The 72089-nt window shown below is 40.9% G+C and overlaps 1 protein-coding gene and 1 long non-coding RNA gene across 3 annotated transcripts; one reads left to right on the top strand and one right to left on the bottom strand.

Annotated features, from left to right (window-relative positions):
* Positions 1 to 42237: 42237 nt before the first annotated feature.
* On the bottom strand, positions 42238 to 45130 carry LOC142071188 (uncharacterized). The gene is made up of 2 exons (XR_012667229.1): positions 43596 to 45130; positions 42238 to 42781 (listed from the first exon to the last, which is right to left on the bottom strand). It is a non-coding gene; the product is annotated as an uncharacterized LOC142071188 (long non-coding RNA).
* Positions 45131 to 45144: 14 nt separating this feature from the next.
* On the top strand, positions 45145 to 71845 carry TMEM106B (transmembrane protein 106B). 2 transcript variants are annotated; one of them, XM_048838253.2, is made up of 8 exons: positions 45145 to 45370; positions 51971 to 52192; positions 57137 to 57200; positions 59558 to 59717; positions 61575 to 61715; positions 61805 to 61854; positions 64586 to 64639; positions 65887 to 71845. In XM_048838253.2, exons 2-8 carry the CDS (start codon positions 51973 to 51975, stop codon positions 66023 to 66025), a joined length of 828 nt encoding a protein of 275 aa, XP_048694210.1. In that variant the 5' UTR covers positions 45145 to 45370; positions 51971 to 51972; the 3' UTR covers positions 66026 to 71845. The 2 variants fall into 2 exon arrangements, with proteins under 2 accessions (XP_048694210.1, XP_048694211.1); XM_048838254.2 differs by lacking the exon at positions 64586 to 64639.
* The last annotated feature ends 244 nt before the right edge of the window (positions 71846 to 72089 follow it).

The raw sequence follows: 72089 nt of genomic DNA, 5'->3' as shown, positions 1-72089 counted from the left end.
TTTACCTTTATTTCTGTCTTTCCTAAACAGCACATACCCTTCAATAGCTGTGGTCCACCATGACCATGGTGTACAGCTCTATTTGTAGGCTGTTGTAATTCATGAATCATGAACTCCTTGCCTGATTCACTTCAAGTTTGATAGAAAATTTCTACCTTAATCACAGATCTAGCCTGCCAATTTTGAGGCTTATATGGCTTTTTTGTTGTTGGATTTTAGTGGGGTGTTATGAAGGAATTTAAATTTGGCTTATTATGGAAACTCAGTTGCAATCTTGAGTATGGAGCAGCTACCACTGTTTCATTATGCTGAGGAAAGTCATCAGGAGAGAAAACACATTTAAACCTTTTGGAGCAGCGTTTCTCAAACGGGGGTCTGTGGACCCCAGGGGGTCCACCAGGGTACTCCAGGCGGTCTGCAGGCCCTGCTGATCAACTCCTCCCCCTCCCTCCCAGTGCCTCCTGCACACCGCAGAACAGCTGTTCTCTGGTGTGCAGGAGTGCCAGGAAGGAGGGAGAGGTGTGGGCATGGGGGACGCTTCGGGGAGGGGGCAGAAAAAGGCAGGGAAGAGGAGGGGTAGGGGTGGAGGTGGGGCAGGGGTGGGGCTTTGGGGGAAGGGGTGGAGTGGGGGCAGGGCCTGGGGCTGAGTCAGGTGCTTGGGGGTCTGCAAAATTTTTTTAAAATGCAGGTCCTTGGGTTGCTAAAGTTTGAGAACTGCTGTTTTAGAGGAAAGCTTTACAAAATTGCTCAACAGGACTCAGTAATTAATGACATTATTAATTGGATGGATGTACTAAAAATGGTCATTCTCCCTTAATATAATTCTCTCTTACACAATATACCTCTTTACCAGAGTTGTATTCTGCATGCATAAGCCAAGGGCATACATGTAACACGTGGGCTGCTATTAGTACCGCAGGAAGTCTAGTAGAGTTAGTCCATCCTCATTCATGGGCAATGTTACTTTACATTCTGGGTGGCCTTTTTTACCAGAGGAAGGAACTGATGGCTGGATCCTGCTGTTTGAATAAGGATCTGGGGATCCCCAAGGGGGACTTTTGTATGTCCATGGGAAAGGGCACATCATAGTGCAGTTGAAGCATATCTAGGGATTACAGACCCCACACTAAGGTACAAAGAGTGGTAGAACAGTATTGGGCCAAGAGGGCCCTGCCCCTCAGCAGCTGCCAGGGATGTTCCCTGTGGAGGGTCTGCTTATAAGGGAGTTCCAGCAGTCCAGCAAGGGGGAGTGTGGAGGAGAGAGACTGGCTGCAGCTGCTGAGGCAGAGCAATGAAAAGGGGAAGGACCAGGACTGTGAGCAAGACTCTGACAGGATCCTGCTTTCCCCTGGACAAGGGATGCGGGGGACAAACTGGACTCTGAGGGTGAAATGGGAAGCATTGCTCCCGCCCCCAATACACACACCTTTGCAGCTGAAGCGCTAAACTGTGTAAGCAGAAGGCTGGGGCCATGGGCCAAACTGCCGGGAAAACAGGGAAAGTAGGAAGCAGCTCAGGGGAGGCTGATCTGGAGTAGCAGTCAGAAGGGACTTAGCCACCCCTTGCCTCTCTGTCCTTAGGACCTGGGATGGGAACGGGATAAGGTGGAGAAGGAAGGCCTGGGTCCCACCATCCTTCCCATCCACTCCTGAGATCCCATTGGCATCACTAATAGCACTCAGCAACAGCGTTCTGGCAGCTTTGCTCCAGTACCTTTCAGCTGCTGCTACTGTTCTACTTGATGAGGAGCTGTAATTAATACTCCAACCCTGGGACAGGACATCTTCCCCCCCTGCATTCTCAGCTGGTGGCTTCTTAACTCCTCTGAGATTGAAGAACAGAGAGCTGGGAGCTAAGAGAAGGTACTGAAGGGCATTGCCTCACATTTCAACAAAGACCTTCTCTAGACAACGGGAGAGTGCAGTCATTACCATTGGAGCACCCTTGACTGTGTGACCATGTCTTCAGGAGGACTCTGAAGGACTCCTTGAAGGCCCCGGTCTGTTACATCTCTGAAGGCTGGGATCACAGACCCTTGCAAGCTATTTCTGAGAGTCAGGCATTGCTGCATTAGTGGATTCCACCTGCTCAAAGTGTTTACAAAAGTGTAATGAAATGTAAAGTGAAACTGACCACATTGCCTTTGTCCAAGCCAAACAAAAGGCAGAAAGATAGAAACAGCATAAATAATGACAAGTAAATTAAAATTGTAAAGTTATTTCATCTGTAATAATCTAAACAGATGACAGTATCTGATGAATACTTTTAAAGAGGTAAATTAATTCACATTGCCATCCTGCTGCAGATTCACTTAACAGATCTTGTGCTGGGAAGAAGGATAATAGGAAGCATAGCCATAAGTGGGTAGTTGGTTTATAGATTTAGGTCAGATAATCCTACTACAGAAAGTGTGGGATAGATTCATGATTTTATTTTGGATCTGGTCATTTCATATCCACATTTACAAAGCAAGAAATCAAAATACTTTGTTTTTAAAATAGCCAAATGTTAATTTTCAAGTGGCACTTCTGCTGTATCATTCTTTCCTCATTGTTCTTTTTCCCCATTCAAATTCATCCCATTGAAGATGAAAGTGTACGCCTGTCTTCTGCAGTTTAAATCTTTGCTTATGTACTAATGAATCTGACTAGGTGTCATAGCAGACACTAATGAGCATCACCAGCTTTCATTTAACTCTACTGCTTGCTGTTATACACCCTGGAAAATCTGTTGGTTTATTCATAACTACCACTAGATATTCTTTTTCATTAGTTAGATACTAGTTTTCCCTGTTGTGCATTTTGTTTTTATGGAGAAGTATGAAATGTTAATTCTTCCCTCAAAACCCAGGGCAAAATGCTCCCCACCCCAATCCTCTTTAAAATGCAATCACTTGCACAGCAAATGATTTCAAACATCTGAGCACCAGGAGCTAGAGGCTTTTAAGAAAAAAAATGAAGAGAAAGCTCAGTGTAACTTGGGTGTCCAATTTACCGTGTTCTCTGCATTTCTTCTGGTTAAATCAAGCAGCAGGGTGCAATTATAAAATATACAATAAACAACTATTAAGAACTACCTTGTTCCCAGCAGGGCTCTTAAATTGGATTTTGGAACAAGGCATTTCTACATCTTTCAAGACTGTGGCCTAAATCTATCATTTTTACTTTCATTGCTTCCTAATCAATGTAAACAACCTCCTGTCTCAACTTCCTGCTGTTCTAGTGGAACAGTTGTATTGCAAAGTTTGACACACATCAAATATACGTTGGAGAGATTTATAGATATCACATGTAATCAGGCCCGATACAGTGAGATCTGAAACACATGCCCGAGCGGGTACTAATAGAGCAAGGAGACTAGGACTGGGAATATGGGGGTGAGGAGGAAGGAGTGAGTCTTGAATAAGGAGCTCAGAGGAGAAGACTTGGCCTGGCTGAACAAGGAGACTGAGACTGGAATGAGAAGCCTGAAGAGTGGGGTAGGAATAGGTAAGCAAGAGGAATGGGACTGGGACAAGGAGATAGGGGTAGGGAAGAGACAGGACTGGGACAAGTATGGATTAGAGAGAATGGGGAAAGAAGGATCCAACTACAGGGGCTGATAGAGAAAAAAGTGTTCCATCAGAAAATTCACTCAGTGTCATTCCATCAAAACTGAAACTTTGTGGGAACATACTGATTGATGAATTTCATTTGGAAAAAAATTGAAAAATCAGTTTGATAAGATCAAAACAGAATTTTTCAACCTCGGAACATTCATTCACTTTGAAAAATGACTTTGAAGTTTACTTTATATAACATTATGGATAATATAAGTGTCAAAATCAGAACAGTTTTGATTTCATAAAAAAAATTGATTGGCCTGCAACTAACTGTTATTTTTTTGTGGGAAATTAAATTGTTTTGTTCTGAAGCCAAACAAAAATAATTTTCAAAATGTCAGAATTTCCTGTGAAATGGAAATTGAGTTTCAAGGTGCTCTAGTTCCAACTATGCTGATGACCCATGTGGGTGACAATATGACATCAAAGATGGAACTTCTGGAAATTCCAAAATATGGACTTTTAGATTCGTGTATATGGCTAAGTGTTCTTATTCTTCCCAATTTAGTTCTCTTATGGATTTTTTTACCATTTGATGCACTGGTATTCCTTCAGAACTTATTTCATTGCTTTCACCTTTTCATAGTTCCATTTTTAACCAGTTCAGTGCTTTGAATGATTGGCATCATACTTTGCTAGATCAGATTTCTGCCCCCCTCCACCTGTCTTGTTGCATTGTTTTCCATAGAAGGACTCATCCTGTGCAGTTTTATTTTCTGCCAAGCCATCTCTAGGGAATTTACCTTAGCTAGGTCATAGTACTTGCCAGACTCCCAAACAAACGTTTGTCTGAATATTTGTTGGAGTTTTATTTTTGTAGTTTAGTTCCGTTGTGTTGCCGTGCTGTATGCCAGGAGCCAATAGAAAAAGTACCTGCTTCCCAAAGGCACTGACATTTTCATTAGGTCACAGCTCTATAAAAATAGAGAGTCTAAAGGGTAATGAGCCAGGTTATCTTCATTCATGTTTTAATGAATCTAATCATTCTTATAGCAGTCAGTCATTCTTCTTGTTTTATATAATCCCACAGGTTATGATGTGTCCTCAGATCGTTATCTTTGAACTTTTAGTCAAATACTTGAACAAGCAATCGGCCTGTTTCTCTCCTAGCTTATGTTAGGTTAATCCTGGCATTACTTCTTATTTATGGTGGTATTACTGAAAAAAGAACAAGACAATACATCTTTTCTTCTGAAGAACTTCAAATCCATTTCTGTGCATAGACTTAATGAGGTTATTTTGCCAACAAAAATGATTGCATTATATATATTTAATATGTGTATGCAAGCATGTAATGAGAACCCTAATAGAAATTAAATGTTGCATCTTCTGATGTTACCTTGGTGTGCAAATGTTTTATATCAATCAAAGTGAGAGCTGCTCATTAAATGTCGATACATCTTGTAACATGAGTTATTGCTAGCAAACAAAAATACCAAGATTTCTAAATGTAAAAACTAGATTTCTAAATCATGCATTAACTTTGCATGTCATTACCCTACAATTTTCTTTCTTACTATATCGTAAGCTCTTCAGGACAGGGACCTTGTCTACAGTATCTGTACAGCCCCTAGTACTATGGAGATCTGATCCTGATTAGAGCTTTTTGATACATTTAATTAAAAACACTTTCCCCATATCAAGCTTTATATTTTTTGTCTGTTTAACTAAATACTTTAAATATGCTGTATGTCTACAAATGTACTTTGAAATATATTTACCATATTACACTGGATCAAACAAATGTGTACTGAAGACTAATGCAAGACAGCATCAAAACATCTTCAGTAACCTACCATAAAATTGCTTGTTAAGTCTCAGTGAGGTACAGTAACACTTGCCTCTTTTATCCTCCTTTGTTCCTAGTATGCTCCCACATGCAAACAGCAACGAGAATGAGAGAGAGATTTTTGAACTTAAGAAAATGTCATTAAAAAGAAGAGAAACACGGGAAACATCTCTCTAGCTTGAATTACATAGAAGTTACCTTTTGCTGTTCAACATATATGGTACTATACAGCCTTTAGGAATGTTTTGTTTCTTGTAATTAGAAATTGTTACATTACACAGCCTTAAATAGTAAATAATATAGGTCTTACAAGGAAGTTGAAGAAATTATTTCTGAATAGATCACTTTTGCTACAAATAAAAAATGGCAAAGTACAGAAGAAGGCTGCAGGTACATAAGTCTTAGCATAATTTTTATTATATGCTACTGTTTTAAATAAATTTAAAGCTTTCCACAAGAAAAAAAGATTATAGCCCTTTCTTGGCAGATACAGACTTTGCAATGCAAATTTGAAGAGCTCCGTGTAAGCTTAAAAGTGAGTCTCTCTCACTGCAATGCAAACCAATGGCCGATTGCCATCTTAACTCATCTTAGCTTAAACAGTGCATAACTAAAAACAAAATATCACTTCACTAGGGCTGGCCAGAAAACAAGATTTTCATTTAATGAAAAATGTTGATGTTTCAGAAACTGTTTTCTTTCTTTCAACATTCTTTGTGAAAAGCCAGGAAGAGAGACCTACCCCAGAATCTTCAATAGCGTGGTGCTTAGGATGCGGACTTGAATGTGGGTCTCCCATGCCTCATCTCTGTGTTCTAAATCAGACAGCACAGGGACTTAAACTTAAGTCTCCTACATCCTACATGAGTGCCCTGAGCACTGGTCTACAGGCTTGTCTAGGGTGAGTGGGTCTGTCTGTCAATTCCAGCCTGGGTCTCAGACACCTTTTATCGAAAGGTATACTTTCTTGTCAAAAGAGTTGTTTTGACAAATCAGCATTTTCTGAAGGAAAAACCTTTAGTTGAAATATTCACAACCAGCTCTATAATTCTTCTCTCCCCCAAACCATTCACTTCAATGAGGCATAAACTCTATTTCATACAATACAATAAAGTATTTAAATACCATGTTTAGCTCATTGCCATTTAAGAGCCTGTCTACAATACAGATACAAGCTTATCAGAGAACCTGGTTACAATAGTTATCCCCTAACTTGGTAAGGGGATAACTTAACAAGTAAGGCTCCAATTTGTAGTATAAATTGGACCTCGTTTACAAAATAATGGCTACCTTATCTGCTCCTCCAATGTTTATAACTAATTTGGGAGACAATTATGTTGTAATCAGGTTCCCTGACAAGGTTAAATTTATGATATAGACAGGCCCTTAAATACAACCATTTAGGAACCTAGTTACAACACAATTCCATTCTGGCCAAAACTTAAAGCCATGTTTAAGCCATGGAACATGTTTAATGGCTGATGGAGGGACAATTTCTGTTTCCATTTACACCTGCATAAACTCATTGGCTTTGATTCTCTTTTCTTTCCTAGGTTTCTCTGGGTGAATATGAAAATAAAAATTTTTGATCAGTCTGCTGGAGATAATGATTTTGAGTAACTTGGACATAGACCAGATGCCAGCTTATGCCAAGGCCCCAGGCCTCACTGAACACTGACAAATGCATAGCTGGAAGCCAGTCGGGCTTTCCTGTGGGTTAGCCTAGTTAAAATAAACAATGTTATAGGAATGTTTAGTGTTTACACTTTATGGAATGCTTGTAGTACACTGCATGTATTAATCCTACTTATAATACCTGTATCCTATGTTATAAGGTAATGTTTAAATGTTTGCTAAGACTGCAAATCCCCCAGTCAGGGGAGAAGCATTACCTAGTGTGAAATAGTCATTCACCACAAGAGATGTAATCACTTGCCTCTTAGGAAGGACTATTGAATGCAAATGGCTGATTGTGGAACAGAAACTTTGTTGATTACTTCCCCTATAGCCCTGAAGAGTTCCCAAGCACTCATGCCATCACACCTTGAACACTGGGGGAAGGAAGTTAAGGAGAACTCCAGTTTCCTATGCTATTGGGACTTTAAGAAACAACGATTCCTAAACATAACCAAGAGTTCCCCAGAATTAATCTGGGTTAGCCCTAAAGGATTTATAGAACTGGCAAATTTCAGAAGACTAGAACTCATTTGTGTGTTTACCTGTTTTAACCTTGTAAATAAGAAAGAGTTAATAAATTCTTAATTTGTTTACTATAGGGTTGGCTACAAGCATTGTCTTCAATGTGAGATCTAAATGCATATTGACCTGGGGTAAATCACTAGTCTTTTGGCACTGGGAGTAACCTGAATATTTTGTGATCTATGGTGTAAAGTGACCATCTATCACAGAGTCAAGGTTCCCTGGATGGCAGCAAGATAAACTGGAATTCCCAAGGTGACTGTCTGGGACTCCATGTTAAAACTATATAGTGCCTGAAGAGTTTACACTTGTTACTTGGTTGGTGAAATCCAAGTTGTCAAGGTTCCCTCCCCACTCTGAGCTCTAGGGTACAGATGTGGGGACCCCAAGGAAAGACCTCCTAAGCTTATTTTTATGAGCTTAGGTTAAAAACTTCCCCAAGTTACAAATTCTTCCTTGTCCTTGGATGGGTACTGCCGCCACCACAAAGTGAGTTAGACAAAGATTTAGGGAAAGGACCACTTGGAGTTGCTGTTTCCCTAAAATATCCCCCCAAGCCTCTTCACCCACTTTCCTGGGGAGGCTTGAAAATAATCTACCAACCAAATAGGTAAACTCAGTGAGCACAGACCAGACCCTTGGGTTTCTAGGACACTAAAAACCAATTAGATTCTTAAAAAACAGAACTTTATTATAAAGCGGGAAAAAAGTAGAAGAAACACCTCTGTAAAATCAGGATGGGAGGTTAATTTTACAGGGTAATAAGATTTACAACACAGAGGATTCCCCTCTAGGCAAAACTTTAAAGTTACAAAAAACAGGGATAAACCTTCCTCTTAGCACAAGGAAAATTCACAACCTAAAACAAAAGATACTCTAATGCATTTTCTTGCTATTACTTACTATTTTTGTAAGCTAGATGTATTATTCAGTAGGAGCTAGATTACTTGCTTGGTCTTTCTCTTTGTCTTAGAGAGAACACACACAAAGAGACAAAGCAAAAACCTCCCGCCCCCCCATAGATTTGAAAGTATCTTCTCCCCTCATTGGTCCTTTTGGTTAGGTGCCAACCAGGTTATCTGAGCTTCTTAACCCTTTACAGATAAAGGAGGGATTTTATGCTTTCCTTAGCTGTATGTTTATGACAAGTATTGGACTCACAACCAGGTGAGGGGTTTGTGCCCTGCTTCTTAAATGTCTGCTCTGAGGTTGGTATTCTCAACCAAGAGCTACTCCAGACACCATGACAATAAATCAATTAATTCTTCTATGTTGATTAGTAAACCAGATAGGGATTCTGCTACATTAAGATTAATGGCTCAAGCAGCAGGGATGGCTCCTGGATGATTTAGTTAATTGATAACCAATTGTTGACATTCTGGATGTCATCAGCTGTGCAATATGTTACAAATTTCTGGGGCTGATAAGGAGGGTCATACTTTTGGAGAATGTCAACAGGTGACCTGTATGGCTTAAGGAAATGGAATGACTCTGGTTGCATCCCTTCTATTTACAAGGCAACACGCAGAAAAGCAACCTTTTGTATTTGCTTAGATTTCAATCCATTCCCACCCACCCCAGTATTTAGGGGGCATAACAATGAAACTTTGCCAATTTCCATCAGCTGAGGACATGGGTCACAATATTTTCTGCAAGCCTTATTTAAACAAGAGAAAGAAAAATAACCTCACCCAATCAGACTTTCCTGGTAATTTGAACTGCATGAGACTATTCTATGAGCAAAATAAGAGACCCCCTGTTTAGAAATCAGAGAGGTGACTAGCTAATCAGTGGAGTTAAGAAGTTATGGTAGTGTATATAAAAGCCCTTCATTTTCAGTTTTTACTGAAATATTTCTGGGTTTTACACAAGCTATTATTCAGTTTTTAGTGATTTCTCTCAATTTTGGACCACTCATATGCAAGAAAATACTGATTGTGTGAAGAGAAATCCACTACATTGCATTAGGTAGATGTGTCTGTTAAGAATAAGTTAGTCCAAGTGTAAATGCTAGAAGTCTATTCAAGTAAGACAGTGTAGTGGAAGATACTCACATATGCATGCACGTATATGCATACATTCTGTTAATGTACACCTCATTAAATAAAGCACAGCATTAAACTGCTTTTACTTTCAATATCTTTCCTTTTCTCTTTGTTGCTTTTTTTGTCCTCCTTTCCCCTAGTATTAACCCTGATATTTACCCAGAAAACTGTGAAGTTAATTTTTGTATTGATTTTTACCCGTTTAATTTTTCTAATAAGTATTGATCAATTCCCAGGCAATTTTAAACAAAAAAACTGAAATTTAAGGGCTTTGTGTGTATATCTAATTCAAAGTTACTTGTTACCAGTTAGGCCATTTCCTAATTCTTATAATTCAATTGTCAATCTCAGATTTATATGAAAAAAAAATATATTGTAAAAGTGTCTGCTACCAACAGGTTGACTAGCCTGCCTTTTGCCCACAATGACATCCAATGACTCAGTCCTGTTGGATTTCTGCAGCAGGCATCAGGTTTTCAGCCCTTTACACAGTCACCTTCAGCTTTCTTTATCTCCCTTTAGGCCACAATTCTGTTCCCTCCAAGAGTATCAGCTAATAATTGCTCCAATTGCAGTCAAATAACCTAGTTCAACTTAGACTAAATAAGGGGAAATATTTATCAGTGCATTATAACTTAAAGAGAAAACAGAAGACAACAAGGGCAGCTCCTCAGCAGGTGTAAAGTATCATAGGTCCATTGACTTCAGTGGAGCACTGACAATTTACACCCAGAAATCTATGGGAAGCTCCTGAAACTAGGCTCTAAGAAGGAAGTAGCTAAATAGAGCCAAAAAGTTTGCTCTTCCTTTCCACAGAAGAGCGGTCTACAAATTGTCATCTCTGCTTGTTTGATATCTCTTTAGAGTGTGTGTATTTTGTAGTAATAATAGGGGTTTATTTCAGGGCCTAGGCCAAATGGCTTATTATATTATAATGCAAAGTCCATTCACTCTAAGGTTGTTTGAAACTCATCACCATTCCATGAGAGAACCAGTTCAAGGTACTTAATGTATTTTAGTGAGGAAGTAAAGAAATAAATATGGATTTACTATGCTTCCCTTTAGCACAAAAAATTCAATAATCAAGCTGAGGTCACAATCAGTCAAAACACTGACAACAATGCAAGCTGAACATCAAATAATTGGCAAAAGATTGAGACCAACAATTGATCAAACAAAAAAATCAAACAGTACAACCAATTGAATGGCTTACTAGTATTTCCCAGCTAATCTATTGCTAATGTAATGTGCCCAGAGAAGTTTATAAATCCCCTAATGAACAGAATGGGTTAATATTAGAATCTTTACATAGCTTGTGATTTGTGGCAGGATTTGCTTGGAACCTAGGTTAGTTTATGCCAATTGTAACTGTCCAAGATCAGGACATGGGCAGTCATTCCTTGTGGTTTGAGCAGGAGCCAGGAATAGGAGCTCAGGGTCAGAACCACATGCCAGAGTCAGAAGTCAGGAATCAGAGCCAAAGGCCAGATGCCAGAGCTAAAGGTCAGAGTTGTGTACCTGGGGTGAGGAGAGGCAGGCACAGGTGCTATCAGAGCTGTAGGCAGCCTAATACAGGCCAGCTGCATTTGTTAGGTTCTCCATAGACTGGCTCTACTGTAGGCCCTGACTCAGGCCAAGCTCTCTCTTATTGGCTTACATGCACATCCTATTGTTTAACCTACCTCCCTGACCGTCCCCCCTCACTGCCACACCCCCAGTAAAAGATTAGGAGAAATTAACTAATTTGTCAGGTATCCCTGTATCAATGGTCTATTCAAATTAAAGAAAGTTAAAAGAAATTTCACTTAGAAAAAGGAAACAAGGATGTGTTCTTTGGCTTGCTTGGTCTATCGCACTTCAGAGTCAGTCAGGAACTGCATGTAAGGGAACCAGGATGTTGTCTGGCTCAGGTATTACCATGCTAGTAGGTGCTGTCCTCTGGTCAACTGGCTGGTCTGCAGTGCCCTTGTCTCCACTTTCCTTAGGACCAGCCCAGGGAAACAGGAGTATAAATCAACTAGTTGCTGTGTTGACCCAAGAAGGGCTCACTCCTCATTTACCTCGTCGTTTAAGGCAGCAGAGTTGTTAACACCCCCACAAAACCTCCCTGGAGATTTTCTGAGCAAACTGGTAGACCACAGGTTCACACCCCAATTGCATTGGCAAATCCTGGTTGAGTGTGGTCAGTCTCAGTCAACCCACTTTTGGCTCCTCCATCCAATGGAACATTTTCCCACCAAATTAGTTTTTAACCACAAGTCCATTTGTTTCTGTCAAAGAGCGGAATAACAGGAGATGACTGCAAAACTCTTTCAGCCACCTCATGTAGGTTCATGGTCAGGGCTTACAGATGACTTCTCAGGATCCATTGATTTGTACAGAATAATCACTGTCCCTTACTAATTCACATGTCTCAGGCTCACACATGCCCAAGGTCTCTTAAGGCTCCTTGACCAAGTCAGAAATTGCAGAGCTGTCACGTTGTGTCTTGCTCAGACACTGTGTAAGAGACCATTTTGCTGCAACAAAGACCAAAGACAAAGCTTTTAAGCTCCCATTAATATAAATGTATTGAAAATATTAAACTGGGCAGATTAAATTTTACACTTAACATCTACATTACTATAGGCCTAAATGCCTGACAGTTAGAATCTAGCCCACCATCATAATAATGGGCTCCTGGTTCTTTGGTATGGAGATGTTGAATTTGCAAGAGGATGTCAATTTAGCTTGTGGGGTTTTTTATCCCTATTATAATACTTAGCCTAGTGACTTTTTTCCCCCCTCACTTTTTTCAGCATCCTGGTTAGAGCTTGGCAAATATTCACCATAATCATAAGAAATCCCAAAAAGGAGGTGACCTCCTTGCAAATCAAGCACCACCCAGATTGATCTCTTGAAGTTGTCTGATTTGTCAGTGATGGACATAAGCTGAATATACAATCTTATATCCCCAAAACTTTAGATGACTAGAGTAAAAAATGTCAATCCAGTGTTCTTCCAGCTTCTTCAGAACCCCCATATCATTTCCATATCATAGAACTGGTAAAACAGCAGTTCAGATCTTCAGCTTCATAGCAAGCTGGATGTTGTGACATCACCACAGAGGCCACTGAAGGGCTCAGATCATGGAAGAAGCTGCTGCTATATGATCATCCACCTCTTTCAAGCATCCTCCAGCACGGTCTGTGACACGACCCAAATATTGGACAGCTGCCATCTGCTCAATATCCTGTCCAGACAGGTTAATACTGAACTGGTTGTAATCTGGAGCTGGAGGCTGTTTGATGGTAATGTCCAGGGACTTAGTTTTATCCAGATTATAACCAGGACAATGCCCCTTGCGTCTTTCCCGACAGATTGGCCATCAGCCGCAGTGATCCACCAAACAGAGCCAACAAGACAACGTTATTAGTGTATTTGAGCTCTCAAAGCAGAATGGTGTTTAGTTCAATGCCACTGGCAGCTGCCTCCAACATTATCCAACAACCAATTAATACTGATCTTGAACAACAATGAGCAGTTACTGCAACTAAACAAAAACGTTAACAAAAAGTCATAAATTCACTTGATGGTCCAAACCCCTTTCCATGTCTAGAGAACATTTGTTGGCAAAAAAAGTTGTTTGAAAGAGAGTGTCCTGAATAGTCATGAAAATATATTTAAACCTGAATTTTGTGTGACCATCTAGCACTGATGAATTTCTAACTCATCCAATCAGAAAGCAGAAGCAGAAACAGTAGCATCTCCCTCAGGTGACCAGTCACACAACACAAATGAATTGCAAATAGCCTGTACATAAAACAATTGCTATGGTGATCAGTTTTCCAACAATCCATGTACTGAAACAGATTTGCTAAAACTATGGATAATAGCTTTGTTCAACTATTTTCAATTCATAGATACTAAGGTCAGAAGGGACCATTATGATCATCTAGTCGGACCTCCTGCACAACGCAGGCCACAGAATCTCACCCACCCACTCCTGCGAAAAACCTCTCACCTATGTCTGAGCTATTGAAGTCCTCAAATCATGGTTTAAAGACTTCAAGGAGCAGAGAATCCTCCAGCAAGTGACCCGTGACCCATGCTACAGAGGAAGGCGAAAAAACTCCAGGGCCTCTTCCAATCTGCCCTGGAGGAAAATTCCTTCCTGACCCCAAATATGGTGATCAGCTAAACCCTGAGCATATGGGCAAGATTCACCAGCCAGATATGACAGAAAATTCTTTCCTGGGTAACTCAGATCCCATCCCATCTAATAACCCATCAAAGGCCATTGGGCCTATTTACCATGAATATTTAATTACCAAAACCATGTTATCCCATCATACCATCTCCTCCATAAACTTATCAAGTTTAATCTTAAAGCCAAATAGATCTTTTGCCCCCACTGCTTCCCTTGGAAGGCTATTCCAGAACTTCACTCCTCTGATGGTTAGAAACCTTCGTCTAATTTCAAGTCTAAACTTCCCGATGGCCAGTTTATATCCATTTGTCCTTGTGTCCACATTAGTACTGAGCTTAAATAATTCCTCTCCCTCTCCGGTATTTATCCCTCTGATATATTTATAGAGAGCAATCATATCTCCCCTCAACCTCCTTTTAGTTAGGCTGAACAAGCCAAGCTCCTTGAGTCTCCTTTCATAAGACAAGTTTTCTATTCCTCGGATCATCCTAGTAGCCCTTCTCTGTACCTGTTCCAGTTTGAATTCATCCTTCTGAAACATGGGAGACCAGAACTGCACACAGTATTCCAGGTGAGGTCTCACCAGTGCCTTGTATAATGGTACTAAAACCTCCTTATCCCTACTGGAGATACCTCTCCTGATGCATCCCAAGACCGCATTAGCTTTTTTTACAGCCATATCACATTGGCAGCTCATCATCCGATAATCAACCAATATTCCAAGGTCCTTCCCCTCCTCCGTTACTTCTAATTGATGCGTCCCCAGCTTATAACTAAAATTCTTGTTATTAATCTCTAAATGCATGACCTTACACTTCTCACTATTAAATTTCATCCTATTATTATTACTCCAGTTTACAAGGTCATCCAGATCCTCCTGTAGGATATCCCTGTCCTTCTCTAAATTGGCAATATCTCCCAGCTTTGTATCATCCGCAAACTTTATTAGCACACTCCCACTTTTTGTGCAGAGGTCAGTAATAAAAAGATTAAATAAGATTGGTCCCAAAACTGATCCCTGAGGAACTCTACTGGTAACCTCCCTCCAGCCTGACAGTTCACCTTTCAGTAGGACCCGTTGTAGTCTCCCCTTTAACCAGTTCCTTATCCACCTTTCAATTTTCCTATTGATCCCCATCTTATCCAATTTAACTAATACTTCCCCATGTGGCACGGTATCAAACGCCTTACTGAAATCGAGGCAAATTAGATCCACTGTGTTTCCTTTGTCTAAAAAATCTGTTACTTTCTCAAAGAAGGAGATCAGGTTGGTTTGGCACGATCTACCTTTTGTAAAACAATGTTGTATTTTGTCCCATTTACCATTGACCTCAATGTCCTTAACTACCTTCTCCTTCAAAACTTTTTCCAATACCTTGCATACTACAGATGTCAAACTAACAGGCCTGTAGTTACCCGGAATCACTTTTTTTTCCTTTCTTAAAAACAGAAACTATGTTAGCAATTCTCCAGTCATACAGTACAACCCCTGAGTTTACAGATTCATTAAAAATTCTTGCTAATGGGCTTGTAATTTCGTGTGCCAATTCCTTTAATATTCTTGGATGAAGATTATCTGGGCCCCCCGATTTAGTCCCATTAAGCTGTTCGAGTTTCGCTTCTACCTCAGATATGGTAATATCTACCTCCATATCCTCATTCCCATTTGTCACACTACCATTATCCCTAAGATCCTCTTTAGTCTTATTAAAGACTGAGGCAAAGTATTTGTTTAGATATTGGACCATGCCTAGATTATCCTTGACCTACACTCCATTCTCAGTGTTTAGCGGTCCCACTTCTTCTTTCTTTGTTTTCTTCTTATTTACATGGCTATAGAACCTTTTACTATTGGTTTTAATTCCCTTTGCAAGGTCCAGCTGGACTTGACTTTTAGCCTGTCTCACTTTATCCCTACATGTTCTGACCTCAGTAAGGTAGCCTTCCTTGCTGATCCCTTCCATCTTCCACTCCCTGTATGCTTTCTGCTTTTTCTTAATCACCTCTCTGAGATGCTTGCTCATCCAGCTTGGTCTACAACTCCTGCCTATGAATTTTTTCCCTTTTCTTGGGATGCAAGCTTCCAATAGCTTCTGCAGCTTTGACTTGAGGTAATCCCAGGCCTCCTCTGCCTTTAGATCCATAAATTCTTCAGTCCAATCCACTTCCCTAAGTAATTTCCTTAATTTTTGAAAGTCAGCCCTTTTGAAATCAAAAACCCTAGTTGCAGATGTATTTTTGTTAATCCTTCCGTTCAGTTTGAACTGAATTAGCTCATGATCACTTGAGCCAAGATTATCCCCTACAACCATTTCTTCTATGAGGTTCTCACTACTCACCAAAACCAAATCTAAAACGGCATCCCCTCTAGTCAGTTCAGCAATTGTTCTAGGAATAAGCACACTTCTGGCAAAGCATGAAAATAAATCAAGTCATAACTTTTTGCAGCAACCCTTTTAACATGTTAATTACTTGTTTACCTTAGAGGGTCTCTTGTGTTACAAGGATATACAGTTTTGACTTAGTTTTAATGCAGAATACCCATTTTTAAAAAGATACCTCATCCATACAAATACAGAAGATATTTAAAATTACAGTTGGATAGGATAATTATTTCATATAATAGCTAGACAAATGTCAAAGATCTTCCTACAAAGTAACTAAATAACTTCTCAAAATCACAATACGGAAAAAGGAGAACCTAAACAAAATATTTCAAACAGTACACATTACGTGGCTGGCTGTCTTATATATCCCCCTGCCCTAACTTTTCTTTATATCCTCTATCCCTGTTTCTTTTTCTTCCTACCAGAAATCCCACTTGCCTTCTTCTTTGTGCCTTTGCATGCACTCCTACATTAAAAGACAAAGCAGTATCTTTGAAAACCAGAATTACTGGCTCCACTTAGAATGGAAAAAAAGGGGGCTTTTAAACCTTAAGCTAGATTTGTCTACATGGAGAACCAGTATGCATTAGAGGAGTATGATATCTAAAGCACACCAACATGTCACATACTAAGGGCCCATGTAGACCCTGCTGGTGCAGACTAAAAGTTCCCTTTCAGTTTGCACTTGCAGGGTCTACATGGGCCAGTTAGTACGTGACACATTGGTGTGCTTTAGAAATCACATCCCTGTAGCATGGATTGCTGTTCAGTGTAGACAAGCCAATCTAAACTGTTTTACACCTTTTAGAATAGCGTTCGCTTGTTGTGTTGTATCCTAGACTTCCCCGCAATTTTGCTACTCTAGATAGACCTACTGTCATGACATTTTGATTTTATTAACTTAACAACTTCTGGAGAGAACCCTGTATTCAGTAGCATACACTTCTATATCCTTGATGCTAGTCTGGACCATGGGACACCTGGAGTGGTTCTCTAACTCTATCTCCATTCTCATAGCTTTGCCTTTTATTTGCATTACTCTATCCATTCTGTTAGAGAGCTTATTCCTTCACTCTCCCACTTCCCTGGTCCTTCTCGCATGAACAGAGAGCAACAATACCTGAAGTCCGAAGGTGCAAACAATTCGATGTTTATTGGGGTGAACTTCCAGCAAGCTTAAATCCAAGTTCCTTTTTCCTTATTTTCGAATCCCAACTTACTTCCTGTTTGCCCCTAATTTATATAGTAATATTCTTAGCTATACCTTAACCAATCATTCCACTGAAATTTAACTAACCAATCCTAACATATTGTAACATGATTAGCTAACCAATTATATCCCACCACCTTAATTAGTTTACACCCAGCAAAATTAATTATACAGCAGACAGAAACAATCACAGAACCAGACAGACAGAGACCATGCCAATAAACAATAGCAAAGTGGGAACTATAATGACAAAACAATACAGAAGTGAGGATTTCACAACTACATCTATAAAGACATAAGGGTTTCCCAGCTGTGTCTATTGATAAGTGAGTTCTTACCAGACAGAAAACTATCAACCTAAATTCCTTTTTACATCTTCTAGGCTCTTCCCTTTCTCTGGAGGTGATAGATCGGATCACCTTCCTAACAGCCCCATATTGACTAGTTTGGAATGTGAGGATGTGACCATACTCTTTCCAGCTTATGGCTGCCTCTGCTGCTTAGCCAAAGGCATTGGCCTAAGAACAGGGCCTCAGACTGTCACAGTGAGAGAAGGCCCTTACACAGATTCTTTCTTGTATACCTCTATTACTAGCTAAATAATAAACATATACCTACATTCTTAGAGTATAGGCCTTTACAGACAGGCCTGAATATCTATACCCTAACACATTCTACTTATAAAATAGGTCAGGGATGGCCAAGCCATGGCTTGCGAGCCACATGCAGCTCTTTTACAGTTAAAGTCCAACTCAAAGAGTCCCCCATGTTCCCGCCCATTCTCCACCTATCAGACTGGGGGGGAAGCTTGGGACCTCTGCCTTGCAGCAAGGTGGTGGTATAGGGGCTTCAGTCACACAGGTTATGCCTGCCCAGGCTCAGGGCTTCAGCAGGAGTGGGGCTGAAGCCCCGAACCCCGGCAGGTGCCACTCACAAGGTTGAAACCCCGAGCCCCAGCAGGTGTGCCTCGCCTCTTGAACTTCTGAAGATTGTTATATGTGGCTCAGAGGGTCAGAGTAAGCTTGGCCATCCCTGGCAGGGCTGGCTCCAGGCACCAGCTTTCCAAGCAGGTGCTTGGGGCGGCATTTAGAATGGGGCGGCAGTCTGTGTCCTGCAGTGGCAATTCGGCGGCAGCTCCGCCGCTCTTCTCGCCGCGGTGGCTGTTGCGGCGGCAGCAATTCAGCGGTGACTGCTTGGGGTGGCAAAATTGGTACAGCTGCCCCTAACCCCTGGTATAGGTGACTGAAGAAGAAAGAGATAAAAGTCATTGCTACAGAAGCAACATTTCCGGGTAAGTAAGGGGATACACTAGGCATAAGGTAACTCTACATATTTGTGTTTAAAAGCCAGTTTTACTTGAGGGAAGCAGCAAGGCCCAGTTCTGTGAAACAAATGAATTTTGGAAATTAGCCCCATTTCTTCTGTGTCCTACCTTGCTGCCTGAAAAATCTAACATTGTCCATTTTATTTACAACTTTACTTACTTGGTACTCACTTTAGTGTGTCCATTTGCTGCTGTCAAGGTTCCTCCCCCACTCTGAACTCTAGGGTACAGATGTGGGGACCTGCATGAAAAAACCTCCTAAGCTTATCTTTACCAGCTTAGGTCAAAACTTCCCCAAGGTACAAAATATTACACCCGTTATCCTTGGACTGGCCGCTACCACCACCAAACTAATACTGGTTACTGGGGAAGAGCTGTTTGGACGCGTCTTTCCCCCCAAAATACTTCCCAAAACCCTGCACCCCACTTCCTGGACAAGGTTTGGTAAAAAGCCTCACCAATTTGCCTAGGTGACTACAGACCCAGACCCTTGGATCTTAAGAACAATGAACAATCCTCCCAACACTTGCACCCCCCCTTTCCTGGGAAATGTTGGATAAAAAGCCTCACCAATTTGCATAGGTGACCACAGACCCAAACCCTTGGATCTGAGAACAATGAAAAAGCATTCAGTTTTTTACAAGAAGACTTTTAATAAAAAATAGCAGTAAATAGAAATAAAGAAATCCCCCCTGTAAAATCAGGATGGTAGATATCTTACAGGGTAATTAGATTCAAAAACATAGAGAACCCCTCTAGGCAAAACCTTAAGTTACAAAAAAGATACACAGACAGAAATAGTTATTCTATTCAGCACAATGCTTTTCTCAGCCATTTAAAGAAATCATAATCTAACACATACCTAGCTAGATTACTTACTAAAAGTTCTAAGACTCCATTCCTGGTCTATCCCCGGCCAAGACGACTACAGACAGACACAGACCCTTTGTTTCTCTCCCTCCTCCCAGCTTTTGAAAGTATCTTGTGTCCTCATTGGTCATTTTGGTCAGGTGCCAGCGAGGTTACCTTTAGCTTCTTAACCCTTTACAGGTGAGAGGAGCTTTCCCCTGGCCAGGAGGGATTTCAAAGGGGTTTACCCTTCCCTTTATATTTATGACAGCTGCAATGGTCATGAATTGAGAGGAAAGTCTAATGCTGTGAGTGAAAGAATACACTTGCTTCTGTATTTTGAGTTTAAACTGTTTGCTGTTGATTCTTTCTCTTAGTCCCCCACAAATTTGTTAGATAAACATAAATTATCTGTGAAACTGCCAATTTCTGTATGCCTAAATTGCTCCAATTAAAAGAAAGTATCCACTTTGATAGGACCAAGTAGATCTAACAAACCGCCCTTTATTCTCATGCATCTGCTGCACTGTCATATGACTCTCCACACAGAATCCATCACAGCCTGAACTTGAGAGCTGGCAATCCATCAGCATTTAAAGATAGAATAACCAATCTAAGAAGGGAAGGTGGGGGGGAGACATAAATCACGCAAACTCCTACACCTGTGATCTAAACGCTGCTCGGGAAGCAGGGCTATACCCAAGGGGGGCAGAACATAATTAGTCTCAGTGCTCAATTAGTCTGGGAGTCTGGTGAAACAAAATCTGCTATTTTTTCTAAATTATACTTTTACAATATTATATATTCTCCAAGGAACAGAATGGAGACAAAAACTCATTTACTGGGCCATCAGGAATGAGCGGCTCAAAAATATGCCCTGTGTCTTCACTTACAAGCTAGCTCAGTCTAACACACAAGGATTTGAAAACATCTTGGGTAACAGATGATAATAAATAGAAGATATCAGTTCATACAAGGAAGGAAGCTCTTTGAGTTAGGCTAAGGCACGCATTTCTTGAGACAAAATAAAATTATTATTTTAAGACCTTTAATAGTAAAAATATAATAAACTAATACCTATATCACTTTTCATCCACAGACCTCAAAGCACTTTACAAAGGAGTATTATCATCTCCATTTTACAGATAGAAAAACTGGGGTGTGGAGAGTTCAAAGGAAATTTTGTCATTTGAAATCCTGCTCAGGCCATTAGTGACCCACAGTTAATAACTGATGATTGATTATTGGCCTAACTGGGGTGAATTATTGGTCTCAGTCCAGTTCCTAGCTGACCAATATCTGCACGAAAAAAACCATAGTCATTGCTCTTCTGGGTTTCAATCCTGCAAATACTTACACATGCACTTAACTTTTTGCACATGAGTAGTGCCATTGACTAAAAGACTTATTTTTTAGCTTCTCATTCATTGACTTCAATGGGACTAGTCAGGTGTGTGAAGTTAAGGAAGTGCATAAGTGTTTGCAGGATCCGAATACTGGCTGGCAATCTCAGCAGGAAGACCAAATATGGAATGAACATGAAGACTGAACTATGGTTTCATCCATTGATGTATATCCTCTGGGTCATAAATAAGAAACCCTGGCAGGGTGCATGTGGGGGAAGCATGCACTGCCACTGCATATGCTCTGTGGTTAACTCCAGGGCTGTCAATCACAAGACCCAAATTTGCCTTTCTTTTTAAGAAAGAATGTTTTCAAAATATAAATAAACTTACCATTAGGATGGCTACATTATAAAAATTGAGCATTCAGACTGTTTGGATTTAAACACATTCACACACCACACTGCTTTTATTTCTAAGGCAAATGAAATCAGTATTTGACATTGCAAGAACTCAGACTGTAATACATACCTATTTGATCAAAGTCAGATTGACCAATAAATGGAATCCTCCCACTCAGCTATGAATAGTAATTGCAGTCTGTCCTGCCAATGCCTGAATAGTTTGCATTACTGTTAATATTAGTTATAGGAAAATAGACCCTATAGTTTCAATTACCACACTCTATATCTGTATAGATGTAATAGTACTAGATAAAGTGCAGGCAAATGGTACTCAGGAGTAAGTAGCATAGTTCCTGAACTTTGCTGGATCAATTGTTGAGCATGGCCAATGTCTTCCTCTGGTAATTCTTTATATCAGCTCTTAACAGTTTCTATAGCCTTTTTGGTTTAGTCTGAGACTTTGTAGATCAGATGGCACCTCGCTAAATACAAAAGAGTGAAACAGCCACACCTTTATTTTCTCCATCCTCAGAGTATCCATCTGTGGGAAGGGAGGTGCTGGTAGTGTGTGTGCCTTTTGCTGGAGTTTCTGTTGCAGATGGAAGCTTTTCTGGGAGCGCTACCAAAAGAAGATGCCTAAGATGATGTGACAAATCAGTGTTCCAGCTGCTCTAGCCAGGCCCCCTTTTTGCCCAGTGCCACCCACTTTTGGTGTAGGAGAGGTTGTGGGAACCTTGTGTTGCAGCAATCCTTGCTGCTGGCAGACTCTAGAATTAATCTATGCCCTAGTTAAATTGAGTCCTCGCCCTACCGTCCCACCCCCCCGATTTAGCATGTCTGGTGAAGACACGCTAAGTTGATGGGATAGCGCTCTCCTATTTACATTTGTACTCCACCTCCCTGAGGCCATGTCTACACTTACCGGGGATCGACGCTGCTGTGATGGATGCAGTGGGGGTTGATTTAGTGAGTCTAGTGAAGACCTGCTAAATCGACCACTGAGCGCTCTCCGGTTGACTCCAGTACTCCACTGGAACGAGAGGAGTAAGGTAAGTCGACAGGAGCTGCTCTCCCATTGATGCAGCACAGTGTAGACACCATAGTAAGTCAACCAAAGCTATGTCGACTTCAGCTACGTTATTCACATAGCTGGAGTAGCGTAACTTAGGTCGATTTACCCTCTTAGTGTAAACAAGGCCTGAGAGGCAGAAGCTATGTCGAGAGGTGACTGTCTCCCATTGACATAGCGCAGTATAGACACTGCTGTAAATCTCAACCTAAGTTACGGCAACTTCAGTTACGTAACTTACATAACTGAACTAGCATAACTTAGATCAACTTACAGCGTTAGTGTAGACCAGACCTAAGTTTCCATTTTAGGCATCGCTGTGATCCACAGAACTTCACTAAGCTGCAGCCCTCCTCCTTCATTTTTGGCAGGCTTCCCCATCCCAGCAGGGTTCTGTTCTACCCCCACACCATGCATCCCTGCAACTCTGGCTTGGCTCAGTTCTCTTCTGATTGAGCTCAGAGCAGGGTTTTATTATGCTCAGAATGTAGCTACCTGACTGGTCCCAGCCTCACTCCAATTCTTAGCTTGCTTCTGCTAGTCCATCCTGAACATCCATTCTTGAAGGGGCCATGCCTTGGAACAGGGTTGGCCGGCCCCAGACCCTAATGCCTTTAAAAGGAACAGATCATCTTGTTACAATAATTATTAAAAACTAGTAAAGCTTGTGCTGTCGCATAAAGTGTCATTCATGAGGTCATGTGTAAAAAAAGCTGAAAATGGCTGAGAATTTAAAAATCGAACAGTGACAACAAAATTGGAATCCCAGTGATTATTGAATCTAGTGATATTCTAAACAAAAAGAACTCTCAATCATGCTTGCAGCTGTTTCCATAACTTCACAGACTCAGATATTTTAGGCTACAGAGTGATGTTTGGGGTTATTGTACAGGCTAGTTGTGTGGGTGGTTGTGTTGATTTGTTTCGGGGGCAGGGACTGTGCTGGGAGATTTGTGTTGATTTATGCAGATGGCAGTTGGGCACACAGATGTGGCAGATGGGCCAAGTAATCCACCATATATAGAGTCTCTCTCATACAACCAATGAAACTGTTAATGCAAGTTAGCTGCAAATTAAGGGTAGCAATTGGTTAAGTTACCTCTGATATCACAATGGTCTAGGACTCTTCACATGACATAGATATATGGCACATTGTAGCTGCACAGTTATAATCTGTAAAGTAAAAATGACTGAGAATTTTAAAATTGCATGGTTACTGACAGCAAAACCCAGTGATGACTGAACCTGGTGATATTCTGAACAAAAAAGATCTCTCAATCAGGTTTGTAGCTGCTTCCATCGCTTTACAATCTGACTCAGCCATTTTAGGCTTCAGAGTGACACACAGAATGACATTCCTGGAATCTTATTGTATAGATTAATATAAAATACACTAAATAATATTTCTGTGGACTTTCTTAGAAATAAAACACTATTTCTTTTTGTCTGCTGATATTTAAGTTGCTTCTTTCTCAACAGATGCAGAAAATTTAAATATGCTTCTTCAGGATGCTGGATACCCCTGATGATACTAATATAGAAGTACAGAGATAATGTATTTGAAAAAGACATTTTAGAAATGCAGGGCCGGGGTGAGGGAATGTTAGCTTTGTTAACAGAAGAGTGGCAATATTGGTAGGAGAAGAAACGTGATTTTGTAGTTTCTATTAAAGAATACAAACAATCGGTGAAATTCTAGCCCCTTTCAAGTCTATGGGAGTTTTACCATTGATTTTGGTGGGGTCAGGATTTCACCCTCCACCCAAGAAAAGACATAATAAGTAACAGCTGAAGCACTGTATATACCACGGGTTTCAATTGACATGAATTTTGGCATTTTCACTTCACATTATTTGATGGTGCCCTAATTTTAGACCCTATCTATATAGGGTTGTTTTGCACCAGTGATATAACACCCTCCCCCCCCCCCGTGTACTTGTGCTGCACTGATGTAAGATGGAGCTTGCATCAAAAAGACTTACTTTAGTAAGCTATATTGATGTAGGTACATTGGTGCAAATTTCCCTAGGCTAGACAAGCCCTTAGTTTGAATTTCAGGTTCATCTGAACTGCAAAACTCAAAGTTAAGTGAGCTTTGTCAATCAATGATGCAACAGAAATGGTTTCTGAACAAAACTCGTTAAGTTTTGTCAATTGTATAGCAAAACTCTTGTCGGAAATTTACCACATCTCATCTTTCTGCTGTTTCTGGATCCTGGAGATCGTATAAAGAGTCAGTGACTTTCAGTCACTGTTCATTTGGCTTCAGGTTTCATTATAATCGCTCCTCACAGTTTTATTGTGTCCCTGGCTGCATACAAACATTTATCTATCATCGTTAACAAAAGGACAGAGTCCTATCATGTAAACAGGATCTCATTACTTGCTAACTTGGTATCAGCTATATTGAACTATCCTGTACCAACACCTTTATTAATTGCAGTAATTATGCCTGGTAGTGTGTTATGTTGTCTCTTCCCAGGATACCAACCAGTAATAAGTCTTCTGGTGGCATTTCCCTCATGTCCTTGGTTATATCTTGCTGTTCTCCGCCTGTTAAAATGTTTTCTCACCCACTATTCAGCAGATGGTAGCTGCCAGCAAAATAGCATAATCAGCGTACAAATAAATATTTGATGCCAAATATTAACTTGGGAGATCATTACCAAAAATTGCAAATAGGAATGGGAACCAGCTAGTCACAGGATGTTCTGCTGAACCAACTAATAACAAAAATGAATACAAATCATGAAGAGGATTTAAACAGTTATACCCAGTTGTTTCCCGGTCAGAGCCAGTTTATTCAATAAATTATTATGATCAAAAATGTTACAGGAACACCATGAATGCTTCAAAAATTGAATGTTCATCTGAAAAATGTGTACCTACTCTTTCTACGGGTAACCCTTAATATTATTTTAACTACACGATTAGGAAAACCACCAAATATTTTCTCTTTTCTGGCAGCCTGTTTACTTTGTGCATTTCATGGCACTCACTGAAACTGCCGATACGCAGTTTTGTTGACAGTCAGTTGCTTTTCCTGTTTCATGCATTCCCATGATGACATCGCCCTCCTACACTGCTTTATTACTAGTATTGTGTATAATTTGTACTGCCAACAGAGGCTGCAGCCAGGGATGGTTCCCATTGTGCTAGGCATTGTATTCACACTATACTCATGTGCATGCTCTTCCCCATGCCTTGCAGGAGGGGGATTACCAGTAGCAGAGCAAAACAAAAAACAAAAAACTAGAGCTGAACAGGCAGCAGCAAGCATATGCACAGAGAAGAGGCCATTAATTTCAGGTGAAGTTACACAGGAATCAATTTAGCACTTGAAGCAGGCAAGAAAGAGCATTTTAAAAAAATCCACTTATTTACAGGCTGCACATAGGGGAATAGGGATTGTAGCAGATTCAGGTAGATTGTGACATGGTGCCCAGACTGAATAATGACAGAAAGGGGAAGTTGTGTGAGCCGGGAGCTTTGAGCTTCCCACTTCCCCCTTATAGAGTCATATACTGGAGCCAGGCTTCCCACTTCCCCCTTATGGAGTCAAGCTTCTGTCTGGCATAAAGCACTTCTCCTTTTATTCACCTTAAATAACAACTCGCCCACTTCACTGGGGGCAATTTCCCTGGAGCATGATAACTTGAATGGACACATATAGGACACTAAACCAGAGAACTGAAACTCATTCCTCATTTTATTGGTGACCAAAGCTTAAATGTGGAATGAGTTATTTAGAAGTCAAATACTTGTTCCTCAGGTACCACTCAGGTACCCTTTCTTTCATTTAGTTATTTACTTCTATTTATATGCTTTCATCCTGGCTTCCAGGCACATATGCCAACAATTAAAAATAAAGGAGGGAGCTGCTCCTCACTCCCCCTGCCCCCATGACAACTATCCTCAGTAAAATCAAGTCCAGACAATAACACGTCCCTCCACACACACAGCCTTAGTATACTCTTCCTTCTCCCAAAACCAGGATAAAGAAATGAGACCTCAAAACATTCACACAAGATCAGCAAATTTGTGAGGCTGGGGGAAGAAGATTAGCTTCCAAATTTGAGCGTGCCTCACAGAGAACACCTTACTGCAGTTCTCTTTTTTTTATAATAGAGGGGCTTCTGCTCAAGCATATACCCTGATCTCAGCTGTGGTGTATCGCTAAGGTTAAGATTCTGTCACGGGTATATTTAGTAAAAGTCAAGGATAGGTCGTGGGCAATCGATAAAAATTGATGGAAGCCCACGATCTGTCCTGGACTTTTACTAAAAATACCTTGGGAGAAGGGAGAAAAAGAGTATGGCTGGGGGCTTGCAGCTGCTCCAGCAGCAGTGGCTGACCACTTTTGTCCCAGCCCCAGGGAGGCTGTCCCAGCCCCAACTGCTGCTTCCACGCTGGGGCCACTGTTCTGGCAGTCTTGGGGCTGACAACTGCTCCAGCCCTACCCCAGAAGGAGTCACAGAGGTTCTGTAAAGTCACGGAACCTGTGACCTCCGTGACAGAATTGTATCCTTATATATCATCCAGGAAGAGTGGCTAGTAAAATACCATAAATATCCTTAAAAGGGTTGCTTCAGGATATTATGTTTACAGCTGGTTGCCTTACCATTGGCAGGAGCTCTTTCTTGGAAAGAAAATGTCACACATTTCTGGCTAGTATATAAACACCCATCTGTCTCCAGAAGTGCATTCTGAAATAAAAAAGGCTCCCTTGACAGCTCGGGGCACGGCCCAGAAGAAGCTTCCTCAAAATGTTTTTGATTCACTACAGGAGATACCTCTGAACTATTTTTTATCATAGGCATGAGATCGTAACTTTAATTTCCGTTGTTACTCAGGAAAGACTCTGTGGTGAGTGATTCAAAAGAATACACAGGCACTATAAAATACAGATGACTGAGAACAGTCTCATCTGAATGAATTAACAGGAACAGCAGCTGGACCATGGATACCTACAGCAGAAGACAAAAAGAAGGGATCACTAGAGGGTTAGAGTAACGGTTTTAGATGGAAGGATATCACTGAGCTGGACCTGTTATCTTGCAGGAATTGGATGAGTATGGGAAATAGATGAAAAGGGAGATAGATAGGGCCATTTTACAGGCTTTTGTGGAATTCTGAGATTGGACCATCCCTACTTTCAAGCCATTGTCATGATTTTGCTTTTAAGATTCTGACCTTGTGTTTTCTATCTCTGTGTGTAGCTGGTAACCTACTGGATTTAATCCTGTTTTCAAAGGTTCAGGATATCTTCTTACTGACATGCTGCTCATAGACAGAATGTTTCCCCTGAGTTTGAGCTATAAATTCAAGTGGAGTTTTTGCAACATTGTTCATTATGAGGAATATGCTACTTAACCACTTAACTGCTGTTAGGGCATGAAAGTGACATGGTATGTTTGCGGAGAATGTCCAATAAAATTAAAGGTATGTCATGAGATGCCAGGAGTGATTCAGTCCTTGCCAAGTGAAAGTATCATATGAATAGCTTGTGATCAGATTTCACATGATGCTAATGAAAAATACACATGCGCTACATTAAAAATGAGGCCCAAAACGTGGTAATAAAAATGGGTGCTTAAGATGGTGGAGTGGATCAGTTTATTCAGCAATGGAAAAAGGAATCCAGCCTTTTAGTCAGGATGTTTTACATTCCAAGGTGAGGTTTTAAGGTGCCTTAGCCACAAGAAAAAAATTTATGTACTGAGAAACACAAATAGAAAGACTCCCATTTTAGCCCTATAACAAGCCCCTTCTAACTAATGGCAACCCCCCTAGTCATGTGGGTAGAACCCTCCAAGGCCTAATGGATGATCTCTACTATTCCTTCAGATCAGAATTTTAAAAAATAAATAAAACAAAAACCCTGAAGTCGCATAGGAAGGTGAGGGTGAGTTCCTTACTTATTAAGTCCCTTGTGCAGGGAAACACAGGCAGAAGTAATCTGCTACTAATAGTAAATTGCTTACTCTCCCACCCTCTCCAAACTCTGTGGTGCTGCTAAGGCATTGGGTGGGGGGCAGTGGAGCCCAGGCTCCACCCATTCCTCACAACTCTGTCCTCCCGCACTAGAGGATGTGTGGGGGAGAAAAGTGTACCTGCTGCATCCTCTGTGCCTCCATTCAAGATGCAGGGAATCAGGAGGAGGAGGGGATTTAATCTTTCTTATGCTCCTGTAAGGCCAGGGCACAATCTGGCCCTAAACAGTTTTCAGCGTTTTGAAGTAGAACAAACCTTGTGCCTTAGCAGTTGTCTTTTTTCAACTGTTTTGATACTTAGGATGTCTCTAATGTATTATGCATTTTATTGTTCTGTGGAGCAGATTTTTGGTACCAGTTCTGTGTCTTTCACAGTCATTTATGGAGAGCTGCATATGCTCAAGAGATTTATATAATGTGATCTCCATTCTTCAGTCCATACTGAGAACTTCAGTCCACACTTAACTTATCTGAGTCCATTACCTACCTTTCTTCTTTTTCCATAAGTGCATTTAACCTCTCTCTCAAGGAGAGAATTCCTCAGTTCAGTCAATAGGATCATTGAATTTGCATCATTCTTCATTGTTAGCCTCATACTGCTGGTAGTTGATAAAAGGTGAAATAAATGGTAGCAGTCAGACCTAAATAAGTACAAAGCAAATTTAAGCTGGCAGCCACATGCACATTGAATTGACATATATTGATTTTCAATTGCCACTAGGCTCCAAAATCATGTCCCAAGCTGCAGCCTGGCAGCTAAGTATCATCTTTACATAGGTAACACAGGCAACTTTGATGGCTGGAACTCTTTAACAAGAGAGAACAAACACAGATGGGGCACTAAGGTGGAAGGGACATTCACAGGTGCAAACTCTGACCCCATATAAGGCACTCTAACCCAGCGTCCCTTGAGGCTTCTAGAGCAGTTAAACTGGTCCTAGCATCAGACAACACTAGGGTATTATAGAAACATTTTGCATGTATATATGTAGAGTAAGTGGCACAGCCAAGGCGTGGTGAGAGGGAAATTCAGAATTTACATAAAGAAAAATCCATAAGAGTCTTCCATTTGAAAAGCTTACACAAAAGCTTGGAGCCCTAAGAGATGACCTAGCATATAGCATCACCAGCACAGACTTAAAACTTTTTAAATTAAGTTTTGGGTTGCCACCTGAATTGTTTGCAGCCTGCTTAGCCATCCTTCTCTCTTTTTTAATGCAAATGCATTTTTAATTTAAAGGAAAAAGTCATAAGATAGGCTACATATTATAAATCTTAGTGAAATAAGATTAAGGGGAATCCAGGTCAAGTGCAAAATGAAAAATGTAGTAAAATACATATGTAGTTGACTGTGTCAAATTCCCCACCAGCCACTGCAGAGATTAAGTACTTCTTATCTCAGGTTATGATATAGGTATGAGGTGCTACAGAGAGGCACTTTAACAAGGTCTTACAGATTCTGGAATCAGACCCTATTACTGCCACAGTTCCCCCTTCTTGGGGTTCTCCAAACTGTTATAAATCAATAACACCCCTTCTTGGGATCTGCTTTATTAAAAATATCACAATTAAAATATCAACTTACATCAAAATTAGCCTTTGCACAACTCTACAGTTTCTTCAGCCCCTTGCTGGGCTCAAAGTTATTTCGCAAAACAGACAAACAAAAAGCCTCTTTTTCCTAACAGAGCTGTTTGTTTGCCTTTGATCCACAGACCAGTGATCTATAGGCTCTCTCACCTGATCCCTAGCCTGAAACACATCACCTGGGAGACAGCTAATTAATCAAAGGCAGAGCTAAACCCAGCTCCCTTAAAAGGACATCTCATCCTGTGGTAGGCACAATTATTTCAGTAGATGAAAACCTCTTCAACAAATGGTTGACAAATTCCCTAATTAATGGGGGATGAAATATTCTCTTCCATATATTAAAAACCCTTCTTCCAGCTCACCAATCTTATTGCCATTAAGATGTACACCTTTAGTGACATTTATCACAGTGGTATATGAGGTTCAGTATTTGCCTCCTGTTCTAAATCTCAGATACCACTATACAGTTATTAGTAGAACATGATGACATTTTAACTAAGATCACTGTAGCATCTCTTGTTTTGCTTGGATAAACATTCAACCAATTCACTCTCATCCAAGTCTCAATTTGGCAAAACACCAGAAATGCAAAGATGCACCATCTGGGTCTGCTGAAAACAAAAAAACAGAGCTGCATGTCATCTACACAATGGTAGCACTGCAGTCCTAACCATTTCACTATCTATCCCCATGGCCTCACATGCACATTGAAAAGGAGTGACAGAACAGAACCTTGTGGCACACCACATGACAGCATTCTGGGGCCAAATGAATAGCTATAAATGCTACCTTCTGGGATCTTTCAGAGACAAAAGACATCACTCCCTCAGCTAACTTAAACACTGCAAACCTGGTCTAAATATGACTGACCCTGTTTGGCTACATGAGGACTTAAAGCAAGAGTGTGGCCAATGTAGTAACTCAGGATACTAATCTTCTATTCCAAAGGTCATGGTAAATTCAACCCTTGTTTCAAGTACCCTTTTAAAAAGGAGATTAGGAAACAAATCCTAGGAAGCAAACATTGTAAGTAGGACAATTGCTTCTTTTCCCCATTGCAGTATCTGACTTCTTTTCTTTCTTATGTGTAATTTGACATCCACAGAAAATTGCAAATGAGTAAATGTGTCTTCTTCTTCACCTTATCAGTTGGGGTTGGTCACTCTTGTTCTTCATCTCAAGTGCATCTTCCAACCCTCTTCATGTCCTCCTTTGGTATTTTTACACTGCAATTAAAAATCCGTGGCTGGCTCGTTCCAGCTGACTCAGGCTAAGAGGCTTGGGCTAAGGGACTGTTTAATTGTGATGTAGAAGTTCAGGCTTGGGCTGGGTCCTGGAAGGTGGGCCCAAACATCTACATCACAATTAAACATCCCATTACCTCAAGTCCAACAAGCCTGAGTCAGCTGGCACAGACCAGCTGTGGCAGTGTCTAACTGCAGCGTAGACATACCCCTTCAGGGTCTCAAATTACCCTTTTCTACATCTTCTTTGTAGTCTTTGTCCCATGACTACTAGCTCTTGTACTTCCTGGATAACATATCCCACATCTAATCATTGCACATGACCCAGTGTGCAATTGGGTCACATTGTTGATACTTTTTCATCTTTGTTGATACTTTCTCATCTTTTCCATGATGGGGGCTACCTGCATCATAGTTCCTACTGTTCCATTGCGTAGCCCAATGCTATTCAAAGTGGTGGACTGAGCCATCGGCTGTCAGACTGCGTGCACATTGGAAAAAAAAATTGCCGGTCCCCCACATCAGATAGCTTGAGAAGCACTGGCATAGCTTATCGCATCTTACCCAGCATCCTCCTGAGCATTCCATTTTGGCAGTGTGAAATAGTTGTTCTTCTCTCTTCCTCATTGACCAGCATTCCAATCCATATGTCATCGCAGGCCCAATCATGATCTTATATACTTTGCTCTTTAGTTTATTTGGCATATTCTTATCATGGAGAATTCCTATTAACTCCCTCTATTTACTCCAAGCGTTCTGCATGCGACTCCTAACATTGCATCCACATTCCCATCATGGCTCAATGCTGAACCAAGGTATTTAAACTGTTGCACAGATGTAAATTCCATACCATCTAGTTTTATTGACTTCTCTTTGTTCATCACTGTGAAGCATCATATGTATTCCATCTTTTGTTCGCTAATTCGTAAGCCATTTTTTTCAAATGCAGCCCTCCATAGTTTGAGGTCCCTTTCCAGTTCACATTTATCTTCATGGCACAACATAATGTCAATGAAAAGCATGCTCCATGGAGGGTCTCCCCATATACCCTGTGTTGAGGTGTCCATTACAATCACAAATAGGAATGGGCTTAAGTCAGATCTAAGGCCTAACCTCACAGTGAATGACTCACTGCAGCCACAGCTGTTTCTATTGTTGTGCTACCATCGTACCTCTCCATGATAGTCTGACCATATGTCTCTGGCAGGTTGCGCGGCTGCAAGCACTACCATAACAATTCTCTAGGAACTTTGTCATAAGCCTTCTCTAAATCCACAAACACTAAGTGCAGTTCCTAGCATTTCTCCCTATACTTTTTCTGAGATATTCGGGTGGCAAACACTGTATCCATTGTTGACCTTCCTAGCATAAACTCTAATTGGTTGTCACTTAGTTAATGCTCCTCTCCTCCCAAAGTTGTTTCTCAATAATTATTTCCAGCCATTTCATTATGTGACTCATTAACTTAATGGATCAGTAATTACTACATTCTTGCACATCTCTTTTATGATTGAAACTAGGGTCCAATGTGCTCCTCCTCGACTCATCAGGCTGCTCCATTCCCCATTACTACTGAGCCTTGATAAATTATAATCCTTCCCGATGTTCATGGATTTTGACCACTTCCATTTTGTCTCTTGTACACAGGCTGCATGCACTCTCCTACTTTTCAACGCCGCAGCAACTTATACAAATTTCCCAGTCATTGTTCCCAAGTTCAGGGAAATCAAACATAGTTCTTGGGCTTGCTTCTTTAGCCACATGCACCCAGAATACAGTAGCCTTTTCCCAATTTCCACAAGTGTCAGGCAAAGGGGTCACACATTGCTTCTGGGGGATGCCATAGCATTGTATGGTTATGCTGCCTGAAGACAAAGACCCATACAATATGTGTCAATGGCATAACTTTTACAAACCAGCTGGCCAGTCCTGACATTCTTGATCTGAAATCAGAGTCCCTTCTAGGTGGACTGCTCACCATGGCTAAAAAGGCCCATTTGCCCAGAGCAATCTAGTTATAAGGCACCAGACACCTGCCTTTCACACCACCTCTTTCTCTCTGCCACGAGAGGGCAAGTGGTCAGAGTTTAGCTGTCAGAGGTTATATATTATGCTGGCTGCATGAGACATTTTCTAGGGTATGTGTGAGAGCTCATCCTCATACCCCCCTTGATCATGACAGCTCTTTAGGAGAAGTTAATGTGTAAGAAAAGAAAATAAGTCTGGTTTCTATAATCCTGAGGAGTCAAGGGAAATTGATGCAAAATGTATAAGCAAACATTTTTGAAAGCCTAATCCATTCTGAATCAAAACTCACACAATTTTCCACTTTATTTACTTTAGTATTTTCTCTGTATGACACTATTTACACTCAGGTAATTTTCACATTTTGACGACAGAAGAGCATAGAATCATAGGACTGGAAGGGACTTCGAGAGGTCATCTAGTCCAGTCCCCTGCACTCATGGCAGGACTAAGTATTATATTGTACATTAGCATATTGTACGTCTGAGGGATTACAGCTAACTCCTTCTGTCTGGTCCCATGCTTCTTAACTCTGAGTCATACATCAGCTTTTTGGTGTCAGGTGTCACAAATCAAGTGCCAGGAATGTACATTTTAGGAATAAAAATGAATATAGAGACAGCACCTTTCAGCCTGCTCAAATTAATGACAAAAGCGATGTCATTCCATGAGATCCAGCCGGTGGATCTGAAATAAGCAGAAACTAAATAAACATGCATCTGACACAGTGCATAAACGGGTCTCCTCTGAATGCATCTGTGCTCTAAACAGAGATTTCTGAAGTCGCTACTGCACATCCACATTAATCCCAGTCATTCTCCAGAAAGGAAATTTGCCTAGCCCTTAAGGGGTGTTTTTAATTAATCAGATCTATTTTTTAAAAATGTGTTAAAAATCAAATATGTGTCTTGCAGGAAAGAACCTCTGTCCAATAGGTGGCCAATAGTCTTTGCAGTTGCCAGTAGTTGTGTGTTCACATGTTTTTACACAAAATATTCAAATATAGAGCTTTGCCAATGTTAGGGTTAAAAAGTACACAATAGAAAAAGAGAACATGAGGCTGACTGTGGGCACTCCCTAGAGAATATGTTCTCTAAGACCCCATGAAATCAGATTGGCAGCTTGTGAAAAATATAATTCAGGTCCCATATGTCTCATTCCAAGCTATGGGATAAAATAACCTTGTTCTTCACACCAGCACTCAGAAATGTCCAAATACTCAGCTTTCAGCATAAACATATTTAGAAACACAGGAGAAAATTACTATGCATTATCAAAAAAATATTTATACTCTTAGAAGGTAATCTAACTACTAATCTAATACTGTTTTAAATGTGCTTATCTGTATATTTTATTTACTGAGAGCCTAATTCTTCTTTTGGTTTCATCCAAGCAATCTTGTTGACTTGACTGGGGCTGCATGAGTGTTTTACCTGTGATTTGTATGGTGAGATAAGAAAAAAGGTTAATGAGTTTTATTTTTATATATATATAAAGATGAGCTAAATATATATATATATAAACATGAGCTAAATTGGAATGCATGCAAATTCCTGTTAGATAGAATTGTCTATGAAACAGCAAAGGTGACCCACTGTTTTAGCCAGTCATTTTGTTTAATTACTGTGGAGACAGAGCTGGGGTGAATGGCATCCTGAAACCTATCTTATAAACTGGTCACACTACTACTCTGGTGTCTGCACTCTTTAAAAATTCCCTTTCCCTTTTGAAAGTTCAGCATTTTTGTGGTACTTTGTATTTCTTCAGTTCACAAAGATGTTTCTGTTTTTCTTTGCTTATTTGTCCCTCTGAGCTGCATTATCTTCCTTCCTACTTCCTTTCACACAAAATTGACCAGATTCTGATCTCAATTACATGGGAGTAATTGTATTGACTTTAATGAAGTTATTTCAGATTTACACCAGGATAACTGAGATCAGAATCTTGCTTTGTGTTTCTTCTCTCTAGTTTCTTTTAATTAATTACTTTGGGATAAATTTTGAAGTCTTTGTTGAGTTTTTACTCAGTCCTTATTCGAGTAATTTCCCATTGACTTCAATTGGAGTTGTCACTGAGAAGGAATTGGCATAAATTGTGTAAGAATCTCCAAATTTGGCCCTTTGTTTTCTCTCCAACCCAGCTTCTATTAATTGCCCATATGCTAGCAGGGTGTTTTCTTCTGATTGGAGCACCCACCTCCCAATCATACTGATTTAAGGGGCAAGACTCCCTTGCATTTATTATCTGGTCTCTAAAAGGCCAGAAATTCTTTTTCTGGTAGAGCAGGTAAACCTGATGGGGTATTACACTATGCTCACATATTTTGCTTTTAACATTAATAGACCGTCCACACTACAACTATGACTTTATAATCAGTTAGAGGAACAGTCATCCGATGAAGTGAGCTGTAGCTCATGAAAGCTTATGCTCAAATAAATTGGTTAGTCTCTAAGGTGCCACAAGTCCTCCTTTTCTTTTTGCGAATACAGACTAATACAGCTGCTACTCTGAAACCAGTCATCTTAAATAGTTACTTGTGACTTGTAACCTGAAGAAGAGCTCTGTGTAGCTTGAAAACCTTTTTTCTTTCATCAGCAGAAGTTGGCCCACAAAAGATATTACCTCACCCACCTTGTCTCATGTGTAACAAGAGACAGTGTTATGTCTGCACAGTATTTCTTCTGACATTACAACTATGTTTTTGGATCCACACCTACCACCCTCCCTCATTATCTTTAATGAGCACATTCTGAATCATTCTGGCTTGCTCAGAAGCAATTGCCTGTGCCAAGAATGATAGTTATGTTTAAGGCTCCTTTCTCTCCACACCCTTTCCCTCCCATCTAGATAGTAGGTGCAGTTGCTTTGCAGCTTGCTATATTCAGATTTGTGAACAATGGTGTGAATGCTACGTTCAGCAAAGGAAGATGCTGAGAATTTTAAACTGCCTTGCATATTCCATGTGCAATAACTAGAAATGCCCTCCGAAATAGCTTATTCATGGAGGAGAGAGAACCCAGCTGTCAGGCACCCACATCATGAGGGAAGTGCACTGTGGGAGATCATAATTACACAGAATTATGTGAAAACTGGCTGGCACAGAGGCACAGTTAAGTGTGCTCCTACACATAAAATAACTGTATGTAACAGGTTACAGAAACTGACCTGTTGACCAGGCCATACTAAGCAGCCGGAAAGACCACCATATGTTTAAGATTCACTAGTTATTAATTAGTAATTAATTACTAATTGTTATTTAGTTTTTATCTATATACCATATTGACAAAACCCATGTTTTAGCCTGTGTCCCTGACCAGCTAAAGGCATGGTCAGAAGTTGTTGTGTGAATGGGACATCCGTCTTTTGGCTGGAGGACAGTGAACCTGATCCTGCATTTCCTACTTAGGCAAAATTCCAAGTTAAGTCAACAGAGTTTTACCTAGGAAAAGAAGATAAGATTGGGGCTAGTCTTTGCAGGTCACAAGAATAGTTTAAAAAAAATTCTGTAAAAGATTCTGTTCAGCAGCTGATGCTCTGGTTCTGGTATCCACCATCCAAGAAACTGAGGGATCTGTGGGTGTTAGGAACCTAGATATCTCTCAGGATCTGGACCTGAGTGAAAATCCTGAGGTCAATCTTGAAGCCATTAGCTCACATAGCAACACAAGCCAAAGATCACTGAACGTGATGCATCTTTGATATCAATAATTGCAAGAACTACACATTGCGTAGTTCACCATGGAACCAATAAGAAGTTAGTTCAATTCTCAAGCCATTAAGCCTGTATTCGTTCAGCCTTTGTTCGCCCAAAATGTGTCCGAAAAATTTAAAAAAACACCTCATGATATTCAAAGCATAAAGTGACTATACTTATTGGTCAGAGATGTTATTGCTGTTCATTGTAATAGATTTCTTCACTGTCCATCAATATGACTAACAATGATGTTGCATACTGTAACAGCGTACAAACTGTCATTGCGCATTGACAGCACATGAAGTTTTACAGTATGCTAATTGTGAAAAATACCCTCAGAAAAGCTGGTCAGGAAACAGTTTTTTCATGCCATGAAAAGTTGAGATATCAAAAAGTGCTCCGATCCTGAAGTGTGATAAAAGAAAAAATCTCAAAATTTTTCATGAACTGAAAACCTGAAAAGAAAATAAATCAATTTGGGTTCATCAAAATGTTTTGTTTTAGAAAACTTCAATATTTCATTTTGATTTTAACTATTTAAAAATGCTTTAACTGTAATTAGCTTAAATTACCAAACAAAAATCATTTTGAAGTGGAAAACTGGAATTTTTCAAAATGATGAAGTGTTCAAAACTTTTAAAAAAATATTTTTCAGGTCAAAACAATTTTCTTCAGGAGTAGTAACTAATCAGTCTGGCAGACTCCATCCTTAAGCATTCATTTTAAAAATAGATCCCCAGAAATTCATCAATAGACTATATTAGGCCACTGAAAATGTCTTGACATGAAGTAGTAAATATCATGTACATTAATGAGTGTAATACTGAACCCTCCCCATAGCATGAGAGCCAGGGACAACCTGGCTTCATGCCATATGACAGAACTGCTTCAATGCATTCTGTTCATGCTGGTCCTCCTGATGCTGCATCTTCTGTTAGCTCTTAATTGTCGGTTGTGGGTGCCATTTCACATGCTTCAATAATGGCTCAAAATGGCACTCCCTCTGGATCTGTTGCATTGATGCCAAGATGAAGTAAATCAATTTCAATGAACAAACAGAATAAGTTGTGCAGAAGGATATTAAACACTACAGATTGCTGTTTGGCACCTGAGTCTTAAAAGCAGATGGGAGAATCCTAGAACAAAGACATTAAACATCAAGTTTAAACAAGATTCTTTACACCAGATATACACTAAGATGTTATAATAAAAACATGTGGGAAATCAAAAGTACCGGAGGGTTTTCTTCATATTAGCCAAACAAGATTTTAGGAAAGAAAACAATAGTTGGAGATATTTGACATGCATTGACGTTCTCTTGTGAAATAGCTGTGTTAGGCTGACAAAGTGAGAAAGGGAGACTTTTAAAGCACAGAAGCACAGGTCATAGGCCAGACCTTCCCAAGGTCTTATCTAATTCTTACATCCCCCAAATTATTTTAAATTTTTGTGGGTTTCCTTAGATTGAAGCAAATCCCATTGCATAAATGCCAAAGTTTTCCGCTATCTCCTACCTCTCCCTACAAAACTTTATGGTAAAAACATTAGTTTGATAAAACATGATGAAGGAGGATATGGAAGCAAAAGAGCGCTTACAAGAAGATTAAACATTAAAAATTCCCACATAACCCACTTGTGTATTGGTATCAGTTCCATGAACATTAATAGTACTAGAATCTTACATTTTATATTCCTATTTGGCAGCATATAATTCTGCCTTTGTAACAAAGACTGTGTGTAAACTGGGCAAGGCTGAAATCAATGGGACTACTCAGAGGATTGAGTATTACTATATATAAGCAAGGATGGCAGAATCTGGCCAGCTCTGCAATCAGCTGCTGCTCTTCTGAGGTAAAGGCTCTGATCACAGTTTTTGGACTGCTTCTGAGTAACAGGTGTTATATAAATATATCAGATCACTCATTCAATTAGAAAAGAAATATGCTACTGTTCTGTATCAAGGGTATTTTGCTCATCAGTATTCAACCATATGGTTTTACATATGAAAGATGGACATATGCAAGCATGGAGAAATATGGGCTGTTCATGAAGCACTGATAATATGTATTGCTGCATGAGTCATAGTTCATACACAACATTAAAATTGCATAGTAACTGGGATAAGTTATGTTCTTTCTGCATCCCCCTCCTCATAACACATTTAATCATCTCACTCATGTCAATTAAGTAACTACTGTACTGTGTATAAATAATAAACAAAATAAACTAGAAAGGTATGCATTCATAAGACCAAAGTGCAACAACGACAGTTGCTAGTAGGAATGTAGTATATCAAAAAAACATCAGATATGAAATATGTTTATTCTTTACTTATCCAGATAGCTCAATGCACAGACACCAGAATAGTGATGAGACTCTCCGTAGAGAACTGTATCCAAGTATTATATTGGTGCATTCCTCATATATAGCTGCAATTCTGGAATACAGCGAATGCTACATGAGAAGACTTTGAGTGGTTATTTATACTTCTTATTAGGCATACCCCTCAGAAAGGATGGGCCAAGTTAGCATTATGGCAGCCTTTTAACAAAATTCCTGTTTAATGCAGACATTGTTGAAATAAGCATTTGGAAATGTGACCACACAACTTTTAAAAAATTGCTGCTGCCCAGAACCATATTACCGAACAAATTATAGGCTACACTGTGAGTTTGTATTGTTGTGCTGCCACTGGAGCAGCCCTGGAGAGAGATTGTGATTCTGGGAGTCACAATGTCCTTCCCAATCTCCTTGATTCAATGGAGTGAGAGGTCTGTAATGCACTGGAATGAGAGGACACAGCATATGCTCCTCCACATGCCAGTGTAACTACTCTTTTTAAGCCATTTAGGGGGGAAGTCAAGACTCAACCCACAACCTGTATGCAGATGGGCACAGCAGCTCTGTGGAGACTGCTTTCCCCTGAGTGTGGGTACACTAGCACAAGGGGGCATCTTATTCCCTCTTTACTCCTGACTACAACACAAAGAATGGGTCACAAAATTGTTCCTGAGAGAGAGGAGGATTCCTGAGCCTAAATGTCTACACTGGAATTTTTAGCCCAGCAGCCCAAGACCTGCAAGCCTGAGTCAGCTGACCTGGGCCAGCTGTGGCTGTGTTGTGGGTCTTGTAATTGAAGTATAGGTGTACCCCCAGAGTCACTACTCCTTGTAGGACTGCCAATTTTGGTTGGACATATTCCTGGAGTTTCATCATGACTTAATTTTAATTAAAGATTAATCTTTAATTCCTGGAGACTACAGGACAGTCATGTAGGGTTGGCAGCCCTATTCCTCCTCTGTTCCCATTTTGCTCTTGGAAGAGTGTTAGGCCTTGTCAACACTACAGAGTTAAGTCGATTTAATTTATGTCAACAACCATATGCCACTTTAATTACATCAGTTGTGCATGTCCATATAACACTCCTTGTGTCAGCAGAACGTGTCCACAGTCCGTGCTCTTGCATTGACAGAGAGAGCATTGCATCAATGGGTAGCTATCCCACTGTGCAGCTCACCCTCTGCCACTGGAAGATCTGGGAATGGATCACAGTGCATCATAGGGGTGTGCTCACTGTCCCATGATGCAGTTCTTTCAATCCCATAATTTCATGGGCTTCTGACTTCCTTTGGCATAACTTTTTAACAGCTCCTTGTAAACTGTGCACCTACCATCTCTGCCTGATAGCATGGTTCCTGAACTGCTGGCCAGTATGGTGATGAGCCTTATGGACACAATGTGGCTGGTCCTGCTGTACTTCATGAGCTGGGAAACAGAAAGTGAATCTGTGGTGCCTGCCCTGCTGTGTGCAATGGAAAGAAACAATTCATGATTGCTGCTAGCATTCATGGAGCAGCTGCATATTGTGGACCATCAGTAGTGGGCTCGGGAAACAAGCACTGAATGGTGGGATCACATCATGATGTACATATGGGATGATGAGCAATGGCTACAGAACTTTTGGATGAGGAAAGTCACCTTCCTGGAACTGTGTGCATAGCTCACCCCTGCCCTGCGGTGCAAGGACATCAGAATGAAAGCTACCCTCACAGTGGAAAAGCGAGTGGCAATCGCTGGGTGGAAGCTGGCAAATCCAGAATGCTACCAGTCAATTGCAAATCAGTTTGGAGTTGAAAATTCCACCACAGGGGTTGCGGTGATGCAAATGTGCAGGGTTATTAATCACCTCCTGCTGCGAACGACTGTGACTCTGGGTAATGAGCAGGAAATAATTGATGGGTTTGCAGCAATGGGATTCCCTAATTGTGGCAGGGCAACGGATGACATGCATATCACAATTTTGGGCCCAGACCATCTTGTGACAGAGTACATCAACCGAAAGGGCTACTTCTTCATGGTCTTGCAGGCACTGGTGGATCTCTGGGGCCATTTCACTGACATCAATGCAGGTTGGTCACGGAAAGTTCATGATGCATGCATCTTTAGGAACACTGGACTGTATTGAAAGCTGCATGCTGGGACTTTCTTTACATAGCAGAAGATTCCAGTGGGGGATGTGCAAATGCCCATAGTGATCCTGGGAGACCCAGCCTACCCCTTGTACCCAAGACTCTTGAAGCCTTACACCAGGAGCCTAGACAGAAAAAGGAGCGCTTCAACAACAGGCTCAACAGGTCCTGAATGACCGCTGAATCTGCCATTGGCAGATTAAGAAGTCACTGGTGCCACCTTTTCGGCAGGTTAGACCTCAATGAGGAAAATATTCTGATGGTCATAGCAGCATGCTGTGCGCTGCATAACATTTATGAACCAACCGGGGAAAAAGTTTCCCCAGGGGTGAAGAACTGAGGTGGATCATCTGGCTATTGATTTTGAGCAACCAGATACCAGAGCAATCACAGGGGAACAACGGGTTGGGGGCACTATTAAAATGAGAGGTTTCAGAGTAGCAGCTGTGTTAGTCTGTATCCACAAAAAGAAAAGGAGGACTTGTGGCGCCTTAGAGACTAACAAATTTATTTGAGCATAAACTTTCGTGAGCTACAGCTGTAGCTCACGAAAGCTCATGCTCAAATAAATGTTAGTCTCTAAGGCGCCACAAGTCCTCCTTATTAAAATTAGAGAGGCTCTGAAGGAGCATTTTGACAACGAGCACCAGTCTTTATGTGATGTATTCGGTCAGGCAATGTTTACTTGCTGCCTTAAATGACCCCGGTAATGCTTGCTTCTTGAGGTTTAATTGTAGTGAGCCAATGTTCCTGCCTATAGTCACTGTATTTGAATTTTAGCAGCAACTACCATGTGCATGACACAAAGACTCATTTTGTTTCAAATATTAGGCTTTACTTAAAAGATTAAAACATATATTTTTGCAAACAGGGGACGTGGCAATGAGGAGCAGTCTCTCGGTTCAGGTTCTCACAGCTGTGTGTAACTCCAGCTTTCATCATAAAACCAGGCCCAAGGGGTGCTGTGACGGAATGGGAACATGTGAGGAATGTATGGGGGGGAGTTTGGGGAGAGCATGGAACGGCATTCTGTTTTGGCTGCAGGGGGAGTCGTGCACAGATGTGCTCAGACTGCACTACAAGGCACTTGAGCACCTATGGCCCTCCAGTCGCTTAATCATCCACTCCTGTCCATCTATCATCTGATCCAGTCCATGTCTCCTTTCCAGGCTATCCAACCTGAGTTTTTCGTTAATTGTCTCTCTCCATGCTCTTGTTTCGCTATGTGCTGCATCTATTGACAGGAGCACTTTTCTAAACATAGCCTCCTCCTTACTCCTCCTGGTTCGCTTCCTTTTCTGACAGAGGTGTTCCACCAGTGTGTAGGGCTTGGTCCTCAAGGGCACATCTGCAGAAGCTAAAGAAACAATGAACAGAGACGGTACTGAGAGTGCACTCAAAGCCGTGAATCACAAAAGTCACACACACCTCTTTCTCACTGTCCCTTTGCTAGCACACCGCTTGATGAGAGTCCCAAATATGATGAGTTTGGCAGGCAGCGTGGAGGGTCAGGAAGGGGGAATGAGCAAGAAGGGACAAAGGATATGGGTGGTTTGCGAAGAGGATATTCTGAATATTGGTACCCTTTTCCAAAGGCTGGGGTACTCAAACCCAATACCTCACTCCTGCGGGTAACCCAAGATGCCAGGGTGCATCTCCTGCATGTGTGCAGCTTCAGACTGAGTCTGTATGCTGCTCACCTGTATGCTGCTTTGGTCTCTGAAGAAATAATTGCCAGTTGGCATGGCAACGTTTCCTACAGTGGGGACAGAAACAAGGCAGCTCTGCCAAGGAATCTTTGGCAGAGGGTTGCCGAGTACCTACACAAACGTTTCCTAGGGATCTCTATGGAGGATTCCTGGGACATCCTGGTATACATTACCAAACTTTTCCACTGGGCCCTCACTGTGTAGCTGCATAGGCTCTATTAATTTCTATCCCTTATCCCTCCTCTACCTTATAACAAAGAAAATGAGACCTCAGTCTCCTATGACTGTGAAGTATCAAAGCAAAATGCGTGCTTAACAGAGCTTGCCTCTCCTGCTTCATAAGTGCCAGAGTCACAGTGCTGGGACTGGCTAGACCCTTCTGGAGTCGAAAATAGGCCTTGGCTTGCCACACCACTGGATGACCTTGTCACATGTCCCACATCCTCCTCCAACTCCACTTACTCATCCACCACTTCATCCTCAGGGTTGACTCCACTGGCTGCTGCCTCCAGTCCCCCCGAAGTATCCATGGGGCTCTTGGTGATGGGGTCACCACCCAGGATGGCGTGCAGCTCCTTGTAGAAGTGACATGTCATCGGCACTGCACCAGAGTAACTGTTGCCCTAACTTGCCTTCTGGTATGCCACCTCAGCTCCTTGATCTTAGCACAGCACTGCTGCATGTCCCTTTCATTGCTCTTCTCCTGCATGCCATGACCACTCTGCCAGTAGATATCAAAGTTCCTACAGTTTGAGTGAAGCTGCAACTGAACAGCCTCCTCTCCCCACAGACCCAGCAAATCCAACAGCTTTGGTGTACTCCATGTGGGAGCACATCTGTTGCAGAAAGCAAGCATGGTCAGCTGGAACAGTCCATTCACAGCAAACAGGAAGAGGAAGTTCTACAATTCATGGATCTTTAAATAGGTGGCTGAGTGCAGGGCAGCAGAGTTCAAACTGCTGACCAGAAGGGTCATGATGGCCATTGTGGGACACCTCCTGGAGCCCAATTATGGCAACACACAGAAGTGCACTGTCTACCCTGGCATTGTATCACTCTAACTACCTTGCAAAAAGCTCTATGCCGCTCTTTGAGGGGGTTTTATTTTGTGGGCGTAGCAGGGGAATTAAATCAGTGGGAGGAGCACTGTTGAGTGTACTCCAGTGTGTGTTGACAGAAGCTGCATTTTGTTGACAAAACTGTGTAGTATAGACAAGGCCTAAGTTATTTCCTCTGTTTTTGGGAGGCAGCTTACTCTTTCCCTTGTGCATGGTCAGCTCTGCTGACTGGTGCGGGGGTCTCTCTCTCACACACATCTCTGCTCTGCTCCCTCCCCACTTGCCCAAGGTAGGTACAATGGGAAAGTCGCCACTGAGACTGTTAAGGGGGTGATGTGGAGAAGGAAAGGAAGCCCTTCCCCCACATCAATATTCCTGTGCTAGAGACAGGAACCATCTAGCCAGCAGTATTGCCCATCTACAAAACAATCTTTCGCAAGACTCCAGGAGGCTGGGGCGTTAAGAAACAAAATCACTGAACGTTACAAAACCTGGCTGGGATGAAATCATGAGAGTTGGCGATGCTGGAAAGGCCAGCAGCGGCGCCCGCACAGCTCCAGGAGAAGTCGGGGTCCAAGGGGCTCAGGCGGGGGCGCTGAAGGAAAGAGGCCCCGTTGAGCGGTGTAGCTGTGGGCCCCGCTGAGGGAAGGGCTGCGCCGTGCCTGTGCTCTGGCAAAGCCCAGCCCGCTGCTGGCTCCCGGGGGAACAAGTCAGACCATCGTCAGCGGACTCGACGGTGACTCCCGGGGCTCTCCAGCCCGGCGGGCGCTGCTCCCCGCGGGTCACGGCGCCCAGCAGCACCCGGAGAAGGGGGATTTCTAGCGGGGCTTCCGCTAGAGCAAACCTGCGAACTGCTCGAGGCGGACAGGGATTGCAACGCGGACCTTCGTACCACAGCAGAGCGGCCCCAGCTTGAGGCCCCCGCCAGGCCTGAGGGGCGGCTGAGAGGTTCCCCCTCCCCCCCGGGCGCTCGCCGCTGGGCCTCAGCCCCGCCCCTACGGACCGTCGGCCCTTAGCCAGGTGCCCCCTCCTTGCCGCGCCTGCGTGCTGCGCTCGCTGAGGAAGGAAGGATCCGGGCTCCCGAGCTCGGCGTCGTTGTTTCGCCCACCGCCGGGAGCCGGGCCCTGCCGCGCACGCAGCCCAGTTGCCTCGAGCGAGCCGCCGAGCCCGGCCGCGGAGGTGAGAGGGCGCCGAGCTGGGGCGGCGGCCGTCGGTGCTGCCGAGGGGGCGCCGGGCATCCCGGCGGGGGGGCCTAGCGGGGCGGAGCGGCCGGGCCGTGCCATCCTGTTGTGGCCTGGGCGGTGGGAGCGGGGCCTGGTGGGCCGGGGTCACTGAGTGCTGCTGGCCGGGGCGGGGGGCGCTGCTGGGGTTGTGCGCCGGGGTGGGATCTGCGGCCCAGGAGCGGTGTTGTCGTGCGGGGGGTTGTGCGCCGGGGTGGGACCGGCCCAGGAGCGGGGTGTGTGTGTGCGTGTGAGGGGGGAAGGTGGGCCGAGGTGGGACCGGCCCAGGAGCTGGGGTTGTGTGCCGAGGTGGGACCAACCTCCCAGGAGCGGGGTGTGTGTGTGGGGTTGTGTGCCGAGGTGGGATGTGTGGTCCAATATCAGTATTTCCTTGGGGGGGGGGGGAGGGGTAGGAGTTGTATGGTGAGGTAGGATGGGTGGCGCAGGACCTGGGTGTCGGGGTGTGTGTGCTGGGGTGGGACCTGCGGCCCAGGAGCGGTGTTATGGGGGGGGACGGGGACGACTTGTGTGCTGAGGTGGGATGGATAGCTAAGGCGTGGTGTTGTCATGCTGTGGTTTTGATGTGTGTGTTTTGTGGGGAGGTCTCCACCAGCTGGTTATTTAGGTCTCTGGTGAAATTAAACCTCCTGCTTCCTGCTATGACTGTTGGGGGTTGTGGGATTCAAATGTAAACACGCTATAGGCCCTGTCTGCGTTGAGGGCTATCTCTCTGTTTTGTCCACACGCCACATAAGTTTCAAGGTCCCAAGTTTCAAGTGTTTTCTTGCAACACTTTTTGCTGTGTACTTAGTGGATAGCTGAAGGCGGGGATTTGACAAGGAGTTTGTTAAAGCTTGTATATTGCACGTCATTAGAGGTGCCTACCCAGGCTGAACAGACTTGTGAATACCAAGTCATGTCTCTTTTCCTCTTCTACCTTTTATATCTTGGGAGAGTTTGTAATAGTAATTAGTAATCCTCAGCTGATAGAGCAGGCAACTGCAATAAAATGGCTTTTAAAACTGGGTGTATTATCATTTTGTTTGCTTTTTTAGAGTGGCATTTTAATTTTGTGTATAGTAGAGTGAAATAAGAACTCCACCTTTAATTTGTCTTTTAAAAGAAAAGTTGCATCCATTTAGGCCATGTCTATATGTACAGTGGTGCTGCTGGTAAAGACATTAAAAAATGAGCGGCATAAGCTGTGTTGGCGGGAGAAGCTCTTCCACCGACATAGTGCTGTGCGTATGAACACCTATGTCAGTGTAACTTGTGTCACTCAGGGGCATGAATTAACCACTTGCTGAGTGACATAAGTTATGCTGATATAGGCTGTAGTGTAGTACTAAGAAGTATTATGTCTAAGGAATTGACTACAAATTAGAAGCCAGGAATTCATGTGTTTAATCTTGGTTCTGACACTGGTTTGCTGTGTAGTTTTGAGATCAGGCAGCTCCCCTAATTGCTTTTTTTCTGTATTCTCATCTACAAAATGTTACGGTTTTTTAAATCCCATTGTATTGGGGTATTCAGAATTGATGTTTATAGATTTGAGGTGTAAATATTTAAGTTATAGATGGAATGGTAGTTTTCAGTTACAGTTGGCATTTGAATCTTCTAATTAGTTGCAGTTGTAGAATAACAGTTGCAGGGATTAATCCATGTCCTCTGGATCTAAAAGTATGGTCCCCTGGGTATGTCTACCTAGAGACTGTGCCTTTCAGCATAGGCAGAGAGACTCACACTTGCTCTGACTGAGCTAGCATTAAAAATAAGTGTGGACCTTGTGGCACAGGTCTGAGGCAGGTGACTGGCCCCATCCACTGCACATGGTGCAATGTCCATGCTGCTATTTTTAGTACAGTGCCTCCAGCAGTGCTAGTGTGAGCCTGTCTACCTGCTCTGAGTGGGGGCATGTTTCCAGCTGCAGGGTAGGCAATAAGCTCTGTTGCCTGACCTAAAGAACTCAGGCTCCAAGGCTCTGGCAGAATCATAAAACTCTCTAAGTGGACTGATGACAACAGAGGGGCAGAGACATCTTGTGTAATCAGTGAATAATTTAGTGAATTAGAAACTATTTCTGTGTTTGCTGACAAATTCAAATTATTGTAAATTTGTTATTTAAATGGTTTGTGTGAACATATTTCAGTCTATAAATTGTTCACAAACTACTTGCTGCAGCTTGTGCTGTGGATGCTTTCTGTTTATAATATGCTTTGTGTTTTTAGTCATTTGAGTTGTGTGGTATTTCAGCTCCATTATTGGATCATGCCCAGATCCTCAAAGCACATTCAAAATGGTTGAAAGAATACCCATATGAGTAGGTTTCGTTATCATGAATTTTCTTGTGACTAAAACTAGGCGTGTATGAATACTTGCTAAAACCAACAAAATGGGTCATGAATATTGACACACGTTCATGATTTTTAATTCAAGCAAATGTCTGTGTACACCCAACTGTAATGATGTAGTAATGCTGCTGGGACCATCAGTAAGATATCAGTGTAAGTAATGTATGACCTTTTTCTGTCCTTTCCAGTAGGTTTTACCACCTATTGAAATAATATGAAAAGTCCAATACAAAAGGAACGCATGCAAGGTCTCAAAATACTACATATTCTATATGGGACACCTTATTGTATAACTGCAGGAATGGAGTTCTTTTATATTTTAGATATTTTTTTCTCTAGTACCATAGTGGAAATTAATGGCATGATCCTGCATTTCCTGCTAAAGCAAAATTCCCTTTCGGTTCAATGGGAGCTTTATCTAAATAATTTGTGCAGGATCAAGCTGCACATTAGTGAGTTTTTCAAACTCTGTGGAAGACTGTAATCTAAGTCATGGTAGTTGATGTGCTACCTTGCATTAAAGATTGATAGTGGTCAGGGTGGATTTGATTTAAATCACTAGTCAGGAAGACTCAATTTAATCATGGTTTTCTACATAAAAGTGCATTTTTGTTGATAACCTTAATACATATTCTTCACAACTCTGATAGATGTAGGTTTCATTTTTAGAAGGTACACACTATACATTTTTAAACAGTGATTTATTTTGAAAACTTTTCACATTAGTTTTACAGCTATATCAGAAAATGAAATGGTTGGTTATTTCATTCACCAAAGGTAATTGAAGCAGATATTTATGAAGTCATTGGGAGGTGAACTATCTCCAGTTCAACAGGTTAATCATTAATATTTGGAGGATTTTCTTGCCATGCTGTATTAGGAGGAGAACATCACTGGACAGACATTTAAATTGTTTTATTTAACTAAAACAACGTTGCATATTCTGGATTTTTTTTCTTCAATGGCAAACTTATAATATTTTAACACAACAAGCGTATGTCCCTTGCTTCTCACATTTATCTCCAGACTTCTTTTTCTTGTGTAGATCTATTCCACCCCCAACAATCTTCTATTCACTGAACTTTTTGAAACTTTGCACTTTTAGAGAGAGGTAAGGGATTGACTCTGTGTATGCAAATTTGCAGAGGGACAATAGAGTTGAGGTCTGGTATTTCTCACCTCTATATATTTATATATTTATTTATTTAAAACATTTTTTTTTTGTTAACAAGCATGTTACCTCCGGGGAGACAATTCCTCAGTTTGAGAACTGCAAAACTAAGCATCTCTGACGGTATCTTCTAGACTGAGCACTGAGTCCCATTGATTAGATAGAAAGATTAACCTAAATAATCTATACATAAACTTGTGGAACCCCATAAGACTGGGTCCCTAATGCATGAACTATTGGAACTCATTTACAAAACTTTTCTTAAACATTACATGAATATATTGTCTCATACTATAGAATTAGGATTTATAATCCCTATTCCATGATGAGATATCTTTGAGCTATACTGTATCTTAAAACAATTTTTAGATAGTTTTTTCCCTCAAAGCTTTTTATCAAAAAAATCCGATTTAAATTAAAAAAAAATCAGATTTTTTTTAAACATTAATTTTTATCCACACTGATAGTGATAGATTATATAATCTTACTACTAGAAAGGTACAGACACTTGCAAATTATTTCACCTTGGAGTCATTTTTCTGCCATCATAATGCTCCTACTGTTTAGCCTGGAGCATAGCCATACACCCACTATTTAGAGAAGGGGTGGGCAAACTATGGCCCGGGGGCCGCATCTGGCCCTTCAGATGTTTTAATCTAGCCCTCAAGCTCCAGCCAGAGAGCAGGGTCTGGGGTTTGCCCCGCTCCACGCAGCAGCATTTCCCTCTCCCCCTGTCCCCTGGCTCCTATGATTAGGGGCAGCCAGGGGGCTCCACATGCTGCCTCTGCCCCAAGTGCCACCCCCACATCTCCCATTGGCCAGCAGTCATGGCCAATGGGAGCTGCAGGGGCGGCACCTGTGGACAGGACAGCACACAGAGCCGCCTGGCCATGCCTCCGCGTAGGAGCCAGAGTGGGGACATGCCGCTGCTTCCGGGAGGTGCTTGAAGTAAGCACCACCCGGAGCTTGCACCCCTGACCCCCTCCAGCCCTGATCCCGCTCCTGCACCCAGAACTCCTCATTTCTGGCCTCACCTCAGAGCCCACATCCCCAGCCGGAGCCCTCACCCCCTCCCACACCCCAACCCAGGGGTTGGGAGGATTATTCCAGTTAGAGGTTGGTACAGAAAGTAGGGGCCACCAGCAAGGGCTGAGACTAATGTACTGGCGAGAAGTCCATGCCTTTTTACTCCTCTCCTTGCTCATTAGCTATCTTCCTGTACCGTGCTTGGTGGGGTGTGAGGTAGAGGGATAATATATATCTGCCTCTGTTTTCTAAGTGTGTGAAACTTCAACTTTCTTGCAGTCTAGGGATAGAGGAGTTTTCAAGTTAATATGCTTTTCCTTTCCATCCAATTTTCAGCCTCCTGATGGATGCAACAGGGAAGTGGAGGGCCTTCACTACTCTACCCCTTTCACTGTTTCCTGGTATTTGCAATGTTTGAGGGTCCCGTAGCACTCTACCAATCTCCTAACCTCTGTTTTTGTATCCTCCACCCCCTTGAATATCTCCCCTGTCTGTCTCAGCTGTTTATAGGGTTCCTGACCAGTATAAGAGTGAAAATGATGCAATTCTTGTCAGTTTCACTCATGCCTATAGGATTCCAGGGATAGCTTTCCATTTCAATCTTCTTCATTAGAAAGCTAGGAGCACCGGTTGGGGGCATTAACACAGTCTGTAGATACAGGAAGATAGCCTTATATATGGAAACTGATTTAGAGCTATTTTTGTAATAATAATGGCTAAACATTTAGGTAATAATTAAATGTTAAATTCTGTAGAAAGTGATGTCTTTGGCTCCTGACTCTTCAAGCAAAGTTCCCTAGTTGCCCCTGGTGAGTGAATTTTCAGGCTTGGAATACAGATTTGTTATGCATTGCTGCAGATAGAGGGCTCAATATTTTATTTTAAAGTTTTTTCCAAAAGCTGTTTTTTAAAAAAGATTAATTAGAAGTATTTTTAAAGTAAGTAATTATAATCTGGATGACATGGTCCACCCAGTCATACAAATGTTAAAGTTGGTCAAAATTGGGGTTTCAACTCTTGTAGTGTTGATTTGAAAAGCAGGCTGAGTAGAAGGCTGTAGATTAAGGGTGCCAAACTGATTTGTTGTAAAGGGCCAAATTCCACATTTGGTTTTCTGTGGGTTGGGGTATAAATTTAGGACTTCATTTTCCCCCTTAATCTACACCATCCCCCACTGATGTCAGTGGGATATTTGGATAGAGATCCTTTTCAGAATCTGGCCTATATGTGAAAACTAAACTTTTAGGTATTTATGTAGTACTTTATTATTCAGCAATGCTGAACAGGAAGCTCTTCTCCCCTTTGTCAAGATTTCTGTCTCTGCCATTGTTTTCTCATCTTTCCTTGCCTATATTCTTCTCTTCTGTCTCCTGGGTTATTCCCCTTTACATTTCTTTCCGTGCAGCAGCTCCTAAATCCCACCTTCCTTGGCGTTTGGCTTCACTTCCTTCCTCGTTCTTTTTGCTAAAATGATCAGCACTGAAGTAATTAATGTTGTTGCTGAAATGTTATAATTGAATTTTAGAGTTGATGTCCAGTTAGGATAATAGGGTCTAGGGGCATTCACACTTCTTAGTCGTTGTTACAGGCTATTTGCAGACTCAGGCAGATATGACTGCAACAGTTATGCTCAGTTATATTTGGAAACTTTTCCTTTTAGTGCTCCTAGTTGCAAATATTACTTTTAAAAAAAAAAAAGTTGCCATTCTGGACGATCTGAACGTTGTGTGCCATATAAATACAATTGTAGGGCTGGATGGATCCTGCAAGTTATATGTTTGACTTCTCTGCTGTAGAGCTTCAAAGTGACCTCTGTTAATTGTCAGTTGTTTAATTTCGGATTTCATCTTGTTTTATTCTGACTTCATTTTATTATGAATTCCAAATGAATTGGGTTCTTTTAATTCCTAAGCAATGCAGTATTAATAGTGCCTCTTAGGTTTAGCAGAAGACAGTAAACCATTTTTGATTGTTTTTCCTAAAACATACTTCTAACTTTCTCTACCATTAGACATGGGGAAATCCTTTTCTCACCTGCCTTTACATACGTGTAAGGAAGATGGCTATGATGGAGGTACGGCATCTGAAAACATGAGGAATGGATTAGTTCACTCTGAATCCCATAGTGAAGATGGAAGAAATGGGGATGTGTCACAGTTCCCATATGTGGAATTTACAGGAAGAGACAGTGTCACTTGTCCCACTTGCCAGGGAACAGGGAGAATTCCACGTGGTAGGTGTTATAGATAAAATTAAGCATATTTCCTTGTAAATGAAACTAATACCCTGCATCCAATAGCTACAATTCTGTAATTGAAATTTGTTTTTCTCTTCTATTTCTGCACCACCAAGCCAGTCAGATTGAGTGCGATGAATCAACATTTTATAAATTACCTTTTTAATATTTGTATCAGAGAAAATCAGTGCAAGACTTTAACCTTGATTTGCTCGTGCTTATGGGCTCTTAACTTTCCTTGTATCTAGGTGTTTTATCCCTTAACTATATTGAAATGACTAGGCAGAGTTATACAGAGAGACATTGTATGAGGTCTCTCACTGGAATATATACTGTGATAATCGGAGCCTGCACCCTTAAGAATATTGTTCTCACTAACCTTTATTTTTAAAACATGTGATTCAATTCAGAATTCTAACCGTCCATCAAGTATACGATCTTCTGATTGTTTTTTCTGTTAAATGTTTTCAGCATACATTTCTATTTAACAAAAATGGTCAGATTAGTTTTGTGAAGTAACAATTTTGATGATTGATGTGTAAGCTTGTACTTCATCATACATATTGGTCCCAAACATTTAACAATTCTAACTTTGCAGTTTTATACAATAACTTGTCAACAGTTATATCAAAGCTCTTTATAACTGGTAAATAGTGTGTAGTTCCCATTTTATAGACGGAGGAATTTAGGCAAGGGTAGGTATAATATGGTCTTTTGACTATGGTAAGGAACTGTGGTACAGAGAGTCTGGCGTAATTCTTGCTTAGACAATCTGTACCTTAAATTATTACACCTCTTAAAATGACCTACAAATACTTGTGAAAAATGGCCTTTACGGAAACTACATTAGCAGATAGAGCATTTTCCTTTTAGATGTCTTTTGCATATTGTGTTAAAAGCTTTACTTCTCTTTCTCTTTTAAAAAGCAGCCTTTTGTGCCTTTGAGAAGGCTGTTGGACCTCTTTAAATAGTACCATCAATAATTCTCAACATACATTGTATTCTGTTTTTTAAAATCATAATTGAGGGATTCAGCTCTCTGCAGGCTGTTATGCTTTTGTGTATTGTACATACCACAAGAAGAGGTTTTTTTGAAAGCCATGCATTTTGCATGCATTGAATAGTAAACATCAGTTGTGGCTTGGGAAAATCTGTTTAAATAGGTAGTCTGTGTTTCTGGACACAGAATGATTTTCTCCTGTGACTGCATTGTTGGATGCCCCTTGTTACTTCTCCTTTCCTTAAAAGAGGATGCCCTTGTCTGTGCATGCTGGAGCTCCTGACAGTATTGCTGCAAAGGTCCTCAAAGGTATATTTGATCAGGAGAGTGAAATAGTTAATGGGACTTCATCATATGGTGGTGTTATCCTTTCTACCTGACATTCCTTGGAGAATTTCTTGCTAGCTAGTAGATAATGTGAGAATATGGGCAAAGTCCAATATCTAGTGCTATTGAAATTCAGCATTCTGGTTTAAAAAAATATTCATGCACCTTCAAGTACTCTGGTGTACACTGCTTTGAAAATATAAACACTTTTAAAGTGCTAAGTATTCTCTATCTAGAGCTGTCACAAACTAGTTTTAAGCTGTACCCTTTATTATGGTGTATTTTACAGATATCATTTGGAAATGTTCAGCCTCAGTCCTAAAACCAATTCTAGTTAGCCTGGTCAAATGAGTAGTAGATGCTCATGTCAAAGCAAAATCCATCTCTTCAGTAGAAGACTTTTTTGATGACACTAGAGTTCTTACTGTGTGTTAGGTAACAGGAGGTACAATCTTAGTGAAGACCAGAAAGTTGTAGTTTTAGATGTTCCCTTTAGGATTTACCCTGACCTTCTAATATGCGTGAAAATTATAACTTGTCGTCACTAGCATATTACCATGTGTTAGCTCATCTTTTTTTCCTATAGAAGACACAGCGTTAGGTGTACTAGCCCCATTTTGATCAAATTCTATTTTTGCAAAGTATAATCTTCCTAAAATTACTCTTGCATCTTTAATTTGACAAATTATTCTTCATTTCCCCTCATAAAAATGTTACTCCTGGGGGAATTCAGCACCACGGTGGACGCACAGAATTCATGTGTCCCACAGAACTTTTTTTTCCACAGAAAATACATTCTGCCCCAGAGGTACTGCAGTTCTGCCTTTCGCCCACCAGAGGACACTGTGGTGCCAGAACAGCCAGCAGCATGAACACAGCCTACTGTTCTGGCACCACAACATCCGCTAGTGGGCAAAAGGCAGAACTGCAGCACTTGTGGGTCATAATGTAATTTGGGGGTGGGAGGGGGGAGGAGAAATTCTGTGAGTGCTCAGTGGGGCAGAATTCCCCCAGGAGTAGAAGTTCATCACAGAACCCTGCCTGCGGAGCCAAGTTAGGACAGACAGAGTGGGACACATGGGGCTGCTGGGGCAGGTCACAGACTGTTGTTCAGAATGGCTTGGGGTGGGGGGGGAGAGACTGGGGCTTGGGCTCAGAGCTAGTGGGGTGACAACGTTGAGCCAGGGGCTGAATGTGAGTGGAGGTGCAAGGCCACATGGGGACTGAAGAGGGGAGGCTGCAGGGATATATGGGGATGGTGGAGGAGACTGCAGAAACCCATGGGGCTGGGGGGTGTGGGGACGGAGCAGATATGCGTGACTGAATGGGAGAGACTTGGGGTCAGCCAGGGTCTGCATGGGGGAGGCTCCCCAACTCCCTAACAGTTTCCCCCACCCCCCAAAAAACCCCTGCTCCATACTTCTCCCACCCATACCCAGCAACCCTCCAGGTTCACTCCAGGCTCCTTCCTCCTCCCTCAGCTCCTCCATTACCCCTGACTCCCCCAAGCCTTTGTAGTGCTTCTGACGGGTGCAAGAAATACAGTTCTGCATTGTAATCTAAATGAATTACTCAAAATTCTGTATTAATATGCCTAGTAAGGAAACTATTTGTCAAAAAAAAATTACCAGATTCTTTTTTTTTGGTTTGTATTGATATACTTGCTGACAGATATTTAGAAATAAATTACCATAATAATTGAAATTGGCATGATTATATTTTGTCAAAACACCACAATATGCAGAATTTTGAGAATTTTAAAATACTGTGCACAGAATTCTTAATTTTTTGGTGCAGAATTCCCCCAGGAGTAAAATGTTGTTTTGGCATAGAACGGCTGCCACATTCTACTCCAGAGAGAGCTGTATTTCAGTACTGGTTAGAAGTCCTTGTTCAAGTACAGTTTGTGAAGCATTTCAGAATCTTCTGGGAGGAAAGGCTCCAAAACCATTGACAAAAAAATCATTTTTTAAAAAATAGCAACAAATTTGAAGACGATGTAATTTCCAACTAATATCAGTATCAGTGTAGTGGCTTACATAAACCTAAAAGATTTAACATCATTAGGCATCACATCTGGCCTATGTCCTTCTGTTTTTGTAGTTTTACAACCATATATTTTTCTCTCCTGTTGCCATGTGAAAGACCCATACAAAGGGCTGTCAAATATTTCAAGTAAACAAATTAAATAGAAATGTTTTTAATCATCCTGTTATGGTAATACTAGGTGGTGTTGTGTTAATAGATAACACTTACGTTGAGGATGTTTCTAATATATAATGTTTGTTTAGTAAATCCAAAATAGAAAATTGTTAAACATACCCTTATTCAATTTTTGCATTAGGGTGACTTATTAAACCATTTATTTGGTTTGCATGTCTCATACTAAATATTAAAATGTGAACTAATTAATGAAAGTCTGCAATAAAATATTTTCATTAGAACTGGCTAATAGAGTGAACTGGTATTTTAAAATTCAGTGTGCTAGAAAATAAGATTTCAATATAGGTAACAAAATTTTGAATATAGGAGACTATATTTCACAATTGGAATTACGAGCACAACGTACTTGGATTCATGCTTTTGTTAAACTGTAGCAATCATATGGAATTTGTTTCTTGTCTTTTGGCGAAATGCAGCTGTTCAACACAACGCAGAGTAAAAATAAAAGTAGCACTACAATACTTTTTTTCACAAAGTTTGAAGACTATATTTAAACAATCACATGACTATTTTTTTCGGTTTCTCTCAAACAAGAACAAATATTCCAGAATTTTTCTCAAACCTTTTACCGTGTTTCTAGCTCTTCACACAAAGATTTTTATGCTCTGAGGAAACTTTGTGTGGCTTTGTTTTTGTTTACCCAGTCATGAGTCTATAACTGAAAACTGTGCAGAGAAGAGGCTGTGGGTTCATAAGAAAAATGTAGAGGTCTGTTGGTGTGGACAGGAAACCAGTGTGCTTCAACTTATTTTAACCTCCCCTTGCAATACCTTATCGCAAAAGCTATGTTTGAGCTGAATGGTGCCATTAATATTTAGATATCTGTGATTAGGCTCCACACTTTAACCAACTATTGTCACATGCTGTGTTGCTACATCTGCCTTATCTCCTCTCCTGCTGCTTGTACAACTTTCACATTAAATAACCTACATACTTTCAACTTCTCTTCTATGCAAGTTCTGCTTGTACTTAGTATTCCCATGAGTTCATATAGCATCTAGTCTAATGAGCCCCTAGTTCTGTTTGGTGCTTTTGGTGACTAATGCAATACAAATAATTGTCTTCCAGAGAAACCAGTATTTCGTTTCGCTGCCCTGTCAAAAAATTGCTTCTTAACTTTTCTTCTGAGATAAAAGCACATGTCCCTTAATACACCCACAGATTGTTCTGTTACGGGAAATTAAAAGGATTTTTGTGTAGTCTATGAAGAGATGTTCCATACCTAAGGACACTTTCCAAAATGTTGTTTTAATTACTTTTTTATTAAAAACAAAAATCCATCATGAGGTGCCATTATATTCTGCTGGAAAATGCTGTTTGCACTGTTTTTGTTTAGAGATAACTAAGTCCACCTAAAGATATTTCTGAAAATTGTTCTTGTATATTTGTAGGGCAGGAAAACCAGCTTGTGGCTCTGATTCCATACAGTGATCAGAGGCTGAGGCCAAGAAGAACGTAAGTTACAGTAAGAATATGAATGTATGAAATGATGAACTTTTCTTTTGCTGATAAATTGCATCACATTTAGCATCAGAATATAGATTTTTTTTTTTTGTTTGTTTAAACTAACTCGCAAAACATTAACAACAGAGCTGCAGGGTAGCACAAAAACCTGTTTTTTAACAAGGTATTTTGTAGCACAGTGCATAATGCAGTACAATATCTTTTGGGCTATAGTTATATTGAATTATTAACATTTTAGAAGACTGTGGCTGTATATTGCTTGAGAATCCAGTAGCCTTTACTGTAGACCAGGGGTGGGCAAACTTATTTTTTGGCATGAGGGCCACATTGGGCTTCTAAAATTGTATGGTGGGCCGGGTAGGGAAGGCTGTGCCTCCCCAAACAGCCTGGCCCCCGCCCCCCTGATTTCCCCCCTCAGAACCACCAACCCATCCAACACTCCCCTGCTCCTTGTCCCCTGACCGCCCCCTCCCGGGTACTCCTGCCCCAACTGCCCCCCTGGGACCCCATCCCCTATCCAACCCCTCTTGCTCCCTGTCCCCTGACTGCCCCGACCCCTATCCATCCACTCCCCCTGGGACTCCCACGCCTATCTAGCCCCCCTCCACGTTCCTGGTCTGCCGACTGTGGGCGCCCCCCGCCCCTGGAACCTCTGCCCCATCCAACTGCCCCCTGGGACTCCTTGCCCCTTATCCAACCCCCTCGCTCCCCGCCCCCTTACCATGCTGCTCCGAGCAGCAGGACTGGCAGCTGCACCTCCTGGCTGGAGCCAGCCACACTGCCGCGCTGCCCAGCAGGAGCTCGCAGCCCCACCGCCCAGAGCGCTGGTGGCACGGTGAACTGAATGAGGCTGCGGGGGAGGGGCTGGGCGGAGCCTCCCTAGCTGGGAGCTCAAGGGCCAGGCAGGACTGTCCTGCGGGCCGTAGTTTGCCCACCTCTGCTCTAGACAAAGGGCAAAGTAGCTTTTAACCTGAAGGCAAAAGGCCAGATTCGTTGCCGCCGTAAGGAGACACTACTTCACTGTCGCATCTAACTCAGCAGTGAATTTGGCCCACTGTTGTCAAATAAGTCAATTGCTGTTATATATTTCTTTAGATAGTTTCTTGGTCATCCAGTGTCAAGGATCAGTAAACTCATCGTTCTGGTCTAGCCTTTTTTGTTGCTGCTTTCTCTATTAAATTTATTAGATCTGCCTATGTGTTAAACCAGTTGAACCTTAGTGATTTATGATGTATTTTATGATAGTGACCAAAATGTTTTGGATTTTTCTGTAATAGACTTTTATTTTCATGTATAGCAGACATTAGAAATCCTACAATACTTAATTTGGCAACAATTATTAACAAGTACATGGAAATATTAGTGAATAGAGAGATATTTATAATTCTTTTAGGTTTGTCATCTCTCTGCTAAACCAGTCCCAAGTTCTGATTTCCAACACTAATGTGTTTTACTGAAGCTGTAGCTTTTTTTAAAAATGTACTCATTTATTTGCAAGTATACCACTCATTTTATAATACTGAAAAATGGCGATACCATTTTTATAGGGATGTGAAAATTGTCACATTCTACAACTTTAATTGTGAGGACTTGAAGATTATACTGTGAGGTTAAGAATCATCTAGATATGGTACAATGGTAGGTCAGTTCTGAAGAATTGTTTATTGTCCAAAACTTGGAACAAATTTGCAGTTTTATAAAGCCGTATTACAAGGCTTTATTTCATAGGGTTTGCTTTTTTTCCCAAGAAACCAAAAGTCACAGTTCTTAGTTAAACAGACATTTAAGCAAACTAGTAGCATTACTATTTAGCTTTAGTATAAAATATATTTTCCTGTAAGATAAGGTGCCTTGAAAGGCATATGGGAGCCTCATTCTCATATATGACAATATTTCAGAATTTGATTTCCTTGCTCTCTCAGTTCTGAGGGTTCTATTTCAAATTAAGAGTATTTTTTGATTGAGGTCTTTTTCTTAAATTGGGCTCCAGAATAAGGTTAAAAATTTTAGACCAGAGCATCCATATCTGTTGAAGTTTGAGTCACTAATTACATCAATTACTTCCATAATTGAACTCTACTTGAAAGCAAAATTAACCTACACGCCAAGATTTTTCTTAAATATAATATGCAGTTTAATTGCTCTCAGCTTAAATGGAATTTAAGGAGTTAGAGTGAAAGATTGAGACAGACTGGATTAAATATCTTGATTTTACAGAGGAATGCTTATATACTTAAAAAGAAAATAAACTATAGGAAAGGAGCGGTTTGAATTTTATAACAAATCACTTTTGTTGGTAATATCACTAGATTAACAGGTTTTTTTTCGTTTTTTTTTTTTTTTTCCAGAAAACTTTATGTGACTGCTTCTGTAATTGTATGCTTACTCCTTTCTGGGCTGGCTGTATTCTTCTTATTTCCTCGTTCCATCGATGTCGAATACATTGGAGTGAAGTCCGTATATGTCAGTTATGAAACAAGTAGGCGCATAATATATCTAAATATTACGGTAAGACAATCTGAACATTGTGGTAAAGTGAACAGTAAACTTGTGTAAATAGTTGCCCCTTAAAACACAATGTATGGATCCAGTCAAAAATGCTTTTATATAGAATTTTACTAGGCACATAATGTATATCATTTATTTGTAAGCATTATGACAATGTTTACCCCAACGGGATTTTATGTGGATTATAAAGATAGTGACAACTGTTCAGGTGGTCAAATTCTCTCTCCAGTTTGCATACTCATGGGCTGCTACCCTCAGTTTACTGTGAGACTTTCATCTGGTCTGGATCTTTGGGGAACAGTAGAGGTCTTACAGTGTGACTTAGAGGTAGAAGCTGGGATTTTTCCTGATCTGCTTTGGGAGGGTGTGCCAGGATTCTAGGTCTACTATTAAGAAAGATATGCCTTCCTTAAGTCTATACCTGTACTTCACTAAAAATAGTATACAAGGTGATTGCAACTGTTGAGGTGGATACCTCTTAAAATGTGACCACCTAAAATGTAAGTATCGTAAGTGTTTAGAACCAGCATGCTGAATTGGATAGAGTAGTGAACAGGGATGGCTCTAAATAATTTGGTGCAAAGGTGGTAGCATGCTGGAAGGAGGCTAAGAAAAGGGGCTACTCTGTGGATACAATAGCTAAATGCTCCCCATGTAGTGTATGCATTACAGATCCACGTTCTCCTGTGAACTGGGAAAGTAGATTCAGTTTTCCTTTCTCTCACAAATCTTCATGGAGTTGGAATCTTTGCTGAAAACCCAGTTGTTCATTTTATGTGAACAGAAGTGAATTTCCTGTTACGGCCTGCATAAATTAATGAGCTGACAGATATTGCAAGGGAGAAAATTGGGTATACTTCTACCACACTCACATTCTTGCCATTTAAGACCTTGTTTATCTTATAAGAAATGAGATTTAGTAAAAATATTAATTAACATTTGTGAAAACACCACTGTCTCTGCCTTCACCAGATGCTACCTAGTGTTTTAAAACATGTTTTAACATGTTGGTTCTCAGTACAAATTTTTTGGTGGACTCGGAGTGTGGCCACCAACTTTGGCTGGTAGCCGCTCTCATATTTTTTTCCCCTAAAGTACTTGATTAGCTTTAGGAAAAACAAATAAATAGCACATATACATGTCCAAATCCTTGTAATTTATTTAAAAATATCACTTTTCACAGCAGCCTTACTCAGCCCTGGCAAGTCTGGGGACAAATTAAACCTGGGTTGGGGTGATGGGATGGGTGAGTGGCTGGGGGAGGCAGGCAGGGGCTGGAGCCTGAAGCCCTGTGGCCGGCTCCCAAAGCCCCACGGCCAGGGGACAGAGCCCGGGGTTGGAGCCTGAAGCAATGAGGCTGGAGCAACAGGCCTGCTGCTGCCCTGTCACACCAGGGCTGAAGCCCAAAGTCTAGCCCCATCACCCCGGGAAAGTGGGGAACTCACCAATTGCCTGCTCCTCCTCCAGTGTTGTGCCCCAGGTGTCTCCAGAGCGGGGCAAGGCCCAACCCCTGCTGGCAGCCCCAGTAACCAACAGTGCAGTCCATCCAGGAGCAACAGGGAAGGGCCGCTATTTTGCCACTTCCTCTCTCCCACCCCTCCATCACAGCTGAGGAGGTTGTGGCCGCAAGAAAAGCCCCTGATGGCTGCATTTGAGAAACACTGTAACTGTTTAGATAATATGTTTAGAAAAGTATGCAGAGTTAGATAGATAAAGCAAAAGATAATTTATACAACTACTTCACTTTGATATGAGACACTTCAATGTCTTCTACTCAACAATTTTCAAAATGGTTATTTTTCAAGAAACTCATGATGGGCAATTCTAAAGTTCTCTTTTTATTTTATTTTATGGCAGAACACCCTAAATATAACAAACAACAATTATTATTCTGTTGAAGTGGCAAACGTTACAGCCCAAGTTCAGTTTTCAAAAACGGTTATCGGGAAGGCCCGGCTAAACAATATCACCAACATTGGTCCACTGGATATGAAGCAGGTAAATGTGGATATGTTTTTGAAATGAGCCATATTTGATCCTGTGTTTTCTGATCATTTCATTGAATTATTGTTGGGGTCTTTTTCCAGATTGATTATATGGTGCCCACAGTCATACAGGATGAAATGAGCTACATGTTGTAAGTGTTTGACTTTTAAAATACGTGTGTGTGTGTGTGTATACAACATTGTACTAATGATGCTATATATGGTGCCCACTAAAAACTAACATTTACCACATTGCTGTACTTGTGCTATATTTGGATTAGGAATTACTAAATATACAGTAGTAAAGCAAATACTGCTTTTTTATGAATGGTAGACAGGAACATGGGCATTGCTGTAGTCAATCAGACCACTGGTTCATCTACTTTAGTTTCCTGTCTCTAGCATTAGCCAGCACCCAGTGCTTCAGAGAAGGGTGACAGAATTCTTGTAATGGACTAATTTACAATAATCTGCTCCAAGAAAGTTTTTTTCCTAACTAACTGTCTGGCTGGGAGTTGATTTATGATGCAAACATGAGGGATTATATCCCTTATATTTATCCTCTTTGGACTATGGATGTCACTACGGATGTACAATGGTGTAATTCCTGTGGTTGCAATTGAGGAGACAATTTATAAGCATTTGTTCATTTATAACTTCAAAAAAGAAATGTATTTGGGTTGAAATTTCAGTTGAATTTTGTAGTTTGGTAAAACTTAACTCTGCCATTTTTGTTACCATAATATGAAGAATCTTTTGTCCATGAACATCTTTCAGATGAGCTTTTTGTATTTAATTCATACACAGTCAAAAAAAGTTTCAATTTGATACAACTGTAGACACCAATTGCAGGGTCTAAGCCATAGTACTCAATGAGAACTAGTGTCTTGGTATGTTTGGAGAAAATTTAAAAAAAATATTGCTAATAAACATTAGAATAAATGTGAAATACAAACTTAGCTTACAAATGCTTAAACACTTGTATTTTCTGAACTTTTTAAAAGAATACATACAAGTCTAATGATTCAAATACATAACTTAGCTCGGAATCTTACTGCCATAATTATTGTTCATGTTTCTTAATGTCCAAATTTAAAATGGGTGGGCACAAAGAGTTAATCAAAAAAGCCTGCCAACCTTGTTGACTCTTTCCCTTGCAACTTTGCACCAGGAGTCCGGCAGAAATCTTAGGCTAGCTACACTACAGAGCTTACAGTGGTACAGCAGCATCGCTGCTAGTGGAGATACTCTAAGCTGAAGGGAGAGAGCTCTCCCTTTGACTTAAGGCCTGGCTACACTGGAAACTTCAAAGCGCTGTGGTGGGAGCGCTCCCGCAGCAGCGCTTTGAAGTGCGAGTGTGGTCGCGCGTGAGCGCTGGGAGAGAGGTCTCCCAGCGCTCCTGGTAGTCCACCTCCACGAGGGGATAAGCTCCGAGCGCTGGGAGCCCGGCTCCGAGCGCTGGGAGCCCGGCTCCGAGCGCTGGGAGCCCGGCTCCGAGCGCTGGGAGCCCGGCTCCGAGCGCTGGGAGCCCGGCTCCGAGCGCTGGGAGCCCGGCTCCGAGCGCTGGGAGCCCGGCTCCGAGCGCTGGGAGCCCGGCTCCGAGCGCTGGGAGCCCGGCTCCGAGCGCTGGGAGCCCGGCTCCGAGCGCTGGGAGCCCGGCTCCGAGCGCTGGGAGCCCGGCTCCGAGCGCTGGGAGCCCGGCTCCGAGCGCTGGGAGCCCGGCTCCGAGCGCTGGGAGCCCGGCTCCGAGCGCTGGGAGCCCGGCTCCGAGCGCTGGGAGCCCGGCTCCGAGCGCTGGGAGCCCGGCTCCGAGCGCTGGGAGCCCGGCTCCGAGCGCTGGGAGCCCGGCTCCGAGCGCTGGGAGCCCGGCTCCGAGCGCTGGGAGCCCGGCTCCGAGCGCTGGGAGCCCGGCTCCGAGCGCTGGGAGCCCGGCTCCGAGCGCTGGGAGCCCGGCTCCGAGCGCTGGGAGCCCGGCTCCGAGCGCTGGGAGCCCGGCTCCGAGCGCTGGGAGCCCGGCTCCGAGCGCTGGGAGCCCGGCTCCGAGCGCTGGGAGCCCGGCTCCGAGCGCTGGGAGCCCGGCTCCGAGCGCTGGGAGCCCGGCTCCGAGCGCTGGGAGCCCGGCTCCGAGCGCTCTTTAAAGCACTCAGACTTGCTGCGCTCAGGGTGGTGATTTTTTTCACACCCCTGAGCCAGCAAGTTAGAGTGCTATAAAATGTAAGTGTAGACAAGCCCTTAGTTACTTTAGCCCCCACAAGCAGTGGTAGCTGTATCAGCAGGAGAAGCCCTCCCGCCGACATAGCTCTGTCCACACCAGAGCTTAGGTCGGTGTAACTTGTGTAGCTCAGGCGAGCAGTTTATTCGCACCCCTAAGTGACATAACTTATACTGACTTAAGCTGTAGTGTGAACGTAGCCTTAGTGATGTGTTGAGGCTTTTCTGTTGTGCTTTCTTTGCCCATATCTTGAGATTTAAATTGAACTATTGGTTACAGAGCCCGGCAATCCCCTGCTTGAAATTTAAATTTAAATTGCAAGCCTATGACTAAACATTTGTTGTTAAAATACAGTCTTTCCCTTTCCTCACTTTAAAAAGCAGTTAACAGGAAAAAAAAAATCTACAATTATATAGAATGACTTTTTGCATGTAAACTTAAAAAGGGATTTGTGTGTAGAGAAGATGCCAATATGCTCTATTTGTAGCAACTTTTTACTAAAAATATTTTATAGTTAATTTACATTAATAGCAGCTCTTCATACTTAGTTTTCTTTAAAGACCAAGGAGCACATAAATATCCACTCTATTAGAATTTTAGTTATTTAAAAAGTATTTTAGCTTGTTAAATCTTACCACTTGATTAGTCTAATTCTGGTTTTGTTATTTCAGTGATTACTGTACCTTGCCATCTATTAAAGTGCATAACATAGTAGTCATGATGCAGTAAGTATGGATCACTTGTATTTGTGCATAAAAGTAATTAGTGAAGCCATTCAGTGTATTTGAAAAAAATTTCATCTACAATGTTCTTAAATATGGGGGGAAATATATTCTATGTAAAATGAATAAACATTCTAATTTATAATGTGTTAAAATTACTAAATGGGTCATCGTTCCTTTGTATGATTCAGCTTCTAAGAAATTGTTATTTGCTGTGTAAATGTGATCTTGCCTTAACATGGAGCCTGGAAGGGTGATGAAACTTGCACAGCCAATGCCAGTGCTCTGTCTGCTCTGTGACCGGAGACCTTTTGTCTCCAGGACCATTGGTCTGATAAGTCATATTTGCTAAATTAGTTTTTAAGAAAGCCTTTAAAATAAGTTATGCTCACTTGCAGGCATGGTTATAGTATTTTTTTTTTAATTTTAAAAATTACGGAAATCTCACTAGGTTTTATAGTTTAAACCTGAAACTGTCCCTTACCCATCTCTTCTCCACCTGTATACATTGTCTCTGTTTTCAAGCTTGCTGCCAGTTTCTTGTGTTGGTGTGAAGACCAGAGGTGTTGAATATTTGGATGGTTTGGATGTAAATATTTACCTTTCCTTTGCACCCAGATAATAAAAAAATAGATCAAAGTTTGGGCTTTTACAGTTTTGTCTTAATAACATTGAATACAGTCCATCATGACTATTTTTAAAACACAAAACTCAACAGGATATGCTAGGAGTGTGTTTTATGGATCAGATCTTCAGCTAGGGTAAATTGATACCACTTCATTGGTTTCACCATCCTCTCCAAGTATAGTGTAGTCACATATAATAGTAGCTCTGGGCATGTAGTACAATATTAACTTTTAATTAAAATTTAGCTAGCCACTAATGTGAAATAAAAATTGCTTATATTTATATAAACTGTTTTAAAATTTTTTTGAAGAAAATGACAGGTTTCAGAGGAACAGCCGTGTTAGTCTGTATTTGCAAAAAGAAAAGGAGTACTTGTGGCACCTTAGAGACTAACCAATTTATTTGAGCATGAGCTTTCGTGAGCTACAGCTCACTTCATCAAGTGAGCTGTAGCTCACGAAAGCTTATGCTCAAATAAATTGGTTAGTCTCTAAGGTGCCACAAGTACTCCTTTTCTTTTTGAAGAAAATGTATATCTGATTTAAAATACTGATCATCTCACAAATTCCTTTTCTGTAGCCTTTACAAACCAAACGTCTCTTCTCTTTTTGTCTGTATTTAAGAGTGACAGTGACGACCTCTTACTTTGGCCACTCTGAACAAATATCCCAGGAGAGGTACCAGTATGTAGACTGTGGTGGAAACACGACTTATCAAATGGGCCAGTCAGAATATCTAAACGTACTTCGACCTCCACAGTAAAAGTGGTGGAGTGGATGATGCAGGAAGAAAAAGATGGCTGTTGTTGCTGCCAGACTTCGTCTTAGTAGAAACGTTGATCAGGTTTGCTACTATTTAAAAGGGGTGTGTGTGTGTGTGTAAAGTTTAGCAACCCTGAAGGGTCTGTTCGCTTACAATACGATCTGCGGGAGGAGGAAAAGTGCAAAATGTATATAGCCACAATTGTTGAACAGTGTATTTCCCCTTCTGTTTACTTTTATGATATGTAGATATTTCTGTCGGATTGTTTCATTACAAAAAATGCATCTTAAATTTTTAGACAGAGAGCTTGGATTATTGCCTACAGCACAATGTGGCTACAAGATTTTTAAAGTAAATGTGCATATATTTAGCTGTATAGATGAAACAATGTCACTAAGGAACATTTGTGAGAGAGGAATAAATATATAAGCTAAAAGTTATTTACTGAGAAATGAAACTATAACACAGTAGTACAGATCAAGGCTTCTATTTAAGTCACCGGTTTCCTTTAGAGTGTCTGGATATGTCTTGCATATGTGGTAACTTGAGAATGCATTAGTAAACTTACGACAATACAGCTTTCTTTGTATAGGAATTCTGTTTTAGATATGCTTCCGTTATAGGTTAACTGCTTGATTTACCCCCCCCCCCCCACACACACACACACTCCTTAAGCACAAACAAAACTGTTATTGACTTGAATGAAAGTTTTTGTTTTCCTTGAATGTGGAATTTTGGATCTGGTGTTAAGTTGGCTACTGTTCATTTGTTTTTGTTTCTACCTCCTCTCTGCCCGTGTCCCAGGATGGGAAGTTATGGAAAATGTTCATTACATTCATATTTTTAAAAATGAATCATGCATATGACACAAATTCATGACTGCTTTGCAAAATTCATCACTTAGTTAAAGAATGTTGAAGTCTCTATTGGATAATGAAAAATATAAAATGCATAAAGTTACCATTTCCCCCCCCCCTTTTTTTTTTGTAGTAGTAGTTTGGAGTACAAGTGTATCACTTTCAAGTTTACACGTAATCACTTAAACAGTATACATAGGAAATCTAGATATGGCTTTTGGGCAGCTAAGTGTAAACTGAAAATATAACTAATCATAATTGCTTTGAAATATAAAGAATGTGTACCTAAACTACTTGTCAGTGTTAACATCTCTCTCGACTGAATAAGCAGTAGTTGCCCAAATCCTCTTGAGCTGTCACACTTCACATTATGAGATTGGAGAGTGACTTTTTTTTTTATTTATTTATTTTAAAGTGCAAGTACCTATGCAAACACTAAACTACAAGAACTCAGATGTGGCTACTTTCTGATAACAAACCAAAATAGTCCTGAGTAAATGTTTTCAGTGTCACTGAATGCCAGGTATAATTGGCCGCAGAACTGTGTGCTTGTGCATTTCACCTTATGAGGAGCATAATTTAATTTATGTTTAATCTTAACATTTCTTTGATTTTTGGAGACTACTTTTAATGTCTTTAAAACACTTTTTTGTTCTTTTACTTCAATCCAAATAATGTCTTCAGTTTAGTTAAAAGAATCCTGATTTAGTTAGTTCTAAATTGGATAATTACAGGTTAATGTATACTGTGCTATTGAGTGGTTAGATTGTTAAATTAAAATGAACAGTATTTTTAAATAACAGGTACTGCCGCTTTAATGCTTCCATATCTTTCTAACATAGGATATTAGAAATACAAATCCAGTTCATTGGCAGTAGTGTTATATTCTAAAGGTAACTTTTCAGTTAAGAAATAGTCTGAAAGTTTAAAAATGTAATTTTGTTTTTTGTTCTTCACATTTTTTGTTATATGGAGCTAAACTTCACAATTTAATTTAAAAAAAAGAAAAAGAAAAAGAAAAAGTTACTCTGCTATAAGTGATGGTCCTGCTAAGGGTTCTGCCTGGGTGCGAAGATGTGCCTGCCTATATCTCTTTGCGTTATTGGACTCTAAATCATCACAATTCTGTAAAATAGTGCTGGTCAGTTCACACTGAACCAGAAGACACAATGCTGGCATTTCAACACCAAGTTACTTTTTGCCGCCTTAAAAATATTTTTGGTTGTGGGTTGTAAACTCGAAAAATGGTGTAAAATCCGAATCAAAAAAGTTTTACTGAACTTAATATAACCTAGTGCTCTTATATACATAAACATTTAGTTGCAAATGCCCAGTCTTTGACCATGGCTGGCAGTAACAAAGCATGCCTGGGGTGGGGGTTGGTGATTGGTGATACTAAGATGGCTGTGTGCGGAGCTTGTACCAGTATTTGTGTGGAGCAGCTAACTGCTGACAGTTAAAAAGGGCTGATTTCTCAGCCAGTGACTGGGATATAGAGAGGCTCTGGCCAGGCCCCTGTGCCAGCAGCAGAGAGTAGTGTGTGGTAAGAGTTACCACCTCTAGAGCACTTTGCCACTGCAGGATCTCCCTAAATCATGGTGTATTTCTTTCTGGATCTGGCCATGCCAGATTTAAGGCTACAACCTGCCAATGATACAGTGCAAAACATTCCATGAGCAAAACTGTGGGTTCAGAAATAGACTGAAACTCTTATGCAATTTTACTTCTACATAAGCTTCTTGGTATTGGCTATTTTGAGAAAATGATCCATTAATAAAATGTGTCTTTCTGTGAACAGTGCTGTCAGTGGTAATACATCTGTGTAAAAGCTAGTTACTTTCCTTAGGCTAGTCCAGCTAAGAAACTTTTGGTTCAAGATGACAAAAATGTAGAGTTCTTAATATTTAACTGCTAAGGACTTGATTCTGAAAAAGGATCTACCTGAGTGTATGATAGGGGCTAATGAGCGAGTTCTTATGCAGAATCAGGGCCTGAAATAGTACAAGAAACGTAGGTTGGAAAGCATTCCCTTTTCATAGAAGCCCCAAAAGCTACTAATTAGGTCCATAGTGAAGCATATCCTTGTATAATTTGGTTTGTAAAATGCTGATTTATTTGGCCACAAAGTCTCTGAGGAGATGATATGCAATTTAAATTAAGGTGCTTACTTTGTATCCATTGGAATGTGTTAGCTTGGAAATGACTCTGGAACTGCGATGTGGGGTGAAGGGAGAGGCTAATATAAATGTATACTAGAACAGCTGATACCAGATGTATTTGGTTAAAAATGACCCATACACTTACTCTTAACTGGATTGATCTCTTCTTCTTAAGGCTCATTTATGTTGTTACATGTATTTAACTTTTTAAAGAGAAATTCAGATTATACTGAAAATCCACTCTTTTAATCCCAACTGTTTGGTTGCACTTGAGGAAACCTAGAAATTAGTCCTAATTCTCTTGAGCTGAGGAAGATGAATATCCTAACTACAACTTGGACTCCCCACTCTCCCAAAATGTTTGTGTAATTTTCTTGTAACTTATTTGTAACTTGGTGCTATAATGTAAGACATTTTCTTTTTAAAGTTGCACTGTTGTAATGCAAACAATATCTCTGGTATAGTTTGTCACTTGCATTTTCATAGTTTTTATTCTGTAGCAGATCTGTTGCACTCTAAAATAGAAACTCTATTGAAATATGACTGGGATGATGTAAGCTTCCTGGGGCAGTGATCACCTCTTTATTCTGTGATTGTACAGCACCTAGCACAGAGCAGTCCTGGTCAAATACCAGGATCCCGGGCACTATGGTAATACAAATAATAAATTATGTGCAGTTATGACATTAAACAGAAAATGTGCTTTTAAAACATAACTGTCAAATATATTCATTGTTAGAAAACTAAAAGCTTAATTTATGCTGTGGTAAACTGCATGGCATGTTAGGTCAATAAGCTACTAGACACTTTGATCTGTTTCTAACTAGAAAAATTGAACCTGTTTAATTTAAAATGTTTAAAAAAAGAAAAAAGTATTCCACAAACACTGGAGATCTGCTGCTTGAATACACACTAGAGGAATTCCAAAGGCAACTTTTGTTCTGAAAGACAGAGCCCATGATACGTTGTTACTCATGAATTGTGGGGAAAAAATGCCTTCCAGATGTTCCACCACATTTGTAACTTGTTTCTTCATCTGGAGACTCTTTGGTAGAAGATTGCATAATTTTTAAAAATTATGCAATGTGGAGGTCAGTGTGCTTTAATAATTTGCTATGCAGTATAGTTTGACAGTTTTAATGCACTTCTGATGTGTGTATTACCTTAATATTAACATTGCTGATATATTTAGCAACTTTATTTTAACACACACACTGATCAACTTTGATACAAACTGTCCTTGAAATTCTCCAAGTGAGTAATCTGCTAAATAGTAGTATAATTCAAAACATTGTTTTTGTTTTTTACTGTACAGTGACTAGAGCAGACTACTTACCAGCGAGGCTTTACATTTTCATCATGGACTTAGTGCTACCAGCTGATTACTGAAATATGTCCTTGGAAAGGGTGAAATGATTGAGATGTTTGGAGGTGGTGTGTTGAGTGTTACAGGCAAAATGTTTTTAGTTGCCGTTGTTAAAAGCTGAAAAATATAACATGAAGTTCTCTTAAATGTGTGTAACAAGTCTATAACCAGAAAACATTTTGTAAGTTTTGTCTGCCAATAACCTGGCACCTGACTCCACAACCCATTTATTATGTGTATATTCCTGTTAACTTCAGTGGGACTAGTTAATGTGCAAGAGTTAATTACATGAGTAAGGTTTTCAGGATCAGGCCCTTGGTTGACACTTGTCATAATTTAAGTAAAAAATAATCCAAAATACTACATGTCTGGCAACACTTTAAAGAAGGTAGGTTTCCCCTTCTAGAAAAGGAATATATCTTAAACTGTATTAATCAGAAATGTGTTGGGATAATAAGTAACTAATAAACTTTTTATTCAGCATGTTAAAAACATGAATTTAGTGTGATAGGAGGTCTAAAGGTAATAGTATTCATTATTTAGAATGATTTTTAGGTCAGTCTTGAACTGTCTTGCTCACTGGAATGGTAACAACTAGATGCATTACAAAAACATCATACACTGTTTCATTTGGGAAACCCTTAAACCCTAATTTAGTTAATTGGTTATACTGACAGGGTAAGAAATCGTAGTTTATTTTCTGCTGGCCATGGAATTCTATTCTTTTATGGGCCTGCTTGGGACATGGATGTACTTAAGATTATCAAGAACCCATCGTTATCTGTCAGAAACAGTTCTTAATTGGTAAGAAATGTGGAGAGCAGAGAACAAGCCCCAGTGTGTGGGATCTGTGAATACCAGAAAGTATTCCCTAGCCTGGATTAAAATGCTGAGTCACTGCTTTAGGTATTGGTAGTGCACCGGTAACTATACTGCCATTTGTCATGGTTGATGATGGGGAACAAGTCTACAGTTTTGGTGTAGTTGTCTATTGGACATTAAAGATTTTACATTATCTATTTATTAATTAAGCCACTTAATTACTGAGTCCTTTAATTTTGTTTTAATAAGTAATTTTCCACCAATTTAACCACTATTAGTGTTCATTGTACAGAAAATGCATATTGCTAAATATATGTATAGAGATGCTAATAGGTGATAACTATTTTTGTAATATAGAAGCTGTAACTGTTGCTTTTGTAATTGTGTGGCAAATATAATCTGTTTGCATTCAGTTGATCAAGCATGGTAAATCTTTCATATGTCAGTGTATTTGGACATGCATCAGTTGTCTTAAAATGTTAGTAAACTGAGGGGAATATTAAGTTATATCACTATTTGTGTTTAAAGTTCTGAAAGGGACTTCATAATGGGAATTTTAAAAGGAATTGTGCACTCGTGGAAAGAATGCTATTAAAAGTTAATTTTTGAAAGTAAACTTGGATCCTGTAGCTTTTTAATAACTAACTTCAATCCAGTGTTTTCTAATAAAATTGATTTTCTCATGTCTTGAGTTTTCATACATTAATGGATTAAGTTTCATAGTGTTGTATGTACATCTGAGGTTCTCTAGCAGCAAGCCTGTATGAGCCTGAGGATCTACTTTTTTACCTGTTAGTTTATTTTAAAAGAAACATAATTGCTAAATTGGATTACTTTAAAGCTAAACAATACACATTGTC

The sequence above is a fragment of the Caretta caretta genome, chromosome 2, assembly GCF_965140235.1.
Source record: "Caretta caretta isolate rCarCar2 chromosome 2, rCarCar1.hap1, whole genome shotgun sequence".
Classification (NCBI taxonomy): domain Eukaryota; kingdom Metazoa; phylum Chordata; order Testudines; family Cheloniidae; genus Caretta; species Caretta caretta.
The sequence above is the reverse complement of the archived record's forward strand: the minus strand, read 5'-3'. Positions and strand labels throughout refer to the sequence as shown.

Excerpts from the sequence above, each read along its gene's own strand:
- TMEM106B (XM_048838253.2), top strand. The coding sequence starts at position 51,973 with ATGGGGAAATCCTTTTCTCACCTGCCTTTACATACGTGTAAGGAAGAT. Across the intron at positions 57,201-59,557 it reads AGGCTGAGGCCAAGAAGAAC|AAAACTTTATGTGACTGCTT; the intron begins GTAAGTTACAGT and ends TTTTTTTTCCAG. Across the intron at positions 59,718-61,574 it reads TAATATATCTAAATATTACG|AACACCCTAAATATAACAAA; the intron begins GTAAGACAATCT and ends ATTTTATGGCAG.